This window comes from Benincasa hispida, chromosome 10, assembly GCF_009727055.1.
Source record: "Benincasa hispida cultivar B227 chromosome 10, ASM972705v1, whole genome shotgun sequence".
Classification (NCBI taxonomy): Eukaryota; Viridiplantae; Streptophyta; class Magnoliopsida; order Cucurbitales; family Cucurbitaceae; genus Benincasa; species Benincasa hispida.
This window is the reverse complement of record NC_052358.1, coordinates 44,781,070-44,844,270: the sequence shown is the minus strand read 5'-3', so window position 1 is coordinate 44,844,270 and position 63,201 is coordinate 44,781,070. Positions and strand designations below refer to the sequence as shown.

Here is a 63,201-nt window from a genome sequence, read left to right as displayed (position 1 = left end):
ATGCTATACGATCGCTTATCAAATGCTACACGATCGCTCAGCTCGGCTACACAATCGTTGAGTAACAAAATGCTATACGATTGCCTACCCAATGCCATACGATCGCCTGCCAAATGCTATACGATCGCTTACCAAATGTTACGTGATCGCTGAGCTCGGCTACACGATTGCTTAGCTTTGTTACACGATCGTTGAGCTCTGCTAGATGATCTCGAGTAACAAAATGCTATGTGATTGCCTACCCAATGCTATACGATCGCTTACATGTTATACGATCGCTTACCAAATGCTACACGATCACTTACCAAATACTACACGATCACTGAGTAACAAAATGCTATACGATCGCCTACCCATTACTATACGATCACCTACCAAATGCTATACGATCGCTGAGTAACAAAATGCTATACGATCACCTACCAAATGCTATACGATCACCTACCAAATGCTATACAATCGCCTATCAAATGCTACACGATCGCTTACCAAATGCTACATGTTTGCTGAGTAACAAAATGCTATATGATTTCACGGCTGGAAGAAAGGAAAATCGTAGTAGGAAGCGGAAGAAGAAATGAAAACCCACACTTCTCAATGGGTATGCAATTGCTCCATTTGTGTGGGTAAAAGATACCTAGGAATTGTCTTTTCCAAGGTAAATAAATAAATCCCACCAATCAACATGGGCTTTGTAAACTCATTCCCATTCACACCCTCTTTTCCCTCCAACCAAACGGCCCTTAAGTGTCTATCAAGTCTATCATTCATAGTTACGAAATTTTGCTATATTTTGTAAATATTTTCAGCAGTTTTACTATTTGAAATAATTTTTTTTTCATCTATTTTTAATTATCTATAAATACAACAAATCTATTCTAAATACAACAAATCCATTTTAATGCTCACGAAATATTAGTTATTTATTTGCATGTATGAAGTTCTAAAATGATCAAAATTCGATTAAATCTTTTCATAATTTGAAAGTTTGCTTTGGAGAAAAAAAAAATATACATATATGTATATTTCATTTTCAGAATTTTTTATATATTTTGATTTGAATGAATTTTTATTATCTCTTAAATTTTAGTTATTCATCCATCAAATTTTCCCCATCCATGTGTGTATGAGATTTGGTTGGTTTGAATTTGTTTTAGTTTTTTTCGTATTTTTTGAAAGATTTTTCCATTTATTTTTAATTACCAATATTTTAGAATTTGGCTGCTGTTTCAAATGCTCTTAAATTATTGGAAAACTTGATTTTGAAAAAACTCAAAATTAAGGCTTCATTTACAAATGATTTTGTCTTCTTTTTTTTTTTTCTATTTTTGAAATAAGTAAGGATTAGATGTACCCTCATTACTCTATCAGTTACATAACTAAAATAAAATAAAATAAAATAAAATAATCATTCAAAAAAAAATATCAAAGTGTCAAGTGACACACTTACATTAGGGTGCAGCAATTTTTTTTTTTTTTTAATTTAAGCATATTCGATCTAAATTTTCAATTATGATTTTCATTATATTAAAGAAACACTTAAATTTTTAGTGAAATTCTATATAAAAAAAAGCTTGAAAACTAAACTTTTTAGTTTTCAAATTTAGATTATAAACTTAAAATTTTAAAATCCAAAGAAAAAAAAAGGGGCCCAAGTTTGGTTCACTTTCATGTTTCAATTTAGTTTGATTTTAGAGCTAGTTGCATAAATAGAATTCAAGCCCAAAATAATAGAATATGTAGTACAATGATAAAATAATTGCATATAGAGATCAAAAAATGATAAAAGACTAAAAAATCCATGCCTAACTACCATTTTGTTCGCTTCTTCCCGGTTTTCTCAAATTAAAAGCTATCACTGATAGCAATTATCAGTGATAATCAGTGATAATCACTAATAGCTGCTATCAGTTGCTATTGCTGATAGCTTCTATCAATTGCTATCGATGATAGTTCTATCAGCGATAGCTTTCAATTTGAGAAAAATTAATACAATCTTGAAATATTAGCTTTTAATTTGCTATCAATTATCAATAACTATCATTGATTCATTTTCATCAATAGGAATCAACGTTGAAATATTACTACTTAAGGATATCAGTGGCTATCAATGATAGATTTATAAATAGTGATCAACTTTGAAAGAAGACCAACAACTTTGATTACCATAGTAGTTATCACTAATAATCTGTTATCATGGCTATCACTGATAGCAGCTATCAATCGTTATCACTGATAGACTTTCGTCAATTAGAATCAACCTTGAAATTTTAACACTTAAGGCTATCAATGATAGACTTCTATAACTGGTTATCACCTTTGAAAGAAACTCGATATATAGATATCACCTAAGTTTTATCACTGATATCACTAACATCACCCATATTGTGGTTATCAGTGATAGCTTCTTTCAATGATAACATCACTGATAACATGCTATCAATGATCTCATTGATATCATGCTATTAGTGATAGTTCTCTATCACCGATAACGTGCAATCAGTGGTAGCTTCTATCACCGATAACGTGCTATCGGGTAGCTTCTATCATCAATAACATGCTATTGGTATTAGTTTCTATCACTGGTAATATGCTATCAGTAGTAGCTTCTATCAATCATAGTCACCAAACATTTATAAGTCTCTTTTCTTTTCGATGATAGCTTCTATCATGGATAAACATGCTATTAGTGATAACTTCTAGGCATTCCACTTACATTTTAGTTCGAGATTCAACTTTATTAATTAAATTCACTAAGTTAGCTATCAATGATAGATTTCTATAAGTGGCTATTAGCTATGAAAATATAATAAAAAATTAAGCTATCAATGATAGAAAATATTAGTGGCTATCATTGATGAATTTTCATTTGCTATTTATATTTATTATTTGTTATAATAATCAAACTTGATGATTGGCTTATTGGTGTTAAGTCACTCATAAATTGAGTACTTTCAAGTCTTGGATACGGAACTCAACCTCATAATTCTTGTGAAAAAAAAAAGGAAGAAGAAAAAATTCAAATAAAGGAAAGAAAATTTTTAAAAATAAGAGAAAGAGTAAAAGCAAAAACTGAAAAAAGGAAAGAAAATTAAATAGAAAAAAGGATGCAAAAACCGGACAAATGAAAGAAAAACTAAAAAAGAAAAAGAAAGGGAAGAAGCAACAAATCGGAGAAAGAAAAGAAAAGAAAAGAAAATAATAAAAAAAAGATAAGGGAAGAAGCAAAAATCAGAGAAAGGGAAAAAAATAAAAATTAAAAAAGGGAATAAGCAAGAACCGAAGAAAGAAAAAAAAAAGAAATAAGCAAAAATCGAAGAATGAAAAGAAAATTTTAAAAAAGAAAAAAAGAAAAAAAAGGGAAAAAGAAGGAAATAAAAGAAAATAAAAATAAAGGAAAGAAGCAAAAATCGGATAAAAGAACGAATAAAATAAAATAAGGAAGAAGCAAAAAACTGAGAAAGAAAAGAAAATGAAAAAATGAAAAAAGGGAGGGAAGAAGCAAAAATCGAAGAAGAGAAAGAAAATAAAAAGATTAGAAAAATGTATAGAACAAGATAAGACAAGGGAGGGCAAAATTGAAAAATAAAATAAATCAAACATTGACTAATCAATTCATTCATATTTGCAAATATTTTAAAGATGTAATATATTTTTGGATTTTTCTCTTATTCTACTATGTATTACAAATATTCTTGATTTTAAACGTGTTTTAATTAACTCATCATTTTAGGATGGATTTAGTTGTCTATTTATGAAACAAATCTACTATGTTTATTTGCAATGCATACATAAAATTTGATATGTTCAATTTTGCCAATTACCTTTATAATTATAAGATTTTTTTTTATCTTTGGAGTTCGTTTGGATTGACTAAAGAGAAAAACTGTTTAAAATCAACTTTGAAAGTGTTTCAAATTTTATTTTAAATGGTTAGTCTCAAGAGATCAAGAATATGTTTGTGAGTGATTTTGAAATTGTTAAATATTAATATCAGTTAATAGATTAGTTTATATTTTATTAGACACTTTGTTATTTTCTATTCAGGTAGATTAAGACTTTCTGTTAGCATTTTGATTACAAATAAGTCTTGTAAATTCCACTTAATTAATGAGAAATCATTACTTTCACAATTTGTGAAAGCTTATTACATGGTATCAACAAATTACATTGATTATGAAAGGGCATAAGCTTTTTGGCTTTATTGATGGTTGTTGCCCTAAACCAAGCCGATGTAATGGTCCTTCCTCTTAATCATCTTCTTCAACAGCAACAACAACATACTCTGACTTTGATCTTGAAGACTGGATTGTTAAAGATCACGCATTAAATGGCATTAAATGACATTAATCACTGCTATTCTATCACCTTTAACCCTAATTTATGGTGTTGGATGTACTTCTTCAAAACGAATGTGGGAAGTTCTCAGTAAGCATTAATTTCATTTTAATTTAATGCATGGAGATCGAACCTTTGATCGCTAGCAAAGAAGACCATGTCAATTATAGTTGAGCTACTCAATTTTCATATCATCAAAATTGATTTCGATTGATTAAAAGCATATTTTAAAGTAATTTTGGAAATAATAAATCCAAACGCACCCTATGTCCATATTTAGGAGTGATTTTAAAATGAACCACTTATAACATGTTCAAAATCACTCTAAAACATAATTTAATTTCTCAAAATCAACTCATTCTCTAAAAAAAATATTCAAAATCAACTCAATATTTGATTTTACCGGGTCAAATGTAATTTTTATAATATTAAAATTGATTTTGAATAATTAAAAATATTTTTTTAAATCATTTTGACAATCACTCCCAAATACGCCATTAGTCATTCACGATCATTCTAGGAGAAATCAAAACATGATTCACCCTTTTACCTTTCACAATAAAAAATTAGCAAAAGGGACCAAAGGAAAAAGAAAAAATTTCAATTTATATCCCTCCAGTTTTAAGATTTTTCAGATCAGTCCCTCCATCTATTTTCAGGCAATCATCAATCAAACCTCTTGACTCGGTCTTCACGCTCCTTTCCTTTGCCCATATCATATCATCACTAACCAAAAACCAACACTTTTCGTAAACGCTTTCTCCCTCTCTCTCCGTTTTCCGGCGGCCATTAGGCGAAATTCTTTCCCGTCTGCACGGTGACGGCCGCTCCGACCACCCACCGTCACCGTCGTCTCTTTCGAAAGTTCATTTATCTGTCACGGATCGGATATACGACCAACGGGTAACGTTAATGTTCTTTCTTTTTCATTTTGTGTAATTCATGAATTTACTTGGGCCATAATTATCTGTATTTGTTTAATTTTCATTCGCAATTTTTACATTCATTGTTGTTTTAGTATTAATTGCTTTGGTTATGCTTGAAAAGTTCCTTTTTGTGGATTAAAAGGAAAATGATGGTATAGAGATCTAAAAGTAAAGATCATTTTTAGAGTTTTAGATGAATAAAGTGATCTATTTTGATCTTGTTGAGAAAAGAAGTTCAAGGTTTTATTAGATACGAGTGATTTTGATTGAAAAAATGGTCAAGAGAAGACGTTCAAGACTTTATTAGATACACGTGAAATATAGTATACCAAAAAATAATTGAATCAGATAAAAGTAAATTTTTAGATGTGGAAAAGAATGAATGATGGATTAGTTAACGATTTTTTATTTAAGAGGACGATTGTTGCAAAAGCGAAGATTTCTACCTACATACTTTTCTTTCTTTCCTTCTTCTAATATATAGTGTCGGCACGAGAGGTGAAAGGATTCAAACCTCCAATCTTAATTAGGTTTGTAATTTTCCTCTACATAAATTATGTTAACTAGATGTTAATAGAGTCCTAACATTAGCCGGAAAATGGAGAGATGTATAGTATATAGGCGAGAACAATCATTTCAAAAGCTAACACACGGGGACTTAAATCTAAAATAGATGATATCATATTGTTGTAGGGATATGTGAAGAGTTGATTTTCCTTATAAAAAATTTATAAATCAAATAAGTAAATGATGTTCCTCTCAAATTTAGTTTAAAGAATCTACTTTTTGCATTTAAAAGTCTTAGATTTCGTGCTTCCTATTTTTTTTATTTTTCAAATAATTAGAATGTGAAGGGGGACAATATAATTTGTGGACTTCAAAAAAATTTATTAAAATAAATAGCAGTATAAGTAGGGGGAGTGTTACATTATTAAATTTTCTTAAAATAAATCTTTCTACCGTACCAAAACTAATTTTTAGAAAAGATATGCTTTATATAAAGTCTATTCAATATTGTAAATCATGGTTTATTTGAACTGCCCTGTTAGCCATGATCTTCTTTACAAAATAATAAAAATAAAAATAAAAAAGTTTCCTAAATAACCTTTTATGAAAATATATTTAGAATTTTATTTGCATAACTTTTTCAATCAAGCATAACTAAATTGATATATGGATGTGTTAATAACTACAAAGTCTATGATTCGCAACGTTTTATTTCTATGTACTAAAAAACTTTTCAACCCTTATTGAAATAAAGGAGAAAGGAGAAAGGAGAAAGGAGAAAAAGAACAACGAAAGTTTTACGTGGAAAACCCTAACTCATGGAGAAAGAACCATGATAGAAGAGTTCTTATTATTCAACATTTTTTACAAACACCACATACCCAATATATAAATAGACTAAGGCAAACCCTAATACAGTGGGAAAAAGTAGAGAAATATAAAAATACTAAAATGCCCTTAGGGCAAATACAACAGTTTTTAACACTCCCCCTCAAGTTGGGGTGTAAATGTCAATAAGACCGAACTTGCTAACACAAGTATCAAAGCTTTGCCTTAGTAACCCTTTAGTGAGGATGTCTGCAACTTGTTGACTTGAAGGAATGTAGGGAATACAAATACTGCCACTATCCAGTTGTTCTTTAATGAAGTGTCTGTCGATCTCCACATGTTTAGTTCTATCATGTTACACAGGGTTATTGGCTATACTTATAGTTGCCTTGTTATCACAGTAGAGTTTCATAAGAGTGTCACTATCTTGGTGAAGGTCAGAAAAAACTTTCTTCAACCATATCTCTTCACATATTCCTAGACTCATAGCCTTGTATTCTGCTTCAACACTGCTTCTAGTGATCACACTTTGCTTCTTACTCTGCCAAGTAACAAGATTACCCCACATAAAAGTATAATACCATGAAGTGACTTTCTATCTATAACAGATCCTGCCCAATCAGAGTCAGTATAAGCCTCCATGCATCTCCTGTCATATTTCCTGAATATTAGGCCTTTTCTCGGAGTGGATTTCAAATACCTCAAAATTCGAGTAACAGCCTCCATATGTTTCTCGTAAAATGCCTGCATAAACTAACCAACCATACTGACAGCATAGGATGTATCTGACCTAGTATGAGATAAGAAAATCAATTTTCCTACTAGACGTTGGTACCTTTCTTTGTTAACAGGAACTCCGTCGACAGAATCTCCAAACTTAGCGTTAACTTTAACAGGGGTATCAACGGGTTTACATCCAGTCATCCCTGTTTCTCTCAACAAATCAAAGATGTATTTTTATTGAGAAACAAATATTCCTTCTCTCGGTCTTGCTACCTCCATTCCAAGAAAATATCTCATACTCCCGAGATCTTTAATCCTAAATTCATTAGTCATTTTCTATTTTAGTTTGGTAATATCAGTGACATCATCACCTTACAAAATGATATCATCAACATACACGATTAGTATAGCCATCTTTCCCAATGTTGACTTCTTTGTGAACAAGGTTTGATCAGAGTGCCCCTGAATGAACCCTTGGGACTTAACAAAGGTGGTGAACCTGTCAAACCAAGCCCTCAGAGACGGTATCAAACCATATAGGGATTTTCTGAGTTTACAAACTTGATGATTAAATTGAGCTTCAAACCCAGGAGGAGGACTCATATAGATCTCTTCTTCTAATTCACCATTCAAGAATGCATTCTTCACATCAACTTGATGGAGGGGCCAGTCTTTGTTAATGGCCATTGAGAGAAGGACCCGAATCGTATTCAGTTTTGCCACTAAAAAGAAAGTTTTCGAGTAATCGATTCCGTACGTCTGAGTAAACCCTTTAGCAATCAATCTAACTTTGTATCTATCTAAAGTTCCATCAAACTTATACTTAACAGCGAACACCCATTTGCACCCAACAGTTTTATGCCATTTAGGAAGAGTTACAAGATCCCATGTTTTATTCGTCTCAAGAGCTTTCATCTCTTTCATAACTGCAGCCTTCCATTCGAGAATCTCCATGGCCAACTATAACCTTCCTTTCATCTGCACATTGTTACAGTATCTAGGTTCGTAGTGAAAACTCTAAACCCAGAAGACCAGTTACTATAAGAAAGGAAACTATGCATGGAATACTTGGTACACGATCTAGTCCTTTTCCGTAGAGCAATAGGTATATCAAAGGTGCATCATAATCTCCTGTTTCACCAGACCTCTCATTAGTAAGAGAACAGTGGTCATCCTTGCTTACTCGTGACAAGTCTTCAACCTCCTGAATTTCCCATGATGATTCATTACTATCTGCAGCTTTGTCATTGTCTGAAACAATCTCATCAGTTCCATCACTTTCAATCACATCACCCTTAACACACCCATCAGTATTATCAGGAACAGAAGTACCTTGAACCTGAGTTGGTGCTGGTTCCGATTCATGGACAGTATCCGATGGAACAACAGGAGACACTATTTCCTTTCTAAGATTCTTCCTGTAGTATGTTATATAGGGCACTTGTTTAGTAGGAAGGATAGTGTTATTTGTATCCAAGATAAGCTCAGGAAGAAAGTCCATGGAACAGAATATGTGGACGAGTTAGTCTCTTCACTAGTTTTCTCCTCCTAAAGATGACTAACGGGAAAAAAGGTTTTATCCTCAAGGAACGTGACATCCATAGAGACAAAGTACTTCCTTAAGGACGGATGGAAACACTTATAACCCTACTGGTGAAGTGGATACCCAATAAAGACACACTTCTGAGCGAGAGGAGCGAATTTAGTTTGGTGAGGACCATGACTATGAACAAAAACATTACACCCAAACACTCGAAGAGGGACATCAGGAATGAGACACATGGATTGGTAAAACTCTTTGAAATATTCAAGAGGTGTTTAGAATTTCAGAATACGGGAGGACATCCGATTAATAAGGTGGGTTGTAGTAAGAACTGCATCTTCCCATAAATACAAGGGAAGAGATGCAGAGAGCATGAGGGATGTGATAACTTCGACGAGGTGACGATTTTTCCGTTCAGCCACCTCATTTTATTGAGTAGTATAAGCACACAAATTCTGATGGATAATACCTTTTGAAGTAAAAAAAAACTCTCGAAAGGTGTTATTAACGAACTCCCAGTCATTGTCACTTCGAAGAATGGCAATCTTAGTGTTAAATTGTGTTTCTACTGTAACATAGAATTGTGAAACATAGGCATCACTTCTAACTTGTCAGTGAGAAGAAACACACATGTAAGACAGGTGTGATCATCAATAAAAGTAACAAACCAACACTTGTTGGACAAAGTAGTGATGTTTGAAGGACCCCAAACATCACTATGGACCAAATGGAATGGCTGGGAAGGTCTGTAAGGCTGAGAAGGCACGATAAAGAAGAAACATCCACACTATAAAATAAATGGTAAAAAAAATACTTCATATATTGAAAGTTTGGATGACCAAGACGAAAATGTCATAACAAATAATTTTTTTTCAGAAGTTGAAAATGAAGATAACAAACTAGTCCTAGAAAAACTCCTAAAGGCAACATCATCAGAAAGGAAATAGAGACCCCTGTCATGTCGGACAGTGCCTATCATCGTCCCCAAGCTCAAATCCTTAAACAAAATAGTATCTGGTGAGAAAACAACTCTGCAGTTTAGATCCCTAGTTATTTTACTGATAGACAGCAAGTTGTAGGATATTTTCGGAACATGCAACACATTCTGCAAGATCAAACCCTGGAAAGGAGAAAGATGACCTTTTCCTTGCAACATGAGCAAATGACCCATTTGCAATTTGAATCCTCTCATTACCAGTACTTAGAAAATATGAGAGAAATCAATCAGATGAGCCAGTTAAATGATCTATTGCTCCTAAGTCCAGTATCCATGTTTCTTTTCCCTCAATAAGAAGACTAAAGGATGGAGGGGTACCTGATTGGACGATCGTACCGACCCTAACAGTATCTAGGTCATTTTGGTTGATCTCCTGAGACTTTGATGTACCATCAGTAAATTCACTCATAAGTGCTCGGTCAGACTTCGACTTGTCATTTGGAGGGTGACGTCTGCCATTTGGGGGTCGACCATGTAACTTCCAGCACTGTTCCTTAGTATGCCACAATTTCTTGCAATGTTCACATACTTAAGGAGGTTTAGCGTTCTGCTTGTCACTATCAGATCCAGATGATTTCACACCAAACACAGTGGAGTCAATGGCATTAACTACAGGATTGTTCATAGCACTTGATCTATCTTTCTTCAAATGAACTTCAAAACAGACTTCCATTAGAGACGGTATTGGTTGTTGTCCTAGTATTCGATTGCGAACCACATCAAACTTGGAGTTCAATCCATAAAGGAAGTCATAAACATGATCAACTTTCTCAATTTTCGAATATTGAACCCCCCTTCCCCCCTGCCGCATGAACAATCCCAGACAATTTCATGATAAATCCATCTCTTGCCACAATAAAGACAATTTATTGAAATAAGACATAACGTACCTGTTCCCCTGTTTGCATTCATGAACCTGTTTTCGAAAGGTGTACAAACGTGACCCATTTTGCCTCTTAAAGTACAGTTTCTGCACTGCCTCCCAAATATCCCGAGCAGTCGCAGAGTACAGCAATGGTTTCTCTATCTGTGGTTCCATGCTGTTCACAAGCAAAATGCGGAGCAAGGAATCTTCTCCCTTCTAAATGCATTCCTGAGGGTCTTCAGTAGAGGTCTTTGTATCTCACTAGTTGTCACAGGAGGTTTTTGTCCACCAAAAAGGAAGCATCAATAGGCTGTTGGTATGGCAGCGCAAACCATGAGGTCGGTTGGATTGGCGCCGAACTTGGCTGGATCATCGGTTGGACCGGCGTCAAACAGGTGGCTGTCGAGTGGAACGGGACTGTGCCATGGTGGATCAATTGCGGCTGCTCGATCAGATACAACAGAATTTGGCCCGATTGCGTCTGCGGCTCGATCATTGGTTGCTGCCTGAAGACCCCTGCGCCGGAATGAGAGATGGCTGGATCAGTTCCAATTGGCGGTTGGACACTGTGCGATGGAAACATGTGCACCGGATTGAGGTGGATCAACCAAATATACCTACCGATAGCAGCTTGAATGACAACGACATTTACCGTTTCAACAGTGGTTCCATCATCAGTTAGGTTTTCCTCCATGATGACTAGGGTTTCGTCACCATGCTCTGATACCATAGTGAAATAAAGGAGAAGGAGAACAACAAAAGTTTTAGGTGGGAAACCCTAAATCAGGGAGAAAAAACCATGATAGAAGAGTTCTTATTATTCAACATTTTTTTACAAACACTGCGACCCAACATATAAATAGACTAAATGAAAACCCTAATACAGTAGGGAAAAGTAGATAAATATAAAAAGACTAAAATGCCCTTAGGACAATTACAACAACTTTCAACAACCCTAAATCACGAAGTTCTATAGTTTCTTTTCAATTTATTAATAGTACACAATAATTGTTTTTTTAAGGTTCAGAACTTGATTTTAATATCAAATCCTATAAACTATTTTGGTACAAATTTGAGAACTCTCTACTTTTAAGTGAGCAAGCTATAATTGATATGTGTTCATTCTTTTTTATGTGAAAGTTAAATTTCTACAATGGTACGCCCTACCTTATTGTACTAAAAAAAGTTTGAGAACGAGAATAATAGGTTATATAATGTATATTTTTAATCTAAATCTATTTTAAGTTCATGCTCAAGAAAAATACTCAGGTGCATCCTAGGTTACACTTATCTTTGATCATCCTATCTAATTGCCTAATCATAGTTTGCAACATGGAAAACTCTTCTTACTTCTTTTTAATTTTTTCTAAACTTTTAGATTTTTTTAATTTTTTTTAATAGAGTGAGATGCACAAAAATGAGTTCATCATGGATGCAATTTAAGTATTGTTTCACGCTCGTTGCTCTTAAATTCAGTTCACCTTCACTTCCTTTCACTTTCTTCGAATCATCTTCACTCATTTTATCTCATGGCGCCGCCTTCCATTATACTGAATTCTAATATAGCTTGAAAATTAAAAGGAGAAAAATCTCTAATATAAAGTTAGTCTTAATATATGGAAAAAAAAGTATCAATATAAGAAAATAATCTCTATATATAGATGAATTGGAAAGTGAATTAATCAAAGTCCTAATGAATCAAGGAAACTAATCTTGATAAACCAAGTAAACTAATCCTAATCCTAATCAATTAAGGATTTAACCAAGATATCATAATTTACTCTAATCCTACTACATCAGATTTACTACAGGAAATTTTTGTTGAAGATCTCATATTGGAAAGATGAGGAAGACCGATCACGATCTTCAAATGATACATGGATTAATCTCCTCACCACGAATTGGTTTTGAGATAGAACCATGAAGTTCAAATAGGTATTTTGTCCAAAAAAAAAAAAAAAAGTTAAGATTCGATATTGAGATGAATATTTAAGAATATTTTAAGACTAATTAGGGTTTAACAGCGAAAGTTCAAATAATTAATAGACATTTTTAAAGTTTAGAAACCTAGACACAAAATTGAAACTTTGGGATTTATAAGATTTATTTGTGTTAACTCTATTAAGTTAAGCCTCCAAAGTTTAGATACTAAACTTCTTATTTAATTCTTTTTTTTTATATACTAAGATAATATGGAAAGTTCATACTACCTCCATTGATTGCTTTCCACAAAAGCATACCTCAAAAATTGATGACATGTTAAATTATGAATATGAGCAGTAGGTACTACCGTAGTACTACAAGACATCGTGGGTTGAAATCTAGTTTTCATATTTAGGCCACATGTCACATTTTTTAAACAATTTCTTAATTAAAAAGTTCATATATTTTATTTATACAAAACATTGTGGATGAAAATAATGGTAGACAATTCTTTTTTTTTCTTTTTTTAATGTGTATTCTAATTTGATAAATATTAGCTTTTTTGACAGGTTAGGGCAAGATGGAAGCTAATATTTATGATCTTAAGGTGCCTCTAAATCCACGGGACTTCATTAATGTAAGTTCTTGACCTTAATTAATTCATTTTATTTGCTTCATTTAGACACCATCATCAATTTTCTAAATCAATTTTTCATTTACTTGATTGAATGGATATTTGGTGTAGTATTTTTTTTTTCCGAAGAGAGAAATTTCATTACCACTGTAGTACTATATGACAAGTTGCATCCACCTCAATAATAAAGTGTGATAAAGGAGGTGTATAGAACCTCAAGACTTCAACACTAAAGAAAGAGAAACCATGGCACCTAAACCAACATCGAAATCTCGAAGGTAGGAACAAATTCAATTTCACTGAAATTACACATAAAGAACTTGTAAGGTCTTATAAATTTTATTCTTGTCCAACCAAATGGTCCACATCCTAACACAAGCTAAACAAAATTCAACATGCGATAGAAATTTCATAAAAAAAAAAAAAATCAAATATCCACAAATAGAATGATGTAGCACTCAAATCTTTGAGCAAATCTTAAAGAAGGTTTTATTAATGTGTGTGAAAATAAAAGATAAGTCCCCTTAAATGGACTTAAAGGGAAAGGGCTTGATCACCTCTAAACTAACTTACTAACTAATCTAAATCTAACCTCCGTAAATAGATCCTCGGGTCACACCTAAACTAAAATTAACAAAATGAAATTAAAAATATTAATGAAAAATGCATTTGGTAAAAACTTGTAAGAATTCCCAAAATACCTTACATCAATTTTCCTCCAATAAAGAATAACTTGACCTGAGTTATGTTGCTAGTTGAAAGTCATCCGGTGGGTAGTATGGAGTGAGGTTTACAACGTTGGATGTGGAATGGATGTTGAGTGAAGGAGGAAGTCAACTTGATAGGCCTTTTCTCCAATTTTATTGATGATTTTGAATGGTCTGAGCTTTTTGTTGGAGAGTTTTCTGTAATTTCCAGTGGGTAGCCTTGTTTCTGATGGATCATTACTAGATCTCCAAGTTGGAAGATTTGGATGCATTTGTGTTGATCGACTTTGGCTTTGTATGATGGCATTGGCAGCTTCTAGGTGGTCTATTACTTCTTGGTGTAATTTTTTTATTCGGTCCACCATTTGTTCTACTTCTACATTTCAATCAATAAATATGGAAGATTAATAAGATCAAAAGTTAGACGAGGAAGTTTAGTATAAACTACTTCAAATAGACACTTCCCTGTAGATTTGTTCTGTATATTGTTGTAAGCAAATTCAGCTTAGGCAAGACAAGTATCCCATTGTCTTGGTTTGTCGCTGGAAAGATATCTAAATAGGTTGCCAAGTGTCCTATTTGTTACTTCCATTTGGCCACCTATTTGAGGGTGGCTTGTAGCGCTGAATTTTAGGTTTGTGTCAAACCTTTTCGAAAGAATTTTCCAAAAAAAGCTCATAAATTTTATATCTCGATCTGATATTATTGATTTTAGGATCCCATGGATTTTGAAAATTCATCTGGAAAAGAGGTTAGCAATGAACATAGCTTCAAATGTCTTTTTGTAAGTAATAAAATGTGTCATCTTGCTAAATCTGTCCAAAACAATAAATATGGAATCAAAACCTCTTTGTGTTCTAGGTAATCCAAGGATAAAACCCATGGATAAATCCTCCCATATAGAATTTGGAATGGGTAAAGGTGTGTATAGTCCAGTATTTTGAGTTCTTCCTTTGACTTTTTGACATATAAAATATCTTTTTACAAAGTTGTTTACATCTTTCCTTTGTTGTGACCAATAAAAACATTCACTAATTGAAATTAGGGTTTTGTCCCTTCCAAAATGTCTGGCTAAACCGTTTGAGTGAGCTTCTTGGATAAGTGCTTCTCTAAGAGATCCTTGGGTATACATAATTGGCTGCCTTTGAAAAGGAATCCATCAAGTAAGTGGAAGTCTTTGCAGTTGTTGATAGTTAAACAAGATTGTCACGTGTCATGGAAATTGGGGTCATTTCCATATGATGTAGGAAGGTGGTAAAAAACAATAATAGATCTACGTAAAAGTGTTAATAAATTGGCATTCCTACTTAAAGCATCTGCTACCTTATTAGATGACCCTAAAGTGTGTTTGATCATGAAGTCAAATTTTTGGATAAAAGTAATCCATTTAATATGCATTATACTAACATGCTTTTCGGAATGGACAAAATTTAAGGAGTAGTGATCAATAAGTAAGACAAATTCTTTTCCAATGAGGTAGTGTTCCTAATGTTGGAGTGCTCGAACTAAGAAGTAGTTCTTGTGCATAGGTGAATCATTTTTTGTGAGGTTCACTTAATTTTTCACTAAAGAACTCAATTGGGTGATTTTTTTGAGATAAGACAGCCCCAATACCTACCCCACAAGCATCAACAACAACTCCAAATGCTTGGAGAAATCGGGTAAAGCTAGGATTAGAAGAGATGGTAATTTGGATTTCAATGTATTAAAGCTATGTAAGGTATCTTCATTCTATTCAAACTTTCCTTTCTTAAGGCAATAGATAAGAAGAGCTGCTAGAGAGCTAAACTTTCTAATGAATTTACGATAAAATGAGACAAGACCCCAAAGAAAGATTGCACCTCTTTTAGGGGGTGTTTGGCTCACCAACATGAGTTGAGTTGAGTTGGTATAATATACCAACTCATTGTTTGGTCCACCAACTTTAAATGTTAGTGGAGTTGAGTTGATATATTTTACCAACTCACCCCAACTCTCCATTCTTTTCATGTTTTCAATGACTCCACCCATCGGTAACTGTCACACTCCAAGAACTAACTTCGGACTCCGACAACCACCTTCGATGACAACTTTGACGACCAATTCCTGGCTCTGTCAATCACCTCTAATGAAAATTCTGGCGACAAAATTCGGTCTCCAACAACCACCTCCGATGATAGCTTCAGCGACCAACTCCAAGCTCCGACAACCTTCGCGCGGCCAACTCCGAAAACCAATTTTGGCCTCCAAAAATCTCTGATGACCCAACTCCGACGACCACCTTCACGCTACCAACTCCAACGACTAATTGACTTCGACAACAAACTCCGATGACCAACTCCGATGACCACCTTTGTAGGCTTCGACAACCACCGCTAACTACAAACTCCGATGAATTTCGCCCGGCCAACTCCGGGATTCGAAAACCACCTCCGATGACAAACTTCGACAACCAACTCCAATACACCTTCATGCAATCGACTTCAGACTTCGACTACAAACTCCAGCAAAAATCATCTTCGATAATCAACTTCGACAACCACTTCCGACTACTAATAAGACTGGTGACTGTTAAAGTATGTTGTAAGGTTGTTGATTATATAAAAAATATTATTTTGTCTACATTAAATGCAATATTTATACGTGATGAATTCATATATCAAATGAGTGTTAAGAATATTTAGACGAAAAGTATGTATGTAGTTGAAAAGTATGTAATATATAACAAAAAAAAACCATAAAATGAAATTTTTTTTCCTGGAACATTTTCCAACAAGAATTAGTGAAAAATAAATATTTGTTCTCTGATGATCCTCTAAATTTAGAGGAAATGAAAGTGAAACTGTTGAAGAAATGTGGTGACGTTCCTTTGGGTGTTACGATGATGAGGGAGATCTAATTAACAAAAATTCATGACATAGTAAAAATATAGAGCGACAATATGAAAAAGAAGAAAAAGAAGAAAATGATAATGAAATTCATTGAGAAAAATTAGCTAAAGTCAAAAGTTTTGATTTCGTTTTAGTTTCTCATTTTATTTAACCATATTTCTACAAGAAATCTAATGGGTAATTGTTGTTCATTGCCCAAAAAAGAAAGAAAGAAAGAAAAGTCTTAAAAATTAAAAGAAAAAATTGCAATCCATATATTATTCAAACAAAGATGGGCATAATTATTGAATAAAAAAGTTTCAAAACAAAAATAGTAATCATAAAAACATGTTATTTAGAGTTCAATAAATTGCATCAGATATCCAGACATATGAACTCAATTCTATACCCTAAACATAGACATATGAACTTAGACCAAATAACTTGCACCCCATACACAGACATATAAACTCTACAGATATATGAACCCCACAGACATATGAACTCCAAACATCCTATCTCAACTTAACGCCCTAAACAGCCCCTTACTGTTACTGTTTTAGGTGGTTGCCATTCTGTTATGGCTTGAAGTTTGGTTGGTGGCTACTGATGATGAAACCTAAAAAGTAAATATTGGAATTTAGAAATGCACACTTCTTAGTATTGATGACTAGAGAATTAGAAGCTAAAATAGAAAATACTTCCTTAAGGTGTACGAGATGGTATTCTGTAGATTTGCTGTAAACTAATATGTCATCAAAATAAATAAGAACATATTTGTTAAGAAGAGGAAGAAAAGTTTATTCATGAGCCTCATAAACGTGCTAAAGGCATTGGATAACCCAAACGGCATGATAAGTCATTTAAAGAGTCCCTCGTCGGTTTTTAAGGTTGTTTTCCATTCTTCACCTTGTCTTATACGAATTTGGTGATATCCACTAGCAAGATCAATTTTGGAGAATATTTTTTATCCAGCTAATTGATCCAACAAATCAGAAATTGGAGGTATAGGAAAATGGTATTTGATGGTTATTTTATTTATTGCACGACTGTCAATACATAAGCGCCATGAACCATCTTTCTTTGAGGTTAAAAGAGCTGGCACCGCAGAAGGGCTAAGACTCGATTGAATATGTTTTTTAGGAAGCAAATCCTGAATGATATCATGAAGTATTTGATATTCCGATGGGCTTATTTTTTAGTGAGGAAGGTGAAGTAAGGATGATCCTGGTTGAAGTCTATTTATGTTGGATGTCCCTAAGTGAGGGAAAGGTCGTTTGGTTGAGTTTTTAGGGTAGGAAACTGATCCAAAAAAATACTGGACCCTACTGTTTCAGGGGTGGGCAGAATAGGAGGTTTATTTTCCTTGGTAATAAGGGCCATGGAAAAAGTGGATGCTTGAGTGATTGCTTCTTTATTGGAAAGGAAGGTGAATAAATGCCCTTTTTATTTAGGTTGGGTCAAGCTTGAAGGGGTAAAGATATTATGATTCAGTGGTATGAGAAGAATTCGCTTCCCCATCCAATCAAATTGAAAAGTGTTATTGTTCCTTTTATGAATTGTTTGATTGTCATGTTGTCAAGGTTTGCCCAAGAGGACATGTCAAGCATCAATGTCTAGGACGTCACAAATGATTTCATCTTTGTAATGGATTCAGATGGATAAAGAAACGGTGAAAAATTGATTCACTAGGACTTTTCCACCTTTTTCTTATCCAACTTACTTTGTAAGGACTTTGGTGGTTGTCAACCTTGAGTTTAAGTGCTTGAACCAGCTTTTTAGACACTAGTTTTTTGCTGGTGACTCCATCTATAATAACTGTGCAGACTTTTCCCTAAATAGTGCACTTTGTTTGAAAGAGTACATGTCTCTGAGATGAGATTCTGAAGTGGGAGTAAGTAAAGTGCGTTGGAGAACAGGATAGTTCATCTCTCATATTTGGTTGAGTGACTTGAAGTTCATCTTATTGTTCTCATCATCCTCATCAGATTCATGCTCTTTTTGAATGGCTAAGGTTCTACGTTTGGGGGCAATCGTTTAAAAGATGACCTTATTGGTCGCACCTAAAACATTTGTCAAGGTTAGGTTTGTTATAAAGATTAGGATTTTTAATAGTATTAAAACTTGTATTCCCCTTAATTTCTTGCTCGGATCTCGGTTGGTCAAGTTCCTTTGATTTTAAAGTTTGGTGTACTGGTAGTTGTTATGGACTTGGATGTGTATTGAAGCTGCCTTATTCCTTGAGCTGAAGGCTTGTCCCATTTACCTCTTCTTGCAGACCAACATTTTTGCTTTTGCACTTCATCTTCTTTGATAGTGGAAACGATAGAGACGACTTCTGAAAAATAGGAAATGGGATGCAAATGAAGTTTCTCTTTGATTTCAGTGCGTAGGCCATCAAGGTATCGAGCAATCTGCTGATTTTCATTCTCAGCTAAGCTGTTTCTTGCACTGAGTCGTTGAAATTATTCCGTGTAGTCTTCGACATTATGAATGCCTTGTTTGTAGTGTTGGAATTGATTGTATAGCAAACTTTAATGATGAATGGGTAAGAAACGTTTCTTCATCAAACACAACATTTTGGGCCAGCTTCGGATGTGGGGTTTGCCATAGATTCACCAGTTAGTTTGGATTTGATCCCACTAAGCAGATGCCCCATCCTTGAGTTTCAACTCTGGCAATTCAATCTTTTTATCTTCAAAAGTGCCCATATAGTCAAAAGAAAATCCACGTTCTTCACTTAATTCAAGAAGAACTCGATGTTCATTCTTCCGTTTTATGTAGGGAGGTCAATTTTCATCTTATAGTCGGTCTCGTCTCCAATTTGGATTTCCTTGAGCTGGCAGGTAAGTGTAGGGATCTTGATAGTGTTCTTGATGGAAGTTTATGTGGTAATGATGTTCTTGTAGTGGTTTTTGGTTATTTGGAAAGTAATCTTGGTAAGGAGATGGATAAATGATGGATGGTGATGTTGGTGATCAGCAAAAGGAGGGAAAACCTTTTCATCATCAGAGGAATCGGTCTCTGTTCCTATTAAGGGGTGAACGGGTCCTTGGATTGCCTGCCGTTACATAGGAGAGACTTTGGTTTTGTAAGGCTTTTGGCCAGAGTCACCTTGTTGGGTGCCAAAAGTAGCCTTTCTTGGAAGAAATCCTTGGTCCCTCTGAACACCTATTTGCAATCCTAGTTGTTTCTTGGGTTGTTGATCTTGATTTCCTCTAAATTCTTGAACTTCTTAGTGACCGTGGTCAACTTCTTTACTTTTGCCTTTATTATGAGGAGCTAGAACTTTACCAACTTTAGTCGTGAGGAGCTCAATTGCCTGGTGCATACCCGAGATAGTGGTGGTAATATTGTTGATGGGATTTTCTACCGTTGAAAGCTGATGATCGACTACTTGGGGTGAAGAAGATGCTTCCGCATCATTTTTGGGGTTTTGGCACCCATCAAGTCCCTTTCATGAGGTTCTCTGATATCAGTTGATGTAGCACTCAAATCTTGGAGTAAGGTGCCCCTTAAATAAAACCAAGGGGAAAGGGCTTGTTCACCCCTAAACTAATTAACTAACTAATCTAAACCTAACAACCTAAACTAAAGTTAACAAAATGAAATTAAAAATATTAATGAAAAATAAAGCTGACAAAAACTTGTAAGAATTCCCAAAATACCCTACATCAGAGAATACCAAATACCAATCACCTTCGAAATATACACATACATACATACATATACATACTAGTTATTTTATACGCTCTTTTTTCTTTATGAGATCATCCACTTCGCGTTACTTTTAATCAACTTTTTGTTTTTTTGCTTTCCAATGCATTGAAATGTTATTTTCGTTTTTAATAGATTACGAAACGAAATATATTTAGTAACTCTTTTGTTATTGTTTGGAATTGAATAAAAATATGTTTGGTTCGTCTTCTCCTAAATTTTAAATTAACAAGAAAACTACTTGAAGATTATTTTTAAAAAAATAAAAATAAAAAATGGTTCGCTTTTTGGATTATGGTTTATATAGCAAAATCTAACCAAAACAAAAATAGAGAACTTAAAATTATTTGCAAATAAAGATAAATCTAAATTCAACTCATGTCAAGAGTCTAAAAACCCATTAGCCTGCCCATAAAAAAAATACAAATTAGAATGATTTAAGTCTATTAGTGACGGTTAGGGATCTATCTTTGATAGAATTCTATATTATATATCACAATCAGATTACTTATATATTATTGACTATTAATTATTTAAATCATAAACTTGTATGGTTATTAGAACTATATTTTTGTATTGAAGTATATTAATGTATTTAAAGACTATCACTAATATAATTCTATTATTGATAGTAATGGTAGTCTAGTTCAATTATAAATTTATATTGTTATTAGAATGATGTTGCATTGAAGTTTGATAAAGTTAATCACTTTGTGGGTATTTAAAGTGTTGGATTGGTTATTATACCAAGTGGTTTTTATAGTTAGAATTTAGTTCCTACCATTTATAATTGAAATTTAGTTCCTATAGTTTGATAGAACTATCATAAATAGTCCTTATGGTAAGGACTACTTATAAAATTTTATCAAATCATAGGGACTAATTATGAGGTTTTATCGAACAATATGGACTAAATTCTAACTTTTTAAATCATAAAAACCAATTCTAACCTTTTCCACATCATAGTGACCAAATTTGTAATTTAATCTTATTTAAATGTCAGCTTGATGTATCGATGAGGCTTAAGAATGATGATTTGACATTTATATGACAAAAAGCTTTGCCTATTGTACAAAATAAATATGGGCAAACAAAAAAAAAAAAGATCAATTTAATGGACTTGATATTCCTCTATGTCCTAGGAATGTCATGCTTACTTGTCTTAAGGAGTTTCTAAGAGTGAAGATTATTCCTACAAGCCAACACGAGTTCTTTTAGTATGTCTTGCCCTCACTAACATACTTCCTAGAAAAATTCACAGGAGATCATCCAACATAGAATTGCTCTAAGCTAAGTATATTTAACTTTGGAGGAGTATAGGTAGTAACTTTCAATTTTTTTTAATTCTTTCTTAACCATACTTTCACATCCTCACTCAAGATCACTCCCATTTGAATATCATCTTGATTCATTCATGCACTCTTCCTGAACTCGAGTGTTACAAATGAGTCTTATCTTCTTGTATTCAACTTTTGTGTATCTTAATTCTAAACTACATCCAATTTGATATAAAAGCTATAGCGATAATTCATGAAATTTGGAGGACGTAGGGCTATGTTGAAACCTTGAAAATATGATGAAAAAATGGATAAAAATGAAGAATAGAAAGGGATATTTTATAGGGTATATATAGATCAATGTTGGTAATAGTTTAGCCAAAATAGTCATGAACTTTAATTATACTATTGTTTGACTTTTAAAGTTACATATCTGACTTCCAAAAAATAATTACAAATTGGCATGATAAGTGCGGAAGAGAAATTCTAGTAATATGAGAGTATCATAATATGTATTCACACTATAAATTTGTCTTCATAAGTATTAGTGGACGTAGGAAATATTTTCATAATATTAAAAAGTTATCAATCTATCCTTGCTATGTTTACAACTTAGCAATCATAATGATCTCTTTCACTTGTCTTAATAATAAAATTGTTCAGCTATATATTTGAATGAATTTTAAAAGGCCATGAGGAGTTAGAAGTAGAATTTTGAAAATTCTTTAAACCAAGTTTCTCAGCGACCATTTGAGGTGCATTTTGGTTTCTTATATGAGACCAAAGAAATTCTTCACTCCATGGCAAGACATCCTTCCCTCATCCATTCTTCCTCATTTAACCCTTACACACATCTAGGAACACTTCTTCTTGGATATTCATACACGCCTCGAGTAGCGGGCAAAATGGTATAAGAACATTATCGATCCACCTATCTTCAAATTTAAGAGCATTTCAAAAATAGGTTTAAATACTTCTTTAATCTATATGATTTCGATTTTTGTTCATTTTGACCCTTATATTTTCAAAATAGATTTATCATATTTTTTATACTTTTAATTTAGTTCGATAACCTTAAATTTTAAAAATATATATTTTGATTTTTAGATGAAAAAAATAAAACAAAAATGAACGTACAAAAATGACCTATTTTATTTCAATTTTGACCCTAAATGTTCAAAATATCAGTGGCATGTTCCTCCCGTGGAAGTTGCAATAGATTTTTTTGGAGGTTTTTAGACTGCTAAAGTTTTTGGATATTGATCTTTCTAAACTTGATTTTTTTAACAAAAGAGACCCTATACCTTGTTACCAATGTAAATATTTTTTGCTTTTGTAAAATTCTTTAAGGAGGAAAACAAAGTTGCTCACAATTTGGCATTGATCCTCTTTGGAGCTCTCCAGAGTATGAAAAGATGTATTTCCAGCCTCTATTTTTTTTTTTCCGTTTGTTGAATGTAGTAGTCGTTTCTTGGGCTCCCTCTACAAAATAGAATCCCAATTATTCGTTAGTGTCACCTATCACCATCATAATAAGGGTCTAACTGTAACCACTTTTCCACTCTCGTAAGTTGATGGGTTAGAAATTTGAATGATGTGTCGTCGGCACGATGGCCGCACAATTATTTTTGAAGGGGATGATGTGGTTTCTGGTTGTTTGGTGTGATGTTTGGAATTTCGGTTTCAATAAAATAGGGGAAAAAACAATTAATTTAGCCTATGAACTTAAAAAGAGAGAAGAAAAGGGAAAAAAAATGCCTTCACCAAGTATATGTCGTCGGAATATGACAGGAAGACAGAGTGGTAGAAATCATAGAAGCCGGAGGATTCCCCGCCGACGAATTTCCAGAACAAGCCATTACATCAACATGTCGTCTAAGAGTCCCAAGATTAGCCTGTCCAGTCAAACTCCGTTCTCTTCAAAAAGCCCTAGCCATGGTCCACGGCGTAAAACGAGCACTCTTAATTCTCGAAATCGAAGAAGTCAAAGTCCTTTACGATCCAAATTTAACCACAGAGACCCTGATCCTCACTGCAATCGACGATTGCGGCTTCGAAGCCAACCTCATCTCTGCCGCAGACGAAGCCTACAAAGTTCACATCAAACTCAATCGAGCCACCTTCGGAGACATGGCCGCCATAAAATCCTCTCTCGAGCAAGCTGCCGGAGTGAACTGTGTGGAAATGGAAGCGATTGGCCGCCGGATGGTGACCGTCAGCTACGATCCTGACCGGACCGGTCCGAGGTCGATTCTGGAGTTCCTGGAGAGGTACGGAGCAAGCTTGTATGTGCCACCGAAGAGAAGAGATGTGGAGCAGCTTCAGGAAGCTTGTGCTTATAGGAATTTGTTCTTGTTGAGCTGCTTGTTTTCTGTTCCAGTGGTGGGTTTTGCAATGGTGCTTCCGATGCTTCCTCCTTATGGAGACTGGTTGAATTTTAGGGTTTGTAGAATGCTTACTGTTGGAATGGTTCTTAAATGGATCTTCTGCACTCCAGTCCAGTTCCTCGCTGGTCGCAGGTAATTTTATTATTATTATTATTAAGTTCAAATTTGTTTTGCTACGTTTTAGTTCCTATATTTTGAAAACTAAATTATATATAAAAAAAATGTCTTTTAATTTTGTATTTTGTAACTTTGGGGGCGTTTGAGACAAGAAGAATCCTAGGTTATTATAGTTGGGTTATAATAGTTTGTGTTTGAGTGTAGATTATTTTAGTTTAAGTTATAATAGTATGTGTTGTAAACTATTTTAATTTGAGAAATAAATCATAAAAACGGTAACAAATAGGCAAATATTGTAGTAAATGTGTCGACGGTAGCTAATTGGAAGTTTTGAAATAGTATTTACTATAGTAAGAGACTGTTTTGCCCCCAAATGCCCCTTTTTATTTTGTAAAGCTAAGAGTATTAATGCAACCTTTTGACGTTCAATGATATTTTTGAAACAAGTATTAAGAGTTTGTGTTGATATACTAATAATAGGTTAACTTTGAAAATTTTTCTTTTAAAGTTAAGAGTACTTTTTAAAATTTTTTTGAAATTGTAGAAGTATTTTTAAAATAAAACACTAATTGTTTCCATCCAAAATAACGGTAGTGATATTTTTTAATCCTTTTTTTGGAATTTTGATAGTATTTTGAAATTTTTAAAAGTTCAAAGGTACTTTTGACAAAAAGTACAAAATTTAGGAACATTTTGTATAGTTTAGTATATTTTTAATTTTGTAATAATTTAGGTCCAAAAACTTTAATAGGTAAGAATTTAGTCTATATAGTTTGAAAATATCAACAAAATATAGTTCTATCATAAAAAATCTCTTTGAAATTAAAAATATATATATTTTGAATTGAAAAACTGATGAAAATATTTTCAAATATAGCAAAATGTCATAGTCTATCAGTGATAAACACTGATACGTTATTATTATCTATCACTAATAGACACTGATGCCTATCATTATCATCTATCACTAATAGACAGTATCATTTTGCTATATTTGTAACTTTTTTTGCTCATTTTACTATATTTGAAAGCAGACCTTGTAATTAAGTATCAACTTTTATTATGCAACAACTTAATCTTATAGTTTATAAAAAAATTTAATTCCCGATCAGTTTAATGATCTACATATGTAATAAATTTCATTAAATCTTAATAATATTTCTCACAATAAAGACTAATTTGTTTGAAATTGTAAAGTTTAGGGGTTAAATTGTTATTTATTTAAGTTCAAGAACTAAATTGTACAAATTTAAAAGTATATGAACTAAATCGTTACCAACTAAAGTTCATAGACTAAATTGTTTCTTTAATTAAAGTTTAGGGCCAAAATTAATTTTAACCCTATTATTATTATTATCATCATTGTTGTTATTAGCCTCTTGATCAAAATTTTAATCTCTGTTTTCCAGTCTCTGCCTAGAGAATTAGTTTGTAGGTTTCTGATGGACTAAATTAGTCCTTCCGTTTGCGTCTATTTGTTTGGTAAACTTTGAAAATTATAAATTTGGTCATTGAAATTTTACATTTTCTAGGAAAATATATCGTCTTTGGTTTTTAAATTTTGAGTTTAGTTTTCATTTGATCTCTCGATATCAAAATATTGTACTTTTAGTCTTTACCTTTTGAATTTGATTTCAGTTTAGTCTTTTAAGTTTCAAAATGTTACAATTTTATCTTTGATGTTTGAATTTTGTTTCAATTTGTTCCTTGGATTTTAAGATTAACACTTATAACCTCAAGTTTTCATTAAATATACACTTTCAATTTGTAGTGCTAATATTTATTAATTAATTTAACAAAATTTAAAAGAATAATAATTAATTAAGTTTCACTGTTTTTTTATCACTCTTAAACTTAATTTTAAATTTCCACTTCATTATTTATTTTGAATTAATTAACGTCAAAATGGAAGTGAGTATTTAGTCAAAAATCAAAGTTAAAAGTTTAAATCTTAAGATTTGGGGATCAAATTAAAACAAAACTCAAAACTCAAAGACTACTAGTGTAACATTTTGTAACCTAGAAATTAAGTTGAAATCTAACTCAAAACTTAAGGATTAAAAGGGTAAGATTTTGAAAACTATGGACTAAATAGAAATTAGACCCAAAACCTAAAGACCAAAAAAGTTTTTTTCCCCCTAGTTTTAAAATTCACAAATCTATCCGACATAAAATTGAAAGTTTGGGTTCCATTAAACATAAAATTCAAATCTATATCTAATAGATGAATTTTTGTTAACCTATTAGATATAAAATTTAAAATTCAGGGACACCTACTAGACACATAATTGAAAGTTTAAAGATTTATTAGTCATTTTGATAGGTTAGGGACTAAACTTGTACTTCAACGTTTTTAATAACTAACATTTATAGGGCGTTTGGGGCAAAGAGTTGGTTATTATATTCCTAGGTTATTATAGTTGGGTTTATGATAGTTTGTGTTTGAGGTGTTGATTATTTTAGCTTGGGTTATAATAGTATGTGTTTGAGGTGAAAACTATTTTAGTTTGAGAAGGAAATAGTAAACACTGTAATAAAGAAAAAAACGGTAGTAAATAATAAATACTAAAGTAAATGGGGGTTTTGAAATATTATTGACTGTAGCTAATTAGAAAATACAAAATAGTATTTACTGTAGCAAAAAGTGATTATTATAGTCTTAGAATAGTCCTTACCCCAAACACACTCTTACTTGTTTCTATTCTCATTGGAAATGAGAGAGAGAAGAATAAAAAATAGGAGGGTTTCAAGACAACTTTTTGAATCTACAGACATTTGTTCGTTTTTGAAAACGAGGAATAATAGCGTTATCTTATGTGCTTTTGCTTTAAAGAAATAGTTTAAAAATTGCTTAAATTTTAATTTTGCTATGCTTGATTAAATTACGATGAAATAAGAAACTGCTGCTTACCACAGTTATGATCTTATGTTTCAGGATTTTTCTTGAAGTGAAAATGTGTGTTTGGATAGTTTAAAGGTTCTCTTTGGATAATTTTTAACAGATTTTATGTAGGATCATACCGTGCATTACAACGGAAATCTGCAAATATGGATGTTTTGGTTGCTGTAGGCACCAATGCAGCTTATTTTTACTCAGTATACATAGTACTTAAAGCATCCACTTCCAACTCTTTTAAGGGGAAAGATTTCTTTGAGACTAGCTCCATGTTGATCTCCTTCATTCTACTTGGAAAATATTTGGAGGTCATGGCCAAAGGCAAATCATCAGATGCTTTAGCAAAGCTTGCTCATCTTGCTCCCGACACGGCTTGTTTGATGACCTTCGACGATCATGGAAATTTGCTATCAGAGGTGGAGATTGATACCCAACTGATACAGAGGAATGACATAATTAAGATTGTTCCTGGGGCAAAAGTCCCTGTTGATGGGATTGTTATTAGTGGTGAAAGCAATGTGAACGAGAGCACAATTACAGGAGAAGCAAGATCCATTTGCAAATCAACTGGTGATAAGGTGTTTTTTTTCTTTCCTTTTCCACATGTATAAATTTGGGTCTAGCGCTTCCCCTTCGAGTCTCCAAGCCCCGTTTGGTAACTATTTGGTTTTTGAAATTAAGCTCATTTTTTCTCAATTTTTTACCATAATTTGCATTTTTGATGTAGTAGGGATTAGGGTAAATTGAACTATTTTTGTCAAATCCTTGATTGATTAGGATTAAGGTTAGGATTAGTATTAGTTTTCTTGGTTTATTAGAATTAGGATTAGTTTATTGGATTAATTAGAATTAAGATTAGTTTGCAATTCTCTATAAATCGAGTATCTGTCTTCTTGTATGATTTGATTCTGGGAGATTTCTCAATTTTTTTTATCAAATTCTTAGTACATCGAACTATCTTAAGTAGTCAAATTCCAAAAACAAACTACTTTTTTTAGTTTTCAGAACTTGCCTTGGTTTTTGAAAACATTGGTAAGAAGTAGATAACAAGATAAGAAATTTGGAGGTGGAAAGGGGTGTTTATAAGCTTGATTTTTAAGAAACTAGAAACTAAAAACCAAATGGTTGGCTTGAATTAACAATTTATTTTAACAAGAAATGTGCCACCAACAGGTTATAGGAGGGACTGTCAATGAAAATGGATGCTTATATATTAAGACCACTCATGTTGGATCTGATACTACACTTTCTCGAATCGTACAACTCGTGGAATCGGCTCAGCTATCACGAGCACCAGCTCAAAAATTAGCAGATCAGATATCAAAGTTTTTTGTCCCTGTTGTGAGTTTAATGATTTTCCTACTTGCTTTTTCTTCATGCTTGCTTCAAATTACTGCCTAATACAACTTAAGTCTCTTTACCAAGAATGATTTTCAAGTTTTGCTTCTTTCTTTCTTTCTCTCATATAGGTTGTCGTGGCAGCATCTGTGACATGGCTGGGATGGTTAATTTGTGGAGAAGTTGGTTTATACCCAAAACATTGGATACCTAAAGGCATGGATGAGTTTGAACTTGCACTGCAGTTTGCCATTTCTGTGTTGGTGATTGCATGCCCATGCGCCCTTGGTTTAGCAACACCGACTGCGATCATGGTTGCGTCGGGAAAGGGTGCTTCTCTAGGCGTGCTCATTAAAGGGGCAAGTGCACTTCAAAATGCATATAAGGTTCTCTCTGTCTTCGTTTGAGAGTCCATTTTGTTAGAACGTAAAATGCTTTAAAGATGGTAAGGAAAGTATTGGTTTACATACTTACTTTTGTCCCTGTACTTTTAAAATTTGTCCACTTTAACCCATTCATTTTCATTTTTGTTTCAATGTTAAGATGTTAAAATAGTCATTTCTTAGAAAGTACAAAGAAATGGACTTTTTAAAAATACAAGACTAAAATGAATCAAAATGTAAAACACAAATATCAAAATGAACTAAAGTTGAAAGTACAGGGACTGAAGTAGTAGTATTAAGCCGAAAATATTTGTGGAGTATTTTTAGCTTAAATATGTCACGAGAAACACTTAAAAAAAAAAAAAAAAATTAAGAGCACATTACCCTAGATTATGGAATTGATCAACTTTTTAGTTGGATGAATATTGAATTATAAGTTTTCATTTCTTTTATGACCTTACTTTATAGCAGGATTTGTGCTATAGGTTGTTTAATTGTGTTCTTGAGTCTTAAAAAAATTACAGTTTTTTTTTCTTTCCTTTCAACCAGGTGAAAACGGTAGTTTTTGACAAGACTGGAACTCTAACGGTTGGCAGGCCGCAGGTAGTTAGTGTTGTGCTTTTTTCTACAGTTCCAATGCAGGAGCTCTGTGATGCAGCAATAGCAATTGAGGTGAGTGCATTTGTAATTCAAGTTGATAGGTTTTGAATCTTGTATTCAGTTTTGTTTAGAAGTTTCTTATGTAAATTGAAGGTATTTTTGTGTGCTTTTTCATGAAAATTTGTACTTTTTCATGCTAGTAACATGTACACCCTTCGAAATTAAAAGTAAAAATTGAGATCTTACTTTTGTGTAACACTTTGAGTATAGTCAAACAGCAAACACCCTATAGCAAAATCTGTAGTGGAGCATGCGAATAAAATGAGAAGGAAGTTCGGGGCCCGAAGCGAATGTCGCAAACGCATCCAGAACTTCGAGGTGTTCCCGGGAGGAGGGGTTGGAGGAAGAATTGATAGAAAGACAGTTTTAGTAGGAAACCGAAGGCTCATGCGAGCTCACAGCGTTCCTGTCAGCCCTCAAGTTGATAGGTACGCTATAGAAAACGAGCGACTGGCTCAAACATGCGTCTTGGTGGCTATTAATGGCAAGATAGCAGGAGGTTTTGGCGTTATAGATGCACCAAAGCCTGGGACTAAAGCTGTCATATCATTTCTTCGCTCGATTGGCATCTCAACCATATTGGTCACTGGAGATAACTGGGCCACAGCCTTCGCCGTTGCAAGAGGAGTTGGGATTAATGAAGTCTTTGCAGAGATGGATCCAATTGGAAAAGCCAACAAGATTAAATCCTTCAAGGTAAAACTTTAGTTCACATTTGTTAACCATTTTGTTTTTGAAATTTATGCTTGTTTTCTCCTAATTTATTTATCATGATTTTCACATTCCGTAGAGAAACATTTGAATTCTTAGTCAAAATCTAAACACAAAAACTACTTTTTTCTAGTTTTCAAAACTTAATTTGATTTTTGTGAACATAGGTAGAAAGTATACTACACAACATAGAAAGTTAGGTGTGAACGTAATTTTCAAAAACCAAAAACAAAAAACAAAATAGTTACTAAATGAAGTCTTCGTTTCTAGTGCTTTGCTTGCTGCTCCATATAGCAAATTTTATGTTTATGAAATGACTCATCCTTTGTTGAGTTGAACGCAGTCGACTGGGAATATTGTGGCAATGGTGGGAGATGGAGTAAATGACTCACATGCCTTAGCTGCAGCTGATGTTGGTATTGCAATTGGTGCTGGAACAAATATTGCTATAGAAGCAGCTGATATTGTTCTAATGCGAAGCAATTTAGAAGATGTAGTTACTGCGATAGATCTCTCAAGACAAACTGTTTATCGTATATGGCTTAACTACATCTGGGCTCTTGGCTATAATATCATCGGCATGCCTATCGCTGCCGGAATTCTATATCCCTTCTTTGGAATCCGATTGCCACCGTGGCTTGCCGGTGCCTGCATGGCTGCTTCCTCTCTTAGTGTTGTATGTTCTTCTCTCTTATTGAAATGTTATAGGAGACCCCTGAATTTTCAATCTGCTTGATAACTCAACTTCTTTTCAATGTGAGTTTGGTTTGATGAAAGGGTGATTTTAGTTATATATTCAAATCCTTTTTCAAGATTTGAATGTTGTTTGTTTGGTGTTACATGGTGGGAGATAATTTTGAAAATACTTTTCTGTAGAAGTATTGGGAAAATAGTGCTTTTTTGTTATGAAAGTGCTTATAGAAATAAGTGTTGTACTCAAACATACTACTCTGAAAAGTCATTTCAAACTCCTTCATGAGTAGGTTAGAAAAATGTTTTACATGTAGATTGATAAACAAATTGTTCTTTCTATCTTTGGTTATAGGTCTATTGTTGGAATTAGATATTGATCATTAATAAAACTTGTATTTCTATTTTCATTATTATATTCTCCCTTTTCTTGAAACATGTATGCCTTTGTTTATACTTTGAAAAATTATGCTTGTTTTCTCTATAGTATCCTTATATATCTTTTACTTTTCTTTTAACACATTTGAATTCTTAATCTAATCTTAAAAATTAAAAAAATTTAAAATCATTTTTAGTCTTTAAACTTTCGTGTAATAACAATTTAGTTTCTGAATTTTGATTTGTTGTTATTTAGTCTCTGAACTTTAAATTTTTTTTAACAATTTAGTCTTTAAACTTTACTATGTAACAATTTTGTTTTTGTACTTCAAAATTTGTAACAGTTTTATCCTTGACTAAATTGTTAAAATTGTTACAAAATTAGAAGTACATGGACTAAATTGTTACAAAATCGAAAGTATATGGATTAAATCGTTACAAACGAAAGTTCAAGGACTAAATTGTTACTTTCATGAAAGTTTAGGGATCAAAAATATTTTTTAGATAGAAAAACTGAGTGCCAATTGGGTAAATGATTATACGTTTATTTTCTAAAAAAATAGAAAAGGAAAAACCAATGGTTACCAAAATGTTGTCGAGATTTTTTTTTTTTTTCAAAGAATATGTAATGTGTGTAATAAATATTTAAAAAATTGGGATCAATTACAAAATACATGTGTCTTCAATCTCAAATGGAAGACATGTAAACTTGGCTAAGATAATGATACTTATTGATCCATCGGGTGATGTAAGCTATTTTGATTGAATTGGCGATTGTACTTAAAACTAATTTAGCCTCAACTCACTAAAAATGGGATTGGGCTAAACTTAAATAATGTAAACGTATATTTGAATTGACTTTATTTATTTAAATAAATATTTATAAGTAAGTAAAAAAAGAAGTGTTTATAAATACTTAAAAGGTCAATCAAAATGGACCCTAAACTAATGGAGAATAATTTGGTTTAAGTCTAGATAAGCCAAGTCAAGACCAAAGGCAATTAAGTCCAAGCGAAAATAAGATCCACTAATACTACGAGGTTATTTGGCGCTAAGTTGAGATAGTATGTCCAACGTTCATATATTGCATTTGGTATAAGTTCATATGTCTGTGTTTGATATAGAGTTGGTACATTTTTTTTAACTCTAAGGCCCCATTTCATAACCATTTCATTTTTTTTTTTTTGAAAATTAAGCCAATTTTCTCTCAATTTTATAATGATTTGCATCTTTCTTAAGTAGAATGGTTAAATTCTTAGCCAAATTTCAAAAGCAAAAATAAATTTTTAAAAGCTACTTTTTTTGTTTTCAAAATTTGGCTTATTTTTTAAACAATTAATAAAAAGTAGATAATAAACAAAGAATTTTGGAGAGTGAACTAGTGTCTGTGGGCTTAGTTTAAAAAAAAAACAAATGGTTATCAAATGGGCCTAAATAATCTATTCTTATGATTATTATTTTTGTTTTGAGACTTTTTTATTCAATAATTCTATCCATTTTTGTTTGAAGAAAATATGAATTGCAATTTTTTTTTCTTTTAATTTTTAAAGCTTTTCATTCATTCTTTTTTTCTTTTTTCTTTTTGGGTAATGAACAAAGAATTAACTCATTACATTTTTTGCAAAAATATGGTTAAAATAAGAAACAAAAGAGAAATCAATACTTTTTTGTTCCTAATTTTTCTCCATAGACTAGGGGTGTACATGGGCCGGATTGGAAGAATTTTGTGGACCAACCCAAAAATTCAGGTTGTTCCTAAATAACCTGAATTTTTGGGTTGGTCCACAAAATTCAGGTTGGCTAATAATGAACCCTATTAGTTCATTTTTGAAGGGTCAACCACAAATTTTTCGGGTTGGGTCATCGGTTCTGTTTTTTTTTTTATATATATATAATATATATATATATATATATATATATGTGTGTGTGTGTGGTGTGTGTGGTGTGCGGAAGACAGAGTCACAGAATTTTTTTTTTTTAATATATATGTGGATGTGCGCGAGGGCCGCCCTTCAGCCGAGGGTTTCTTCATTTTATTTGTTTTCTTTATATTATATATAAATATATATATATATATATTATAATAATGGGTCGGGTCGGGTCGGGCCAACCCGACCCTAATACCTATTGACCCAAGACCCGACCCGAAAAATAACATTTTTTTTATTCTTTTAACCCAACCCAACCCGGGCGGGTTGGGTAGTTCGGGTTTGTCGTATTGGGTTTTATGTCCTAAAACTCGTGGTATGTAAACAATGGAGCTTATTCTGAAAATTCAATAAATATGTTATTGAATAGATCTAATAGATCTATTACTTGAATAGAAATCCAATAAACCTAAAAGTCCATTGACTATTGGATGAGTACTTGAACTTTATGTGGAGACATAAAGGTGGATCAGGTTCGAGTAAATAGTCAAAATGATCTATAGTACATGGATAAGGTTGGGTACCTTATTCCCTTATTCTGGTAACACTATTAGATGTGACCTGCTCTGTAGTTGTTACAAGGAATTGTAAAGTGCTACCAACGAAGTGATTCTAATTCGTTCATGTTGGATATGAGGAGTGGGGGTGTCCTTGTGCAAAAGAGTTTGTACAAGATCGGACCACGAAATGAATCACTCTTACTTTATAACACTGTTTACTGTTTAAGACTGACTATTTCAAAGCGATAACCTAGGTAACTTGACCTTAATCCTGAGCTAACTATGAACTCCTGTTTATCTGAGATTGCCCTTATATTTGCATAGGTGAAGGTTGGCTCAACAGCGCCGACTCAATATGACTACCATTTTAGGGGTAAGATTGGATAGATAGCTGGGGACATAGAGTGCAAGAAGGAATTCACTCCTACCCGCTTTAGGGATAGTAGAGAGGTTGTTCTCTTAAGTGCTGATTCTGGGGCTTGAACAAAGGATCCCGCCCTCTCATTTGGCATGAAAAGGACTTGATTTTGTGATTGGATCACAAAAAAAATTGTTCATTAAGTGATCAATGGGGACTCAAAGAATAAGAGAAAATTTCGGGGGTAAAATAGAGATTTGACTCAGCCGTTATTACGAACAACCTATGAAGGATTAACTTACTAATCATGATTATATCAAGTGGATATAATATATCTACAATGAGGGGAGTTCAACTAGGTGCATGAGGTCCCCCTACTAGCTCGGAAATGGATTAGCTCTAGAGTAACGTGATAAGTTAATTTGAAACGTTCAAATTAGAATCAAATGGAATTGAAGAAAATATGATTTAAATATATGAAGATGAATTTGTGTAAAAATTAATTTAATATTGGATATTAAATTAATTAAAATTATTTAAATTATTTAAATAATTATTTATTAATTTTATTAGAAAATTAATTTATGAAATTAATTTGTAAAATTAATAAATTTTTATTTTACAAATAAAATATAATTTCAAAATCAAAATAGATTTTTGAAATTGAAAAATCACACAAACTTGAAAAAATAGGTTTTTCAAGTCATCTTCAGAGTGGCTTACAAGGAACCTACCTTCTTCTTTGGTTTACTCCAAGCATGAGCTGCATCCCATGCAGCACATCTCTTTGCATGATAGTCTGCAATATATTGAAGAGATTGGAGTGAAAAATCAAGGATGAACCGACTGAATTTTTGTTGAAAAATTCGGATGAAGAAAGTGTTCTTCAAATGGGTTGGTTCAGTGAGCTTTCTCCATATTCCCTTTGATTCCAGCTTATTTTGAGTCCCACAACTCAATCTAGAGCACCAAGAGAATAGTAGGGAAGATCTTGTGGTGGTCTACATAAGGATTCGAAGGATTTTGCTGTTAGAAATGGAGATTTCATTGGTTCGGCCAAGGTATGTTCATGAAACCCATTATACTCTGTTTTAGCATGTTTCTTTTCAACCAAAATTTAATGAATTAGAATGCTTATGGATCCTGTTCCCTTTTGCTGCGTGCTGGTGTCCATCCAACAATTGGTATCAGAGTATCTTATAAGCATTCAGCTCAGATTAATTCTAATTTGGTGGGTGTTTTGTATAAAAATATGAAACTGTTGTAATGATATGGTTTTCTAAGTTTTGGCTTTTAATTTCTCTTTGATTTCCCGTTTAAATTTGTAATTGGCTCTTGCTTGATGAGCTTTAATGTCTTCCCAAGAGCTGTAATTTACTTGGAGTCATTAGAGTTGAAATTAAGCTGTAATTTGAAGAAACAAGCGAAGGGGCCGAGTTGCAGATTCTAGACGATCAAACTCTGTTCATATTGTTGTTAAGCTTCAGTAGCTAAACGATCGTTTAGCTTTATGCGTTAGACGATATGAAGGAAAATCTAAACGATCGTGTAGCTTCGGGCGTTAATCGTTTAGGTATTGTGCGTTAGATGATCGTCTACCTCAGGAGCTAAACGATGTGTTGTTTTGCTATGCGATGGTACTACACGATAGTGTAGCTTCAAGTGGGAGCTAGGCGATGAGGCGAAGAGCTATGCGATGGTGCTGAGCGATCGCTTACACGATCGTTTACCTTTGATCAGGAGCTAAGTGGTGCGATGAAGAGCTATGCGATAGCTTACACGATCATTTGCCTATAAGCAGCAGCTGAGCGATGCGTCGATTGCTATGCGATAGCACTAGGCGATCGTTTACCTCGGGTGCATTAAACGATCAAGACGCGGTGCTGAACGATGGAGCTATGCGATAGTGTTTGAAACTAAGCGATCATGTAGCATTCTTCGATGCTAGACGATGACACTATACGATAGAAGGCGAACACTATACGATCGTGTAACTTTGTTAAACGACAGGCGTTGGTTGCTAAACGATCAATCAAGCGCTAACGATTAAGCCCATCGCATGACGATGGTCATTAATGCTAAACGATCTAACTTAGCGAGATTTTGGGTGAGAGCAAGATCAGCCAGTTCGTCCAATTCTCTTGAGGTTTGGTCCGGTTCAAGCGGTTCGAGCGGTGTTGAAGCTGTTTTTGTAATAGTTAGGCATTCGCTTGTTTGTTTTTGCCAAAACCAAAACCATATCAGTACGTGTTTAATTATTTATACATTGGATGTATGTTATAATTAAATAAATCTTGTATGTGCATATAGTATTCCATTTAGATTTAAAATCCTACCATAGGAAGCATGCAACATGCATTAAAAGTATGTTATGATTTGTTATAATATATAGTATGCATGTTAGGGTTTCTTGTATTTAATATAAGTGTTATATTAGATATTGAATGCCTGTATGTTGTGGATGTTTAGCATGTCTAAAGTTTTATAAGTTGTTACAAAATTGGGCTAGACATTTAAAATCCATAACAAAGAATAGCTGCATGTACACATAGGTTAACCACTTGTTTTAACTAGTTAAAATAGGTCGCTAAACTTGTAAAATTAGGGTTACAAACTCAACCGGTATATAATCATGTCGAAGGTTAGGGGTATTTAAGTAAACGGTCTACGAAACACCTCCTATCTGGGGATTATGGCCGAATAATTGAGCGTTGGTAACCAGTTTTACGAGTATTCGTGAGCGATGTGAGGTAATAAAAGGGTTTATCAACTAGACATCGTATGTTTAAGTCCTTTTATAAGAGTTATACATGAATAAACCACATAGACTTAGGTTTATTTTTAATTAGCTGGAAAATAACCTAAGTACGTTACCCAAACATTAGAACACTTAAGTGGTAGTGAATAACTTCTATATGATAGAGTTATTAGAAAACTTCAGCGGAAGATTAATAACCTACACGGTATGTTATTCTTAGCTCTTGTGTCCATAAGAGTTCACAGTCTGGATTTAAGCGGTACTTCGTATCACCCTAGCAGTGACCTCCCTTCGGAGAGTATTTTTTTTAGCTTAAATTTAGATTAGGGTGAATAAGGGGAAGTTGTTCGATCAAAGATCAAGTGTATGATTTCAACTGTTACGTCTCCATATAGTTCACACCGTGAGATTCATATGACACTTCATGTAACCCTAGAAGTGACCTCCCTTCAGAAAGTGTTTTGTATGAGTCAATACCAAGGTGAGCGGAGGAAATAGTTCATAGTAAGTAGGTGAAGGAAATGTGTCAACATATCCTGCGATCTCCTCTATTAGTTTGGATCATGAGATTCCTATGTTGTGCCTGCTGGTTAGCTTTAAGCGACCATTTGCTAGTCGTTTAACAATGGCTATCCCCTCGGAGGGTTGTAACATAGGATTCGGAACAACTCAAACTCTAGAAATGGATAGGATTTCTTTGGTCATTGTAGTGGCCTCTAACGGTCCGAAAATGGCGGGTCTACACTTATCAGAATTATAAGTGTTAATAAGTCTGACCAAAAGCGGTACTTAAATAACTATCAAAATATGAGTTATTCTAGGAGATAATATTTAGTCAAGAATGTCCTTGATATAGTATCGTTGCAAAGAATAAATCTTGGGTAAATTATTAAAATTGCTAAAACTTGATTGGATATAAAATTTCAGAATGACAAGTTCATTAATACAAGTGTTGGTGTCAGATAAATTTATTGGGGATAATTATGTGAATTAGAAATCAAATTTGAACACGATACTTGTGATAGACAATTTGCAGTTTGTCTTAACTGAGGATTGTCCTCCCATTCCTAGTTCTAACACAAACCGAAATATTCAGGATGTATATGACAGATGGGTCAAGGCTAATGATATAGCCTATGCTTATATCCTCGCCAACTTATCTGATCTGTTAACAAAAGAAGCATGAGGATATGAGTACTGCCAAAGAGATTATGGAATCTCTGCGAGGGATGCCATTAAGCACGTTTACAACAGTCGCATCAAAGTGGGGACCAATATGTGTGAACATGTCCTGGACATGATGGTCAACTTTCATATGGCAGAAGTAAACGGTGTTGTCATGAACGAGAGAAGTCAAGTTGGTTTTATTCTAGAATCTCTTCTGAAGAGTTTTCTGCAATTCTGAATGCATTTATAAATAAAATTTGATTACTCTGCTGAATGAGCTACAGGTTTACCAGACAATGTTGACAACAAAGGGTCTGATGCCAAGAAATGAGGAATGTAAATAATGGAGCTTATTCTGAAAATTCAATAAATGTGTTATTGAATAGATCTATTATTTGAATAGAAATCCAATAAACCTAAAAGTCCCTTGACTATTGGATGAGTACTTGAACTTTATGTGGAGACATAAAGGTGGATCAGGTTCGAGTAAATAGTCAAAATGATCTATAGTACATGGATAAGATTGGGTACCTTATTCTGGTAACACTATTGGATGCGGCCTGCTCTATAGTTGTTACAAGGAGTTGTAAAGTGCTACAAATGAAGTGATCCTAATTCGTTCATGTTGAACATGAGGAGTGGGGGTGTCCTTGTGCAAAAGAGTTTGCACAAGATCGGACCACGAAATGAGTCACTCTTACTTTATAACGCTATTTAATGTTTAAGACTGACTATTTCAAAGCGATGACCTAGGTAACTTGACCTTAATTCTGAGCTAACTATGAACTCCTGTTTATCTAGGATTGCTCTTAGATTTGCATAAGTGATGGTTGGCTCAACAGCGCCAGCTCAATATGACTGCCATTTCAGAGGTAAGACTGGATAGATAGCTGGGGACATAAGGTGCAACAGGGAATTCACTCCTACCCGCTTGAGGGATAGTAGAGAGATTGTTCCCTTAAGTGCTGATTCTGGGGCTTGAACAAGGGATCTCGCCCTCTCATTTGGCAGGAGAGGGACTCAGTTTTGTGATTGGATCACAAAACAATTGTTGTGGGGACTTAAAGAACAAGAGGTAATTTCGGAGGTAAAACAGATATTTGACCCAGCCATTATTATGAACAACCTGTGAAGGGTTAACTTACTAACCATGATTATATCCAGTGGATATAATATATCTACAGTGAGGGGAGTTCAACTATGGACTTTAGTGGAGTGACCCATTAGTTAACGAATGGGGGTTAGATCGGTCTAATGAGTTTAGCCGATTAATCTCGAATCGTTGGAGTCCATGATTTGTAGGTCTATGAAGTCCCCCTACTAGCTCGAAAATGGATTAGCTCTAGAGTAGTGTGATAAGTTAATTTGAAACGTTCAAATTAGAATCAAATGAAATTGGAGAAAATATATTTAAATATGATTTAAATATATGAAGATGAATTTGTGTAAAAATTAATTAATATTGGATATTAAATTAATTAGAATTATTTAAACTGTTTAAATAATTATTTATTAATTTTATTAGAAAATTAATTTATGAAATTAATTTTTAAAGTTAATAAATTTTGATTTTAAAAATAAAATATGATTTTAAAATTAAAATAGATTTTGGAAATTGAAAAATCACACAAACTTGAAAAAATGGGTTTTTCAAGTCATCTTCAAAGTAGCTTACAAGGAACCCACCTTCTTCTTTGGTTTACTCCAAGCATGAGCTGCATCCCATGTAGCACATCTCTTTGCATGATCGTCTACAATATATTGAAGATGTTGGAGTGAAAAATCAAGGATGAACCGACTGAATTTTTGTTGAAAAATTCGGATGAAGAAGGTGTTCTTCAAATGGGTTGGTTCAGTGAGCTTTCTCCATATTTCCTTTGATTCCAGCTTATTTTGAGTCCCACAACTCAATCTAGAGCACCAAGAGGATAGTAGAGAAGATCTTGTGGTGGTCTACATAAGGATTCGGAGGATTTTGCTGCTAGAAATGGAGATTTCGTTGGTTCGGCCAAGGTATGTTCATGAAACCCATTATACACTGTTTTTACATGTTTCTTTTCAACCAAAATTTAATGAATTAGAATGCTTATGAATCCTGTTCCCTTCCGCTGCGTGCTGGTGTCCATCCAACAGGTCGGGTTACCTGGTTTTTTGAACACCCCTACCATAGACTACATCATCTTCTTCTTTTTCTTCTTCTTCTTGATGCTTTGTATTTTTACTCTATTGTGAATTATTTTTTAATTGAATCTCCCTCATCATCTTAGCAACCAATAGAATGCCACCACATTCCATAGCAATTTCACTTTCAATTCCTCCAAATTTGGAGGATCATCATAGAACGGATCTCTAATTACCACTAATTATTGCTAGAAAATATTCCAAAAGAAATCTTCATTTTATAGTTTTTTTTTTTTTTTTGTTATGTAGTACATATTTTTCATCTACATACATACTTTTTCAAATATTCTTAACAATTATTTGATATATAAATTCAATTAAATAAAAATATATTTTACAAATTTCTACATATAAATATTACACTTAATGTAGACAAAATACTATTATTTATATAATCAATAATCCTACAACATATTTTAACAATCATTAGTCTAATAATATTCGAATGTGGTTGTCGAAGTTGATTATCGAAGATGATTTTCACTGGAGTTTATAGTCGGAGGTGGTTGTCGGAGCCTAGAGTTAGTCGCATGAAGGTGGTACTGGAGATGGTTGTTGAAGTTTGTCGTGGACGTGGTTTTTGGATCCCGGAGTTGGCCACACTAAGGTAGTAGTCGAAGTTGATCAACGAAGATGATTTTCGTTGGAGTTTGTAGTCGGAGGTGGTTGTCAAAACTTGAAGTTGGTCATATGAAGGTGGTATTAGAGCTGGTTGTCAGAGTTTGTCATTGGAGGTTGTTGCCGAAGCCCAGAGTTGGTCGTTGGAGTTGTTTACTCGAAGGTGATCGTCGAAGTTGATCGTGAAGGTGATTTTCATCGAAGTTTGTAGTTGAAGGTGATTATCGGAGCCTATGAAGGTTATTGTCAGAGTTGGTTATCGGAGTTTGTTGTCGTAGGTAGTTATCGGAGCCTAAAATTGGTCGTCTAAATTGGTCGCATGAAAGTGGTTGTCACAGTTGAGTAACCGAAGTTGTCATTGAAGGTAGTTGTCAGAGCTCGGAGTTGGTTACAATAAGGTAGTTGTCGAAGTTGGTCATCATGGTTGTCATCGAAGGTGGTTGTCGGAGCTCGGAGTTAGTCGTCGAAGTTGTCATTAGAGGTGATTGTCAAAGGCAAAAGATGGTAATCGGAGTTATCATCGGAAGTGGTTGTCGATAGGGGTGTTCATATAACCCGATAACCCGAACAATCTGGACTACCCAACCCAAAATGTAAGGGTTTGGTTGAGTTAGTTTTGTTCTTGGGTTGGGTTGGGTTGTGAGTTGGCTTAAAAAAAATTGGGTTGACCCAACCCAACCTGAATTATATATATATATATATATATATTTCTGTTTGTTTAAAGTTTGATTACTTTGTATTGCTTAATTTGTGAATTTTTAATATTTTCTTTTAAAATTGTTATGATATTTATCTTGTTTAAAGTTTACAATTATCATAGATGTTTGGTATTTAGCATTTCAATTTTATGAGATCTTAGTTATTAGTCATGTATTGTATATAAATTTACATATTTTTCATTAAAAATAAAAATAATAAGTTATAACCCGACAATCCAACCCAACCCAATCGAATTTTAAGGGTTAGGTTGGGCTGGGTTGGAAACTTTATTTGGGTCATTTAGATTACCAATCAAACCAACTCGATTTTTCGGGTTGGTCTAGAAAACACCCTCAACCCAACCTATGTACACCCCTAGTTGTCGGAGCCCGAAGTTGGTCGTTGGAGTTGTCTTCAAAGGTGGTTCTCAAAAGTCGAATTTGATTTCCAGAGTATGATTGCGATAGTCATTGACAATGGTCGTTAGATGAAACCATTGAAAAATTGGAAGAAATAGAGTTGGAGTGAGTTGGTGGGCCAAATGATACCAACTCAACACTATCAATATTCAAAATTGGTGGGCTAAATATTGAATTGGTCATACCAACTCAACTCATGTTGGTGAACCTAACATCCTCTATATGAGAAGCTAGATTAGATGGACAATGTTTAGAAAAATGAATCTTGCCACCACCATTAAAACAAAAGATATTAGAAATTAAGTGGATGGGAGAAAAATAATGTACTTTTTCCCATAAAATTTTGGATAGTTATTTTAAATGGTAAAACTGCTGAAAAATATTTTTAAGTATAGCAAAATGTTATTGTCTATCAATGATAGACCACAATAGACTGTGATAGACATCTATCACCGATAGATAGTGAAATTCTATTATATTTATAAATAAGTTGAGTCATTTTTCTTTATTTAAAAATAACCTTAAAATTTTCTAATATGTTGGTTGGTTATCTTTACCAGTATTTCCATCCTGTGATTATCCTAAGCACTCAACCTTAGCATGAAAAAAATAAGCAAACGTAAGGATCAAATTTTGTTGAGAGAGATAAAATTGCAACTTGACAAGCATTGAAATAAATGGTCCCTAAGTGCAAACATACACTATCGACAAGTGATATAAAATGGACGTAGTCCAAGTATTGAATCTTGAGAGAATAGAGTATAATAATTCAATTAAGCAAATGAAGACCTCAAAACTTGTGACTAAAACACAATCAAGAAAAAATTATTTGAATTGGTGGGTGCTTTGAAAAATAAAAGAAAAGTAAAATATATTGAAAGAGGAAAAACGATTAGAGAAGTAAATGTTGTTAAAAGATTTTTTTTTAAAAAAAAAAAGTTCAAATCATTTCTAACTTTCAAGGTGAATTTCAGTGTCCTTGCGCTCACAACTTACTTTGCTCAACTAGACCCAGATACAATCTTACATGGAACCATATGTGCCTACATTTTTACTTTTTCAAGCCTTGAAAGTTAAATCATATGCGATCAAATTATACCTGTAATCTAACCGAAATCGACTTAGCAATCGAATTCAACATCTATTCAACTCTGTTTGACAATTATCTTTAAGAAACAAAGCAATTGAGCACATGTTTTGGTAACTAATTTAAAACTTATATCATGATGAGAATACCATTGTAATGACTCTATATAGCTTATGTCTAGGGGTCTTATGAAACTATATGTCTAAACTTTTCTCTTATATTGATTTTGTTTTTACAATGGTATATTATCTAACGCTTTCGATATTAGACTCAACATGGTACGTTGACCTAAATGATCAATTTAGATTAACAATAAAATAAGTAAAAGCAAATGACTACTAAATGTTGAGGCAAATAAAGTGGGAGAAATAACAACAAAATTCGTATTGATTGAAACTTAGAAGAGTACGAAAATTATTCTAAAGAAAATGAAACTCAAACGGATTCTGCAACACAAATTTTCCATAAGATCAGGTTGCAGCCTCAACTTGGACCCAATTTCTACCCTTAGGTGAGTTATTCAAATTCCTAATCTTCATGGGATAGAATTGCAACCACAACTTTGATCTATTACTGCAAACAAATGTAATAATTCAAAATTTGTTTTTTCTTACACTTTTTTTTTTCTTTTTTTCACTAATCAAAGATTAAGAACACATATGCTTGTCACATTTTTACGTAAAATTACATATAATGCTGTAGAATATGACATTTAAGTGAGAGTTATCACATTTTCAATATAAATTTATTAGTTAGATATAATTCTTCTTTATAAGTGAGAGTTTTGAACCTAACTTAAATGGTCAAACATAATAAATCAAAAGCAATAAAGAACGAATACCAGGAAGGTTCGACCAATTTGGTCTACGTCCCCTTTGAGAACCAGCTTGATTAATTTTATTTTGAGATAATCAACAATAATAACCAATCTGTAATTTGATACCCACTGATACTGAGAGATCCACATACAACATCGCCTCTGAAACCGAGAACAACCCGCTAAAAAATAGTCCAAATCAACTGTACTACCCATCTGGCCGGTGAAATCATGTGTAGACGCGCGCTGCTCTCTCTATTGTTGACAACCGGCGAACCCACACGCCGAACCGGAACCCACCAGAACCAAGACACCCGCCTAGACCGAACTGGACACCCACGCTCACACCGTCGGACACCCACCTATGGATGATGAAAACCCACGTCGGACAGCACCTGCCGCCGACTCGCCTGTCGATCACACCGGACGTGTGTCTCCCACGAAGCCGGCAGCTGCGTGCGTCTGCTCTTGGAAAAAACCAGCTGCCTCTTTTTCTTCTCTTTTTTTAGCTTTGCGATTTTTCCAGCCCTAAAGAAGAGGATAGATTAATTACAAAAATGTCATTTACCCATAATTACCATAACATCGTTGGACTTTTAATTTCATTAAAAAAAATCCAATAAAGCCCACTTAAATTCTTTGTTATTTTCTACACATGCACTCCTTTACCTTCAGAAACTATTGGTAAGTGTTTATTTTATATTAACACAACAATCTTTATGTAGTTGGTTTTGTAGATACGAGATATTTATCTAATCCACATAAAACTATATATCAAAATATATTATCATTTATATGTGATGAAATTGCTATATCGTGGTGACACATGTTTAATAAAATTTAAAATATAATTTTATTAAAGAGTCAAAATATGACTTTATTAGATGTGAGTTTATAACTATTGCATGAATTGTTATTACATACGTCATTGTTAATTAAAGTTAGAGTTAGAGCTTCTCTAGGGAAAAAAAATAATTTTAGCCTTTTTATATACGTATGTTATCACTTTCCAATGCATTTTGGATAGAGTCATTTATGTATTTGTAAAAAGTGTGATTGTCAAACTTTTCTAATGGCACAACTTATGTAGATCTAACGACAACAGTAGAGGAGGTGAATAAAGTTGTTTACCAATTTTAACTTTATAAAACTTTAGTTAATCTAAATGTGACAAGTAAACTGTAATTTTAATTTAAGAAAATATAATCGAGCAACTAATTCAAATTAATAGTTAATATCACAATTATACAAAGCATCAAATCAATTCTAACATGTGATCTAAAAATTTGAAAAGAAATTAAGTGCAAAAATAAAAGGAGTTTAGGAAATAAAGACATTGGTATCTATAGTGGTTCAACAACTTGCCTAAGTTCACTCTTCAAATTTTCTTTGAGTATTTTATTGAGAAAAATCTTTTGCAGGTGAGAACAAAACTTATAAAATTAGTATTTTCACCTAGGCTAAAGAGACTCATATCCTTTTCACTTGTTCAAGATCTAACTAATTTTTTTTCTCACAAGCCAAGGTGTACCCACACCTTAATACAAAACGCGATGAAAAACTAATTTTTTTATTAAAAAAAAAAAAAAAAAAAAATCACATCTTAATAGGTAAAATTCACAAGTTTAGCTATATAACGCTCATAGTTTAAAATTTTGGTGAAAATCTCAAAATTTCGATCAAAATTTTGAGATTTCGACGGACTCGAAATTTCAGTAGGGAAAATTTCGATTTTCCCCTAATTTCTCAAATTTTCAAAATTTTCATCGATATTTCAATATTTTCATCGAAATAGGTTTTTTTTTTAGCAATTAGCTATGCTAGTACAATGAAAATTTTTCTCCTTTACTATAAAAAAATATATATATTTCAAGAAACCATATATTTTCATTCAAATATTTTCTATTGAATTTTCCAATCATTTCACCTCAATCTTGAATTGATGTTTTCTCAAACTCTATCTACTTCTAAAGTTTTCTTTTTCTTCTTTCTTTTTGGTTATGTTTAATGTTATGTTTTTTTACATCTCTTTTATGTTTAATGTTATGATTTTTCTATCCTTATTATGTTATGTTATGTTAGTTTAATGCTATGGTTTTCATTTTTGTATCTACTACATTTTATAACAAACAATGTACAATTGTTTTATATAAAAATATTTCATGTTCTTTATTCTTGTAACTAAATTTCAATATTTGATATTATTTTGTAATTATTTTTCCATTTCTTTTTTAAATTTATGTTCTCACATCGACATTTGCACAAATATTTTATAATATACATCAAAATGTTGTCTTACTTTATAAAAATAATGATTAACAATGGTTAATTATAGTCTAATTCAATCACAATCAAAATTTCATTAACTAATTAAAAACAATTTCCATCAATTTTCATAAAGTTTTTTAAAATTTCTAACAATATTGATATTTCCTTCTACAATGATATTTCAAACCTTGATAACACTCCAATAATTTTCTCACAAATTATACTAGTAAAAATGGAAGAGAATGAGAGAGAGAACTTTTCCAACACTTGAAGGATGAATCAATGAAGAATGTGTTTGCTAATTTTTTTATAATTAAAAAAAAAATGTGGGAAGGTGATTGATTATAAAGTTTGAAGAATTCAAATGGACTGAAAAAGATGGTTGAGATTAAATGGGAAGAGAAAATGGCGGGGAATAAATTTAGGAAGGAAAAAATGGGGAAGAAAGGGAATCATGCCTATATAAATATAATGTTCGAAATATCAATGTTGATTGAAATATCGAGATCCTAATTTTATGGAAATATCGATGGAAATTTCGAGAAATTTTATGAAAATTGTTGGAAAATGTTATAATTAGTTAATGAAATTTTGATTGTGATTGAATTAGACTATAATTGACTATTTTTAATCATAATTTCTATAAAGTAAGACAACATTTAGAATTTAAAAAAAATATATAAATTTTTTTACAAAATAATATGACATATTGATAATTAATTACAAAATTAAAGGACATTAAATATTTGCTTATAAAATAATTGATATTGTTTATTATAAAATGAAGTGGATATAAAAATTAAAATTCATAGCATTAAACTTAAATAACACAACATAATAAGGATAAAATCTTGAGATTAAACATAAGAGGGATACAAAAAACATAACATTAAACATAATACAACATAATGGAAAAGAAAAGGAAAAATAAATAAAATTCTATAAATAGATGGAGCTTGAGAGAAAATAGGAGTAATAATAGAGAACTCATGTCAATTTGGTTCAAGGTGAAATGACTTAAAAATTCAATGGAAAATATTTGAATGAAGTTAGAAATAAATATATATTATTTTTCTCAATTTTGATTTCTTGAAAATGAAAGCTTTGGATGGTAAAATAGGGAAAATTAAAAAGATATTGTCCTTTTAGAAACTATTTAGTAAAATATTGTTGTTTTCAAACTATTTGTAAAAATATATATATATATTTTTAAATAAGTCGATGGTTGAAAATTCGACCTAGATAGGTCGAATTTTGAACCCTCGACCTTCCTTTCATTTGTACGTCGAATTTTGAACCCTCGACCTTGCCTTCCTAACATTGAGTCTGTTTAATTATCATTCCGAGACCTTCCTCTATCAAAAAATCGTATTTCTAAATTTTTCATAAGATCCCCCTGGAATATCTTCCAAAGCTTGTTGAATAAATTTTTACGGATTCTGTCATCTCAGCAAGTCTAACTAAATACGAGCTAATGAATCTCCTTTTTGTCATTGAACTTCCCAATCAAATTCGAGAGCGAGATTATGAGAGAGAGAGCGAGAGCGAGATTTGAGCGTGAGCATGAGCGAGAGCGAGAGCAAAATAGCAAAGATTTTGATAGAGAGTGAGATACCGTACAATTTCCCTTTTTTTTTTCCTTTTTAATTATTACACATTCACCTTCTTTTTTCAAAAAATTTTCCATTTTATAAAAATTATTTCTAAAAATATTTAATTATTTTATTAAAACTCTAAAAAGAAATAATTAAAAAATAATAATAACTCATAAAAATAAAAAAAATGTAAATTAAATATCTCATTTATATAAAAATAATTACAAAAATAAATGTGTCCCACAAGGTGGACGTCGTCGATTTTGAACTGGTTTGTCGCCGTCGACTTCGAACTTGAGGTTGCTCGGGTTCTTCTTGATGTTGCTCTGGTACCTCTGCAGGCGCTTCACAATATAAATATTCATTATGCCTCTCCACGACCCGACCATTCCATGCACGTACGAAGACGAAGGACCAACCTCTGAGTCATAATGTCCTGAACCAAATACTGGGCATCATCATCATCGGGCTAACATAATCAATTTGACTCTGCGTCTACGTCATAGGGGGCAACTCTTCCACAATTATATGCAACCTCATCAAAAACTCATCCTCTTCCCGAACAGGTCCACTACATCTAGGAGCTTGATGGACGAATAATAGGTATATCGTATATATAATAATTTCCTCCATATAGCTTTGGTTGTCACTAACATATAGCAAGAACTAGTTCGGATCATTCGCAAACCTCATGGAAGTCTACTGTTGTTCGATCTCTGTGAATTTATAAAACAATTAGACAATATTTAAATAAATTTAAATTTAAAAAATTAGATAATATTCATTCATTTACCAGATGACCCACAGCTGCTCCCGAATGAAGTGACGTAGCACCTTGTGATATTATTATACCAATGAATATATTCTGGAGTGACATCTGTGTCAAACTGTTCAAGAGAAACCCCCCACTGCAACAAACCTTGCACGATAGTGCCATCGCACTACCAAATATGTAACTTTTTCGGACCAATCTCCAGTCCTAGGTCAATATCATGCAGTATGGGCTCAGTATTACAAGGCGATAAAACATCCTGCTGAAAACCGAATTGTCTATCACCCTATTAGGAAGATGCCACTCACTAATGTGAAAACATATGAGAGGACTCATTGCCCGTCATATGTTTTGACCATTCGTACAAAAATTCGGCAAAGTATGCACAATAATTTTGTATGGTTTCTAAATAACCTGAAACACAAAATATTATATTAGAGAATATTAAAGACAAATACAATAAAAATGTGAATAAAATAATCAATTAGGTTTAAGTAATGTACCTGTTCAAGTTGAAGCAGATCAAACATGTATCTATACTGGTTGACTACATGTGTGGTTGTCCTAGTCACAAATTTGTCTCTCCACCTAAATTTTTAAATTAATAATTTTAGAATTTAAATTAACTAGATTAGTGATATAAAAATTAAATTGAATTAAAAAAACTTATCGAGAACCATAGGCTCGTCCAACTAACTGAGCGTCATTAACATGATTGTAGCTGTGGAGCCATTGTTGGAAATCGCTCCCAAACTCATAGTTGCAAAAGTATGAGAGTCCAGCTATCTCTCGAACTTCAGGTCTTGTTGCTTTGCATAGTTGTCTATATGACCATGCCAAGCATGTTCCACCCCACGAATACTGCCCCGCATCATGGAAGTTAGTTAACAGGGCAATAACATCAAGTGAACAAAATGATTTGATTTATCTTTAAACAGACTTCCACCCATCATTTGTAGTAATATATGCTCGCGCATATCTTATGACGGTTTCCTCGTCTGCATCATCTGTGAGCTCACGAAATTGTGTTCCTAACTATATTAAACTTAAACCTCGACTTTAATCTTGTCGGCAGATGGGTCGCACTGAGGTACAGTTGACAAACTTCTAACCAGTCACCGTACATCACTCCGGTGACCGGCTCACCTTCAACAGGTAACCCCAACAACACTTCTATGTCTTGTAGAATGATAAGTGCAATCTCCAACAGACATATGGAATGTATACGTCTCGGGCCTCCATCTCTCGACCAAGGTTGTGATCAGATGCCAGTCCAACTGAATAAATCATGCCTCTCGACGTCTGCAAGATATTTATCCAGTAGTACGATCTTGCCATACAACATATGATCATGAATGGACTGTCGTACAAAACATCGGGATCAACAGATCCTGAATTTAAAGCCATGATCTGAAATATATATATATATATATATAATATATATATATATATATATATATATATTAAAATTGACTATAATTGAATAGTAGAGAAAAGTGTGAGGGTAAAGAATAATGTAAAACTTTATGATTACAAAAAAAAAAAAAAAAAAAAAAAAAAAATTGAATATATAATAAAAAAAAATATTTATTATTCAATCCCTAACTATCTGGAGCTCGTCTTAGTAATGAAGGACAATTCCTTCGATTATGTCCTAACTGGTTATAAATCCACATCGTTGTCGAGTGGTTAGTTCTGTCCATTCCATCTTGTTGTGATAACGTGAAACTTTTCGGTCTACCACGGTCTTCTCAACAACGATGGATCAGGAGTGTAAGACGGGCATATTAGGGTGTATGATCCAGTAAATCTTCATGCGGTACAGGTTGAAATTGAGGAGAGTAACATTCAGCATACGTTGACAATTTGTAATAGTCCTCAATAAAATCTTCGTAGTTCATGTTAAAAATGTGAGCAAAAGGTCATAAAATGCGAGCATGGAATGTCGAATGCTTGCCACTTATTACATGAACAGTACGCTCGAACCTGTTTAGCCTCAATATTTGAACATTTCCTTCTTTGGCATTGAGACTATGACGGCCGATCTTCACATGAAACATACCTTCATAACCGATCGTATGATTGTACTTCATGTTTACTAAGATCATGCAGCCCATTTATTTATTTTATCGTGTGCGTACCTGGATTTTTACTCCACTTAATATTATAAAATATGTTTAAATAAACTATTAATAAATTATATATAAAAAAAAATAATATTTACCAGGTGTATTTATCTTGACGCTCCAATGCATCCCTTATTTCTGCTCTTCTTTTCTCGAAATAGTTCACGCATTTGAAGAATGTTATCTGAGTAAGAGCATTTATAGGCAACATTCGAGCTCCTTTGAATTTGAAACTGACACCCGGCACGATAAACATAATTTTTCAATGAAGTAAATTTATACTTTTTATTGAAGTTGCTGGCGATATGTGTCGTAAGCAGAAACGATAGTGATATTTCGGTCCCGTCTAATCATTTGTTGGGTTGTTCACTGCTACAATTATACCAACATGTCGATCTGAAATTAAACATACTTCTTCATGTGTTACAATTTCTTTAAGGTGTTTCATACTTAGTGATCTCGAGCAAGCCATCATACCGAGCGGTACTCATGTAACAAGTGGCAAGCATTCGGCATTCCATGCTCACATTTTATGGCCGTTTGCTCACATTTTAACATGAATACGAAGATTTTATTGAGGACTACTACAAATTGTCAACGTATGCTGAATGTTACTCTCCTCAATTTCAACCTATACCGCATGAAGATTACTGGATCACGCACCCTAATATGCCGTCTTACATCCTGATCCATCGTTGTTGAGAAGACCTGGTAGACCGAAAAGTTTCACGTTATCACAAACGAGATGGATTGGACAGAACAGCCACTCAATAACGATGTGGATTTTGTAACCAGTTAGAACATAATCGAAGAAAGTGTCCTTCGTTACTAAGACGGGCTCCAGATAGTTAGGGATTGAATAATAAATAATTTTTTTTATTATATATTCATTTTATGTATATACAATTTTTTTTATTATAATATTGTATATTCAATTTTTTCTACTATATATTCATTTTTTTTTGTAATCAATAAACTTTTACATTATAATAATCTAATATATTCAATTTATAGTATAATAATCTTAATATATTCAAATTTGTTGTCTAATGATTATTCAATTATAGTATAATAATCTAATATATCAATTTGTTGTCTAATGATTATTCAATATAAGTATAAAATCTAATATTCAATTATAGTCTAATGATTATTCAGTTTATAATATGATTAATTAAGCTTTTTTTCTCTTTTTTTATATATATTTCTATGGAAAGTTCAAATAAAGTGAAGACTCTCACTCTCTCCTAAGATTTCGCCCTCTCAATCTCGCTCTCTCCTAAGATCTCGCTCTCTCACTCTCGCTCTCTCCTAAGATCTCGCTCTCGCACTCTCCTAAGATCTCGCTCTCTCTCAACATCTCGCTCTCTCTGTTATTGTTGTTATTTTTCCATTAATGATTACTAGCTTTCATTTCTTTTGAAACAATCACAAACACTTTTTTTATTATGGATCTACTATGAGAAACTCAATGTGTAATCTTAGCATTCAATGTGTATTCCTGAATAATCTCATTTTTCAATTATTCAACTACTTCATTTTACCAAGTTCAATGTTAGTTAGATTAGTCAATATAAACTAAATCTCGCTCTCTCTGACATTCTCGCTTTGAATCTCGCTCTCTCCTTAATCTGCTTCGGCCCACTTATTTCCTTAATCGCTTTGAAGTTTCGACATGTGTGTAACCTTCGACAACCTAATATATAAAATTTTGTTTGTAGACAAAGCTAATTTGGAATTGTCTTTCATTCCAAGGCATAACTTGTATCCATGCGCTTCATATTCGCTTGGAGTTCGCTCCCAAAAATATAGTCGTCCACACCCCCTCACGTCAATCACACAAGCCTCCGTCTAATTCAAAATGATAACAAAATGCATAGGTTGTTAGAAGCAGCTCGAGTACACAGATACATATAGTATACCATCTCATTGCTTTATTTTCTCTATGAAGGAAAAAGAAAAGTAATAAACCTGCAATCTCGAGGGTGGATGTGTGTCGAAACTTCAACCTTCGACAACCTAAGCGAGATTCGCGAGATTTCCCTTGTCGAGGGTTGAAGTTTCGGCCTATGTATTGTTTCCAAGTTTTTCTTTGTTCATCAAGTTCTCAACGTTCGATCTCCACATTAGTCGAGTTCTCAACGTTCGACCTCTAGCCTCGAACTCCCAAAACAACAATATTTCTCTAATAAGTTTCAAAACAACAATATTATTATTAAAGGTCTGGTAAAATAAACAAAACCTATATCAATTCAATTTTGAGGTGACATGATGTAAATAAATGAAAAATAAGTTTGAATGTAGCTAAAAATAAATATTTGGTTTCTTTGAAAATAATTTTTTTTAATGGTAAAACAGAAAAAACTTCCATTGAGCTAGCTTAGTTCATTGCTAAAAAAAAAATCAAAATTTCGATAAAAATATCGAAATTTTGATAACAAGATTCCAAATATCGAGAAACTGGAGGAAAATCAAATTCCCTCCTTACAGAAAATTTGAGCCGGTCGAAATCTCAAAATTTTTAGATTTCTACCAAAATTTTCCATTATGTATATATGTGTTATATATTTAATTCACATATTTGAGATGTAACGTGTTGTAGTCTCATGTGATACCACTTTTTTTTATATCTCTTCAACAACCTACCACATGTTTGTTATGTCACTATCATGTCATCAACCACATCGAAATACTAAAAGTGATTAGTATAACAACGTGACGATGGGGAGTGAGCATGATTATCTTTCGTAAATTGCTACATAATCGCTCAAAGGAGAAACAACTAGAAGTTCATAAATCCATTTGGAAATTCCCAATTCAGATAACTGAGAAAGCCCCAAAAAGTTGATAGTTTGGATGTACGATGAAAAGAAGTTTAGATTTTATACGAATCTTGGGGTCGATCTTGATCGAGAAGGACCTCCAATGATTGGGATTTGTATGCTAAAGTCTCGTAGTTAATTAATTATTAATACGGTATTTAATTTAATCATTAAATATGCAATATTGAATTATCAATTACAGTAAAAATCAAAGGTTATTTATGATACTTGAACAGTATATAGTTGACATATAAGTGAATCATGTTCAAATAATAACCTAAACGGTTTATAGTATATGAATAAGGTTTGGTGTCTTTATCTTTGTGACACTATGGATACAAGTCATATTGTAATTTGACCCAACTGTAGTAATGAACAACTTATGAAGAATCGACTTACTTGTAATGGTTATATCCATGGACACAACATGTTCTATCGTGCATAAGAGTGCAACTACGGGTCTATAGTGGTTTGCCCCATAGTTAATAAATGTTGATTAACTTAATTAAAGAATTTAATTAATTAATATCATATCATTGTAGCTTATAATTTGTAGGTCCATTAAGTCCTCATGCTAGCTCACGACGGGTAAAATGAGGACAAATTTCTTTTAAATAATTTGAAATATTCAAATTGTTTAAGGGAATATATTTTAGTTATATATAATAAAATTAATATAATGTATATAGATACATTATAATATAAAGTTATTTTGAATGAGATTAAAAAATAAACTATGAGAGTTTTAAATAATATGGATGAGATTCTTATTAAAATTATAGATTAAAAATTAATATGAATGAGAATCATATTAAAACTTTAGGCTATGAAAGAAAAGTATATTTGAACATGATTCATATATATATATATATATGTATGTATGTATGTATGTATAATTAAATATAAGATATTTGATTTAAATTAATTAATTGATTGATTTAATTTAGTTTTAGTTTAATTTTATTAATTTAAAACTTTAGGCTATGAAAGAGAAGTATATTTAACATTGATTATATATATATATATATATATATATATATATATATATATATATATAAGATATCTTGATTAAATAAAATAAACAAATTCATTAATTATTTGATTTGATTTAATTTTATTAATTTAATCTAATTTTATTAAATCGAATTAACTCCCGTAGCAGGTGAAGGAACTGTTCTATAGCGGAAGCAGGGATTGACCCAATTTTATTTTCACATAACATAATTATGCAAAAATTTAGTACATAGCATGCGAAGAAGGAGAAAAAGTAATTAAGGTTACCCTTGAAGTCACAAAATCTTGAAGAATTTCCATTTCACGAACAATCACAAATAAAAAAAAAAACAAATTGGCCACCACCACAAGATTTTCCTTGGTTTTCTTCTTAGGGTGAGAATAAGAGCAAGACTTATGGGCTTTACTCTTAACTTTGGTAAAGATGAGAGAGAAGAATTCTTGAGAGGATTTTAGTAAAGATCTTCACAAAAATACACCCATAGCATGTGTGAACCACAAAGGAGAAAGAATAAGAAGATCGCATAACTTCCTCTGCCTCATCCCACGATTCATGAGAGAAAATAGGGGAAGTTATTTTTAATAACTCTCTCCCATTCAATTTTATTTAAATTAAAATAAATTATAATTTAAATAATAAAATATGTTATATGTTATATCAAATATAACACATAACATATGGTTTATATCATATCAAATATAATATAACCTATAGTTTGTAATACACTTAATAATATATGATATTTGATATAAATCAAATTTATGTTAAATACATTCATATGGATTGAATCCATATAATTAATATTTGAATCATATTCAAATATTTATATCTTCTTAGTAAACTTTATATTATAATGTATCACATACATTATGTTAATTATATCATATATAATTAATTCAACTTAATTATATCAAATATAATTAATCCCTCAATTAATTTGAACAATTCAAATTAATCCAAAACTAATTTAATTCTCAATAATCTCAGTCGAGCTATAGAGGGGTCTTATGAACTTGTAGATTGAAGCTTCAATGGTACTTGAATAAATAATTAAACTCCTTTAATTAAATTACTCAAAATCCATTAACTGTCAGTCACTCTACTAAAGACTGACAGCTGCACTCTTCGCACTACAAATATATTTTTGTGTCCATTGGATATAACTAGTCAACAGTGCGACGACCCTTCACAAATTGCTCATAAGTACAGTTGGGTCAAAATGATCGTTTTGTCCTTGTAGTTACATCTAACTCCTTAAGTATCATCGATTCCTCTAATGAATAATAAGTCATAGTCCAACTGTGACCAAACCCCTCTCAGGCCAAGAGAGGGTGTGGTGCCATATTGTTCAAACCCTGGAATCAACCTTTAAGGGAGCAATTTAGGGTTTGGATAACTACATTTGATATAATTAAAAGTTATTTGAAATTAAATGTATTTGGAGAGTTCAATATATTTAAATACTGATTTAAATATTGATTACATAAATAGGATTCATGATTGAATTAAGTGTTTTATTAATTTAATATTTGATATTAGATTATTATTATTTATTTTTTTATTTAAATTAAATCAATTTCAAGTTGTAAAATTCAATTTCAAAAATTGAATTTATATTTAATTTAATTAAGTTAAAAAATTAATTAATTAAATTAAATTAAAATGTGAAAATTGATTAAATAGGGGTTTTATCCCAATTTCATCTTTAATAGTGGATTTATCCAAGATCTAACACCTAACCCATTTAATTAGTGCCTTTTGAAGTGTCAATTGATTGTTTAGCAGAGCGCCTGCATGATCAAGTTGAGTAACTACGTCATTTTTGTTCAGATTGAGGCAATGCATTCTGATTTTTTAAAGAAAATTATGCTGTAATTTTCTTCCTCTCAAACCCTCTCCAAGTCACTCAAAATTCCCTATCAATTGGAGTTCCACAACTCAATCTAAGACTGAGATTAGTAGAGAAGACACTTTCGATGGTCTACTGAAGAGATTGAAGATCAATTTCATGGAACTTGCAAGGAATTAATGGAAATCTATAAAGGTATTCAAGCTGAAACCCTATTGTTATGAAACTTTAAGTTTGCATGCTTGTCACTCAAATTAATATAATTAAAGTGCTTAATGTTTCTGTTAGTTTTCGTGTACTGCATGTTTATTCGAACAATTGGTATCAAAGCATGATTTAAGCACTCAATTAACGTTAATTTGAGTATGATGGGTGAATTTCTTGAGATGCATGTTATGGTGACGAATATGGTTTTTTTATCTAGCTTTGACATTAGATTTTTCTTTCATTATGTTGTAATATTGTAATTAGTTCTTGATTGATGGGTCTTAATGTGTGCTTAAGGGTCTATAATGTTATTGGAGTCAATAGAGTTGAAATTAGGATGTAATTGAAGATTCAAGCAAGCAAGGTCAGCTGGAGAAAACTAGAATTGGTGCCTCTGCCAGGCAACGTTGCATGCTACCCATAGAGCGTTGCAACGTTGTTCTTCTTGAAGCCCGAGACGTTGCAACGTTGGGATGGAGCATCACAATACTACTCATCCCAGCCTAGAAACGTGCGCGCAAAGAGTTGGTTCGCGGGTTTGGACCGGTTAAGTTGGCTTGAAGTCTGGTTCAACCCGATATGGTATGGTTCAACTTCTTTTGGAGCATTGGAGGGCCGATTCGGGTTCAGTTCGAGTCGGGTCGAGGAATCCAGAGGCACTTTGAAGCTTTTTCTATATTAAAATTGTTTTAATTAGCTTATTTGCTTGCTTAGAATTCCAAAGTTGGTCCATATGAGTGTTGTTTAAATATTTATGCATGTGATGTAGTTATATTTAAATTAAAACATGTATATGCATAATATATGCCATGTAGATTTAAAATCCCACCATAGAAAAGCATGTTTCATGCATTAACATATGTTATAAATTAGTTATAGTATATAGTATGCATGATTAGGGTTTCATAAGTTTAATATAATTGTTATATTAAAGTATGGAATGCTAAAGTAATTGTTATAGCATGTCTATAGTTTTATAAGAGTTATAAAATGAATTAGACATTTAATATCTATAACAAAGATACGATGCATGTTGACTTAGGATTATCCAATAATAACTTGTTTTAATAGTTAAAATAGGTCGTTATCTTATAAAACACGGTTACAAATTCAATCGGTCTATAATCCAGTCTAAGGCTGGAGGTACTTAAGTTGACGGTTTACGTAACACCTACTATCTAGGCATTATAGCCAAAATATTGAACGTTGTTAACTGGTTTTATGAGCATGCGTGAGCGGTGAGAGGTAATAAAATAGTTTTATCACTTACACATCATAGGTTAAATCCAAATATAAACTTTATACTTGGATAAACCATATAGACTTAGAGTGTTTATTAGCCAAAATACCTAGGTACAAGAGATACCCAAACAATTAGAACACTTCAATAAGAGATTAATAATATATACGATATATTGTTCTTAGCTCTCACATCCCTAAGAGTCCATACCGTGAGATCCATGCTCGGCTTCGTGTCACTTTTACCACGACTGCTCCATTCGAAAAGTGTTTGCATGGGACAATAACAAGGTGAATAAGGGAAGTAGTTCATAGTTAGTAGGTGCAGAAAATATGTCAGAATATCTTACAGTCTCTGTCATTAGTTTGAACCATAAGATTCTTACGTTGTGCTTGTTGTCTTTTTTAGGCGGCATTAGCTAGTCATTTTTTCACGGCGATCCCCTTGGAGGGTTGTAACATAGGATTCGAAACAACTCAAACTTCATAAATGAATAGGGTTTCTTAGTTCCATCTTGAACATTGTCTTCCAATTCTAGGAGATGTTATACCGTTCTATGAAATCTAAAAATGGAGGGTCACACTTACAAGAGTTATTAAGTGTTAATAAGTTTTTGACCGAAAACTATAACTAAGTGATTATAAGAATAAGAGTTATTCTAGATATAGTATTTAGTCAAGAATATCTTGCTTCAGTGAAGGAGTATTTGACTGCCCCTCGGTAGCATCTATTCCGACTCAGTAAAGCATCGTTGCAAATAAATAAAGAAATATGGGTACTTTATTACTTTTCCTAAAAATTGGATTTAGATGAAATTTTCTAATAGAATTTGTTCTTATTTTAGTATGTCGAACTCGATAATTCAACTTCTAGCTTCCGATAAATTCAATGGTGATGGTTATTCAAATTGAAAGTCAAACATAAATATAATACTAGTGGTTGATGACCTAAGATTCGTTTTAAAGAAGGAATGTCCTCCTCTTCCCAATTTAAATGCAAACTGAAGTGTTCGGGATGCCTATGACAGGTGGGTCAGGGCTAACGAAAATGCCAGGGCCTATTTGTTAGCAAGTATATCTGATGTGCTTACTAAAAAGCATGAAACCATGTCACTGCTAGAAAGATCATGGAGTTATTACAAGGGATGTTTGGACAGCCATCCTCATCAGTACGACATGATGCTATAAAATACGTCTACAATTCCTACATGAAGGAAGTGACCTCTATTAGAGAACACGTCATGGACACGATGGTCCACTTTAATATTGCGGAAGCTAATGACGTTATCATAGATGAGAAAAGTTAAGTTAGTATGATCATGGAGTCTCTTTTGAAGAGCTTCTTAACTTTTTGCACTAATGTTGTAATGAATAAGATTGATTATAATTTGACAACTCTTTTAAATGAACTCCAAACTAATCTTTAATGAAAAATAAAGAAGCGGAAGTAAATGTTGTTACCCAAAGAAAGTTTCAGAAGGGATCAACATCTAGTTCGAAACCTTCTGAAAAAAGTATGGCCCTTCAAAGGATAAGAGTATCCAAATGAAGAAGAAAGGACAAGGGAAGAAGAAAGCTTCTGCTAAGAAAAGCAAGACAAAAGTTGCAAAAGAAACATGTTTCCATTGTTATGAAAATGGGCATTGGAACGGAATTGCCCAAAATATCTTGCAAAAAAAAAGTTGAAAAGGCACCGCTAATCATATTTTCATTTAGAAAACTAGTTCCTGGAAGCAGCTGATGAAAAACAAAATGATTTTCAAGATGGGAACAAGTCACGTCATTTCAGTTGAAGTAGTGGGAGACATCAAGTTATGTTTTGGAGATTCCTACGTTTTATTTAGAAAATGTATATTATGTACCTCAGAAGAAAAGGAACTCATTTCTATATCTTGTTTATTGGAACATATGTATAAAGACACTTTTGATATAAATGAAGTGTTCATTAGTTCAAGGGGTGTTCAGATATGTTCTACTAAACTTGAAAATAACTTTTATGTGTTAAAACCAACGACAAAAGCTATTTTAAATATAGAGATGTTTAAAACAGTCGAAACTCAAAAAAAGAAACGAAAGATTTCTCCTAACGCCTATCTTTGACACTTAAGACTTGGTCACATAAATCTCAATAGGATTGAGAGATTAGTAAAGAATGGACATCTAAATCAGTTATAAGACTAATATTTACCTCCATGTGAATCATGTCTTGGGGGAAAAATGACCAAAAGGTCTTAGAGCCAAAGAACCCCAATAACTTAAATATTCAGATCTTTGTGGTCCGATGAATGTCCAAGCTCAAGGAGGATTTGAGTATTTCATCAATTTTATTGATGATTACTCCATAAATGGCTTTGTTTATCTAATGCATTATAAGTCTGAAACTATTGAAAAGTTCAAAGAATACAAGTCAGAGGTTGAGAACCTATTAGGTACAAGAATTAAAACACTTCAATTAGATTAAGGTGGTGAGTATATGGATTTACAATTCTAGAACTATTTAGAAGAACATGGAATTCAATCCCAACTCACTGCACCTGGTACACCACAACAGAATGAGTAGTAGAAAGGAGAAATCAAACCCTGTCAGACATGGTTCGTTTAATGATGAGTTATGCCCAGTTATCTAGTCTTTTGTGGGGTATGTAGTGCAGGTTGCCATATATATTCTGAACATAGTTCCCTCAAAAAGTTTTTCAAAAACACTGTATGAGTTATGGAGAGGACGTAAAAGTAGTTAACGTCACTTCAGAATTTGGGGATGCCTAACATACGTGTTGGCGCAAAACCCTAAGAAATTGGAATGACGTTCAAAAGTATGCCTATTTGTAGGATACCCTAAAGAATCAAAAGGTGGTATATTTTATGATTCTTGAGAAGATAAAGTATTTATATAGGCAAATGCTACATTCTCAGAGGAAGATCACATAAGAAATCATCAACCTCGCAGTAAACTATTTTAAATGAGATGTCCAAAGAATCTACAGATAAATCAATAAAAGTTGTTGATCAAGTTGGTCCTTCAACAAGTTGTTGGTTCATCACATCCTTCTCATGAATTGAGAATTCCTCAATGTAGTGGGAGGGTTGTTCGACAACCTGACCACTACATGGGTTTAACATAAATTCAAGTTGTCATACCTGATAATGGCTTAGAGTATCCATTGACCTTTAAACAGGCAATGAAAAATGTAGATAGAGACCAATGGATAAAAGCCATGGACCTAGAAATGGAGTGAATGTACTTCATTTCTGTCTGGAAACTTGTAGATCAACCGATGAGGTGAAACCTTTTAGTTGCAAGTGGATCTACAAGAGAAAGAGAGACCAAACTGGTAAGGTGTAGACCTATAAAGCCAAACTTGTGCCAAAAGGTTTTAACCAAAGAGAGGGGGTAGACTATAAATAAACCTTCTCCCCACTTGCCATATTTAAATCTATTAGAATACTTTTATCCATTGCTACTTTTTATGATTATAAAATATGGCAAATGGATGTCAAGACAACCTTTTCGAATGCTCATCTTGATGAAAGTATTTATATGTCTCAACCAGAAGGCTTCATTGAACAGGGTCAAGAGCAACAAGTTTGCAAACTTAAAAGATTCATTTATGGGTTAAAACAAGCATCTCGTTCCTGGAATATAAGATTTGACACTATGATCAAATCTTATGGCTTTGGACAGAATGTTGACAAATCTTGTGTTTACAAGAAAATAGTCAACAAGACTGTAGCTTTCCTAGTACTTTATGCTGATGATATCCTGCTCATTGAGAATGAGACAGGATTCCTTGTTGATGTAAAGAGATGGCTAGCATTACAATTTCAAATGAAAGATTTAGAAGATGCTTGATATGTTATTGGAATCCAAATTGTTCGAAATCGCAAGAACGGAATACTAGCGCTATCTCAAGGATCTTATATTGACAAAATATTGTCAAGATATAATATGCAAAATTCCAAAAAAAAAATATGCTGCCTTTTAGACATGGAACTCATTTATCTAAAGAACAGTGTCCTAATACACCTCAAGAAGATGAGGGAATAAAAAGAATTCCTTATGCATCAGAGTTGGGAGCTTGACATACGCTATGTTGTGCACGCGCCCAAACATATGCTTTGTAGTCGAAATAGTCAACAAGTTTTAATCCAACCCTAGACACAGCCATTGGACTGGTATTAAGAACATCCTCAAGTATCTTCGGAGAACGAGGGACTATATGCTCGTGTATGGTCCTAAGGATATGATCCTTATGGGATACACTGATTCTGATTTTTAAACTGATGTAGATTCTAGGAAATCAACTTCAGGTTCAGTATTCACTCTCAATAGAGGAGTTATAGTGTGAAGGAGCATCAAACAGAGTTGCATTTTTTACTCTACTATGGAAGCTGAATACGTAGTTGTATGTGAAGCAACTAAAGAAGCAATATAGCTCAGAAAATTCCTAACAGATTTGGAAGTGGTTCCAAATATGCATCTGTTGATCACCCTGTATTGTGCTAACAGTGGAGTAGTTGTCAACTCAAAAAAGCCAAGTAGCCATAAACACAAAAAACACATCGAGCGAAAGTACCATCTCATTAGGGAGATAGTATATTAGGGAGACGTGATAGTCACGAAAATAGCCTTTGAAGATAATCTTGCTAATCCATTTATGAAGGCCCTCACGACTAAAATGTTTGAGGGTCACCTGGTAGGATTGGGACTACAAGCTTCATAAATCTAGGGTAAGTGGAGAATGTCAAGGGTATATAGATGCCCTAGTTAATATTATATTTTGTCTTTTTTTCTCAACATTGTATATTTGTATATATTTGTAACTTGCTGGAGTTTTAGTCCAAATGAGAGATTATTGGGAATGTCCTAAAACTCGCAGTTCATATTCTTTTTTAAACATATTCTATTTTGCAATAAAAGTATTTTTGAGACTTCATTTTATAAAAGTGTTGTTGAAATTGCATTTTGTTATAAAACCCAATAAACAAACTCATGGCCATAGTATGAATACTTTAACTTTAAGTAGGGACATAAATGTTGGGGTTGATGCCCTAAAGTCTCGTGTTCTGTAGTTTGTAAACAATAAATACGAACACCTATGATTGTTAATATATGATATTTACTTCACATCTTGTTGTTTTGCTCATTTACTTGTTTTAGTTGCTTTACCACAAACCAATAAACATCAACTCCCTGGTTATCTGTATGTGATGACATACAAGTGGATCATGTCTTGAGTGATAACTAAAATGGTCTATAGTATATGGATATAGGAGGGAAACCTTATCCTGGTAATACTACGAACGTGGCCTACTTTGTGGAATGGTCACAAGTATTGTGACTTACCACAGATCATCTGATCCTGATCATTCATGTTGTGGACA

The 63,201-nt window shown here is 32.8% G+C and overlaps 1 protein-coding gene and 1 long non-coding RNA gene across 4 annotated transcripts; one reads left to right on the top strand and one right to left on the bottom strand.

The window, feature by feature from the left end:
- Nucleotides 1-5,053: 5,053 nt before the first annotated feature.
- On the top strand, nucleotides 5,054-31,102 carry LOC120088046 (copper-transporting ATPase HMA4-like). 3 transcript variants are annotated; one of them, XM_039045070.1, is made up of 9 exons: nucleotides 5,054-5,241; nucleotides 13,220-13,287; nucleotides 23,626-24,353; nucleotides 27,341-27,812; nucleotides 28,408-28,575; nucleotides 28,704-28,958; nucleotides 29,505-29,627; nucleotides 29,826-30,311; nucleotides 30,670-31,102. In XM_039045070.1, exons 2-9 carry the CDS (start codon nucleotides 13,231-13,233, stop codon nucleotides 31,060-31,062), a joined length of 2,682 nt encoding a protein of 893 aa, XP_038900998.1. In that variant the 5' UTR covers nucleotides 5,054-5,241; nucleotides 13,220-13,230; the 3' UTR covers nucleotides 31,063-31,102. The 3 variants fall into 3 exon arrangements, with proteins under 3 accessions (XP_038900998.1, XP_038901000.1, XP_038900999.1); XM_039045072.1 differs by having other exon boundaries at nucleotides 13,208-13,287; XM_039045071.1 differs by lacking the exon at nucleotides 5,054-5,241 and adding an exon at nucleotides 12,644-12,662.
- LOC120088047 lies at nucleotides 22,188-23,739 on the bottom strand. Its single transcript, XR_005484805.1, has 2 exons — nucleotides 23,599-23,739; nucleotides 22,188-23,316 (listed from the first exon to the last, which is right to left on the bottom strand). It is a non-coding gene; the product is annotated as an uncharacterized LOC120088047 (long non-coding RNA).
- Nucleotides 31,103-63,201: the final 32,099 nt, after the last annotated feature.

Excerpts from the sequence above, each read along its gene's own strand:
- LOC120088046 (XM_039045070.1), top strand. The coding sequence starts at position 13,231 with ATGGAAGCTAATATTTATGATCTTAAGGTGCCTCTAAATCCACGGGAC. Across the intron at positions 24,354-27,340 it reads CAGTTCCTCGCTGGTCGCAG|ATTTTATGTAGGATCATACC; the intron begins GTAATTTTATTA and ends AATTTTTAACAG. Across the intron at positions 30,312-30,669 it reads ACAAGATTAAATCCTTCAAG|TCGACTGGGAATATTGTGGC; the intron begins GTAAAACTTTAG and ends AGTTGAACGCAG.